This window comes from Schistocerca serialis, chromosome 1 (genome assembly GCF_023864345.2).
Source record: "Schistocerca serialis cubense isolate TAMUIC-IGC-003099 chromosome 1, iqSchSeri2.2, whole genome shotgun sequence".
Classification (NCBI taxonomy): domain Eukaryota; kingdom Metazoa; phylum Arthropoda; class Insecta; order Orthoptera; family Acrididae; genus Schistocerca; species Schistocerca serialis.
Genome location: NC_064638.1, coordinates 245,532,197 through 245,604,285, shown reverse-complemented (window position 1 = coordinate 245,604,285; position 72,089 = coordinate 245,532,197).

Below are 72,089 nucleotides of genomic sequence, written 5' to 3'. Positions count from 1 at the left end.
AGCCTATATGTCAACCGTTTCATTCTCGAATTGCTTGTGGGAACGATGAATGCGTAAAACTTTCCGCGGAAGCTGTTATTTTCTTACGTTGGTCATTTATCCCTGTGTATGTGCGAGTCATGAAAATAATTTGTCATTCGGAGCAGAAAGCTGGTGATTGAAAGAAACTTCGCGAAAAGCTCTCGCCACAATGAAAGTGCCTTCGGATGAATGATTGCTGCTTATCACATCCATTTTACTCTCTCCCCTATTTCGTGATAATACAAATGAGCAGCCTTTCTTTGAATTGTCTCGATGTCCTTTGTCACTTCTACCCTATAAGGTTCCTCTACCGTGCAGCAGCACTCCAGAAGAGCAAAGATACGCCTAGTGTGGACACTCTGTTTAGTAGAGTTGTTGTATTTCATATGTGTTTTGCCAATAAAATTTAGTCTTTGGTTTGCCTTCCCCATATTATTTTCTCTATGTTGATTCCAATTAAAGTCGTTCGAATTGTAATTCCTGGGCAATTAGTTGAATTGACAGCCTTTAAATATCTGTTATTTATTGTGTAGCCAAACTTTAATAGCATTTGTTCAGAAACTACTACTTTTTATTATATGAGACCAATTAGCACTTTCCATGCCGTGCAGAGATCCCGTCTAAATAAGTTTGTAATTCATGGCCTTTATAAGCTACACCTCTATAGCTGATTCGAGATAAGTTAAGTTTGAGTTTGCATGCACACTTAGCATTTCTGCACGATCAGTATCACCTACAAGGGATAAATGCTTAATTAAATTACAGGTTCAAGCCTTTCCTAATATCCGAGCAAAGGCTGAACCGGAAATTCTCATACTACGTATTCAAAAGAAAAGGTAATAAAATTTCAACTAAATGGGACAAAAACCACAGTAGAAATATTGTTAAATACACTCGAATAATTAACCAATAACTTGTGAATTTGATTTGGTACAGTAGTTCTGTGCAATTCATCTCTCTCTCTCTCTGGTGGGAATATTTGTTTGATATCACTGCCCCTTTGTGCAGCACGTAAAACCAGGCTAACATTTAAAAGTACAAAGGCATTAAACTCATTATCTTGTACATGGGTATCTATTTGGTGAGCTATAAATAACTTAACATGATACGCGATATGAGCTTCCATTAAATACATTTATTCGAAGAGAGAAAGAGAACCACAAAGAATTGTGAGTGGACATACTATCAGTACTCTTAACTGGTACTTGAACATGAAATAAATTAATCTGCTTTGATAAGATGAAGTTTTGTTGCACAATTTAACTGTGCGTACGTGAGGGAAAAAAGAGGAAAAAGGAACAGAAGGGATGCGACGTCATTCATCCAGTGTAGAACCACAAAAAAAAGACGATTTTCGGAGGAATAAGCAACCACCATCATGTGCATGCTTTTGTAAACCCTCGTCGTCTGTTTTGTGAAGGCCTCGTCGCTGCTGCTGTGGAGGCCGAGTTACTACTGTTGTTATGGTGGGCTGAATTTGTGAGTTCGTGAACGGCTTCTACCGCAGTTCACCGCTAAAACAATTTCTCCCTGCCACTATTACACTGCAATGCCCCAGGGCCACGTAAATGTAAATGTCGTGTGACTATGGCCTCCCGTCGGGTAGACCGTTCGTCGGGTGCAAGTCTTTCGATTTGACACCACTTCTGCGACTTCCGCGTCGATGGGAATGATATGATGATGATTAGGATAACACAACACCCAGCCCCTGGGCGGAGAAAATCTCCTACCCAGCCGGGAATCGAACCTGGGCCCTTAGGATTGACAGTCTGTCGCGCTGACCACTCAACTACCGGGAGCGGACAGGGCCAGGTAATAGGATAGGAGAACGAAAGTTCTACAAAACTGCAGCAAATTAGTAACAAAACCAAACAAGTAAGTTAAAAGATTTACTTGTCTTTCTGACTAGTTGAATAATACGGTCTGCAACACTGCTTGTAATATAACCCAAAAAGGCCCTCAATGGCTAAGTGAAAATAATCATAGGTAAACTTCACAGCACACGGCAAATGCAATTTACAACTTCTAAGAGTTCACGAAACGACGTTGCCTGTCGAAGTCAGCCCTGGACTGTGATCTGTAATCAAGTGGGAGAGAGCTGCTCTTTTATCTTCCAAGTAGGCTGTCCATTGCCATCCGGTCGTTGACGGATTGTAATCGGCCGGCACTTGGGCAAGGCGAAGTCGATATCTTCATCGTCAGTGCCGCCTGTGGCGCTGGTGGAACTCTCGCAAGTGGCAAGCCTCTATGGCACTGGCACCAGCTCGCCTCTTTGTGCGTGTGGTGCTTTTGTCCTTGCTGTGTCTTGTTCGGAAACAGAGCAGTTAGAGTGTACGTGATTTATTTCGGTGGGCCGGCCGTGGTGGTCTAGCGGTTCTAGGCGCGCAGTCCGGAACCGCGCGACTGCTACGGTCGCAGGTTCGAATCCTGCCTCGGGCATGGATGTTTGTGCTGTCCTTAGGTTAGTTTGGTTTAAGGAGCTCCGGAACGCCCTATACTTGCAATGTTAAAATAATGCTTATAAATTACATCTTTCCTCACAAAGTATTTGAGGTAGGAAGTTGAACTTTTTACAGATTATTTATTGGAATATGGGCTACAACTTAACACAGGGATTTTACAAAATTTTAGTTCAGTTATTAAAGATGATTTTTTTTTAATTGTAATGAAAATTCACAACATTTTTTTGCAATTTTTTATTTATATATTCAAAAGTATACAGTTTTTTGGAAAAAGGCTGTGTTAAATTATGCAGAAGGTACTGTGTAACATTTACTGAAAGTTTGAAACAAATATGTTTGGAAGATCCTTAGAAAACATGTAAATAGTATGAGAAAATAAAAGTTTTGGGAATCGAGCGACAAAGATTGGATTAACTTTTTAGTGCATTCCAGGTCCATAGGATGGATTATCTTCATCCTCTGCAAACTCCTCCTCCAGCTTCCTCTTGTTCCTCCTCCTGTTTACTCTTGCTTGTATTTCTAGACTCTTTACAGCCCTGTCTGCAGCCCGAAGGCGTTCCTTGTCTAAAGCAAGCATCGCTCGTACCATGTTAGAAACTATCTTCATTCCCTTATTTCTAAATACCTTGCACCTTACAATGTTGCCATAATTGAAAGTCGCAATAGCATCATACACACCAAAGTGAAGTGTTTCTATTCCAACAAATACAGTCTTGGGGATTCTCGACCATATAACACTATTTACACTTTCATTGGGGTTTTGAGTTTTTCCGTGAATACACTTTTTCAACAGTTCAGGTGGTGCTAAGTCTCTGAAAATAGGTTTTATCACCTCCATTATTGCATGAGGCAGACTAAAATGTACCTGATGAACACGGACATTAATAATAACACCATTTGACAGCAGTTTAACAGCGCCACAGTGGGTCACGCTCATGTAGAACACATTTCAAAAAAAAATTAAAAATAGTTGTAGTCTTCGGAATTGAATAAATTATATATCTATTAAAAGGTAATAGTCTGCAGATTCAGAAAACGCAAAAAAGTAAAAATTGAACTTTTCATGATTTTGAGCCTTTCCGGAGCCCCTAAGTAGTTCTAAGTTCTAGGGGACTGATGTCCACAGATGTTAAGTCCCATAGTGCTCAGAGCCATTTGAACCATTTATTTCGGTGGATTTCTATTAACCAATGAACGTGTGTTCATTAGTTTTTAGCCGCATTTATTTACTCCAGCTGTTTGGTTTTATGTTATTAGGGTGTTTAGTTGTACGTATACCAAAAATAGTTTCGTATCACCCCGGTTCCAGAACTCCTGAAGATAGACGTTCACTGTGGATATTGTATCACAGACACAGTCCCTTTGACAGTTCAGAGATGTCACTAAATCCGCCCAAAGATATAAACAACCATGCATGAGCAGCGCCTATTAGACTGTTAGACGGAAGGGGTCCGACAGCCGATCAGTTCCAGTCATTCCACCAGGAAGAAGTAACACGGCTCATGTTGTCTGCAGTTCAACCGCGCCTAGACGGTCAATACTGCGGTTAGATCGCGTCCGCATTGTTGCTTTGAGCCAGGAAGTGTTCTCAACAAGGGAAGTGTACAGGCGTTTCGGAGTCAACCAAAGCGATGTTGTTCGGACATGGAGGAGATACAGAGAGACAAGAACTGTCGATGACATGCCCCGCTCAGGCCGCCCAAGGGCTACTGCTGCAGTGGATGACCGCTACCTACGGATTATGGTACGCAGGAACCCTCACAGCAACGCCACCATGTAGAATAATGCTTTTCGTGCAGCCACAGGACCTCGTGTTACAACTCAAACTGCGCGCAATAGGCTGCATGAAGCGCGACTTCACTCCCGACGTCCATGGCGATGTCCATCTTTGCAGCCACGACACCATGCAGCGCGGTACAGAAGTGCCCAACAACATGCCAAATGGAACGCTCAGGATTGGCATCACGTTCTCTTCGCCGATGAGTGTCGCATATGTCTTCAACCAGTCTATCGCCGGAGACGTGTTTCGACGCAACCTGGTCAGGCTGAACGCCTTAGATACACTGTCCACAGAGTGCAACAACGTGGAGGTTCCCTGCTGTTTTGGGGTGTCATTACGTGGGGCCAACGTACACCGCTGGTGGTCATGGATGGCGCTGTAATGGCTGTACCATACGTGAATGCCATCCTTCGACCGATAGTGCAACCATATCGGCAGCATACTGGTAAGGCATTCGTCTTCACAGACGACAATTAACGGCCCCCATCGTGCACATCTTGTGAACGATTTCCTACGGGATAACGACATCACTCGAGTAAAGTGGCCAGCATGTTTCCAGATATGAACCCTATCGAACACGCCCGGGATGGATTGGAAAGGCCTGTTTATGGACGACGTGAACCACCAACCACTCTGAGGGATCTACGCCGAATTGCCGTTGAGGATTGGGACAATCTGGAGCAACACTGCCTTGATGAACCTGTGGATGGTATGCTACGATGAATGCAGGAACGCATCAAGGCAAGCAGACGTGCTACTGGATATTGGACGTACACCAATCTGGACCACCACCTCTGAAGGCTCGCTGTATGGCGGTACAACATGCAACGTGTGGTTTTCATGAGCAATAAAAATGGCGGAAATGATGTTTATGTTGATCTCTATTCCAATTTTCTGTACAGGTTCCGAAACTTTTTTGTTGCTGTATATTTTTATTGTGTAATTTTATGAAGTTATTTATCCCCGTTTTAGTCAAAGCTGTGATTATTGTTGTCGGTACTCTCACTATACTTTACCATCATTCTATAAATGTTTGCTTGTACTGATGCCTGAAGACGGCGCTTTTATGCGTCGAAACTGGTAACATGATTTGAACAAACTTCGTTTTAATTACAGTAGAGCCGTTGGTTTCAATTTTGGCTATTCAAGTTCTTCGCAACTTCTGTCGTCACATACCTCCCTGCAACTACCCGCTCTCTTTTACTGGCCTGTTTCGGCTGCTAATTACCCATCTTAAGATCAATTTCCGAACTAATTACACCTCTACAAATACATAACTGCTGATTTCACGCAACACTGCTGAATGCTGTGATCACGATAAACTCGTTGTGCAGGCTTTCGCGCTCCAATATTTTTTCTGTACACTGGTTTACTTTAGTTAATTGTATGTTGCGAACCAATGAGATTAATTATTATTATACTGCAACTGGCTTCTTATTAAATGAAGTTTTGTTACTGTAACTCAATAGAATGCACAGCATATCCATCTCTGCTACAACTATCGTAAAAATGTTCTGAAATTATTTCTGTTATCAAAAATAATGAAGTACGCAATGCTTAGAGAACCTCAAACCTTGCAGTGGATTTTTCGTCAACATTAATTATTAATCAGTGCCACGGCTAACACTAGAGCATGAGACTAACATTATTAACCAGAAAATTATTTTTCTATAACTTTTACCAGTCCAGTATTTTTTTATATCAATGTTTCCTTTTGAAACACGAAAGTATTTTAACTTTGACACTGTTAAAGTTTACAATATTAGCGGCCCGTCCGTCTGTGAAACACAATGTAAAATCTGCCGTTTTGAACTCCGATCTCGAACTGCTGTAAGAAATCTTTTTTGATGTGTTGGCAAATGTGCCAACACCTTGTAGATAGAGGAGGCCGAAATGCACGCTATCTAACGCAGACGGGCGTGAATTCTGGAACAGGATAAGTAGTGACTGCTAATAAGAAAAGTATGCAGCTCCTCGAATACTTTTATTCCTTCATGTGAATACAGCATTCTTGATGAGACATTTCATACGATAACTATCAAACTATGTAAGGCTAATGGCGCCTTGCTAGGTCGTAGCCATGGACTTAGCTGAAGGCTATTCTAACTATCTCTCGGCAAATGAGAGAAAGGCTTCGTCAGTGTAGTCGCTAGCAATGTCGTCGTCCAACTGGGGCGAGTGCTAGCCCGTATCTCGAGACCTGCCTTGTGGTGGCGCTCGGTCTGCGATCACACAGTGGCGACACGCGGGTCCGACATGTACTAAATGGACCGCGGCCGATTTAAGCTACCACCTAGCAAGTGTGGTGTCTGGTGGTGACACCACATTTTTAAATTCACTTTTTTACCTGACCACTTATTGCGGTATGATTGCCCTTATTATCAGATTTGAATCTGCCGCGGCGGCGGTTCGTTCCGCCGTGTCGCAGCTCTGCACCACGAACACTACTTACAAAGATGAAAATGTCTTAAATAAATGGGTAAAATATCAGGCAAGCTTTCTAATAATACCATGCGAGTTCTCATTAAATAACTATATTTAAAACTCGAGTAGCAACAAGTTCACACACATTTCTTTATAATCTGTGCCTAATGGCGTCCCGCTAACAACCTTGATAAATGAAAGCTACCTAGCCGTTAACCATTGCGTCACAGGTTCCTCCTCTCTACGTGACTCCAAGAAGACGACAACCACATTATTATTCTTACACTACTATTTATACAATGGCTGATTGTCATAAAATCTCTAGTTTTTCTTTATTAATTATTTCCTGTGGCTATTTCAGAACTCGCCGACACAGATATTATTTCACAAATGCACTATTTAATCCTTTACAAATACAAAATATAACATAATTGTCTCTATCTATTATTATTCAGAGTCCACAGACGTAATCAGTACATATATATAAATAAAATCGTAATTGCATAGCTATACAGCATGTTTTACCAGGAAACGTTATAAGGCATGCTGCGCGTGCTGCGACCCAGTGAGTGAAAGCACGGCTGCGGCAGGCCGGCCTGCGATGCTGCGCGGGGTTTTACGGCTGGCCGGCGGCGCGTGGGCGTTAAGTGAGGCAGCGCAGACCTGCTAGCTCCTGAGGGAGCGTTTACCGCCCGGGACGGACGGCCTGGCAGTGCTGTTGGAGGGCGCTGGGGGTGGGGGGGTCAATTCGCGCCGCCTCCCGGCGTTTTCGTCTGGCGGGCACGTGCGGCGCTCCAGCCCCTTAGGCCGCCGACAAGAAAACACGGCCAGCGTGCTAAGCAGCGACACATCGGTGGCGTCCGGAACCAGTCTGTTCCGACAGCAGGCGTCTGTGTTTGTCTGCGGGTGAGCCTAAAATAACAGACTCACAGTCCCGCCATCTAAATTGCTTCTTTAACGAAAAGACGAAGTGGAATATACAAAATTGCCATGAATATGTGCTAAATTTTCCAAAGAACCGTACGTTGGAAATTTACATTTACGGATCTCATCCACAATACGACAATCAGCCATGGGGGAGAGCAAGTGCGTGCCGCCATTAGCTTTTTCGGGCTACTGATGAAGAAAACACGATAAGTGCCATAAACCGATTTATCGGAAACGTTGCTCAATGGAAGAGGAGACAAAATAAGCGAACATGTGTCTCGGATCATCCGTGGGTACTCGACCGTTTCTGAGAAAACTACTGTCAAAGTTTTCGACGTGATTTAGATGTCTTTAACGGACATTAGGCTCAACCCAGACGGCTGCATGCTGCGTCTTGCGTTCGAAAGTCTGTCATTGTCTTTATTTACTTCTTTGTTTATTTATTTTTATTTTTCTGCCCGTGTCCGTACGTTATTACTCGAATCTTTCTTATCAAGTTAGGGGATGTAAGGCCGTTATATTAACTGTAAAATTATAACTTGGTTTCACAATACGGTCATTCATTTTTACATAATATATGTGTATATGGTATTTCCAGAAATTATAATCTTTTTACATTCATGTAATATGTAAAATGGTGCAAGATGTTCGAAATTCTGAGAAAAATAAAGCTATAGGGAGAGACGAGTCATATACAATATGTACAACAGCCACGACGGAAAAATAAGAGTGCACGAACAAGAACGAAGTGCTTGTGTTAAAAAGCGTGTAAGACAAGGATGTAGCCTTTCTCCCCTGCTGCTCAGTCTGTAGCAATGATGGAAATAAAAGGAAGGTTTAGGAGTGGAATTGAAATTCAAGGTGAAAGGATAGTGATACGATACGCTGATGACATTGCTATCCTGAGTGAAAGTGAAGAAGAATTACATGATCTGCTGAATGGAATGAATAGTCTAATGAGTAAAGAGTATGGATTGAGAGTAAATCGAAGATGACGAAGGTAGTGAGAAGTAGTAGAAATGAGAACAGAGAGAAACATCAGAATTGATGGTCACGAAGTAGATGAAGTTAAGGAATTCTGCTACCTAGGCAGTAAAATAGTCTCAGGACTGAAGACAACAACAACAACAGTAAAATAACGAGTGACGGACAGAGCAAGGAGGACATCGACAGCAGACTAGCTATGGCAAAAAGGGCATTCCTGGCCAAGAGAAGTCTACTAACATAAAAAAACATCGGCCTTCATTTGAGGATGAAATTTCTGAGATTGTACGTCTGTACATTTTATGGTAGTGAAACATGGACTGTGGGAAAATCGGAACAGAAGACAATCGAAGCATTTGACATGTGCTACAGACGAATGTTGAGAATTTGGTGGACTGATAAGATTAGGAATGAGGAGGTTCTGTGTAGAATCGCAGAGGAAACGAATTTGTGGAAAACACTGATAAGGAGAAGGGACAGTACGATAGGACATCTGTTAACACATGAGGGAATGACTTTCATCGTACTAGAGGAAGCTGTAGAAGGCAAAAACTCTAGAGGAAGACAGAGATTGGAAAAATAGTAGAGGACGTAGGTCGCAAGTGCTACTCTGAGTAGAAGAGGTTAGCACAAAAGAGAAATTCACCTGCCTAATATCGTGTAGGCCCGCGCGTGCACGCAGAAATGCGGCATTACAACGTGGCATGGGCTCGACCAATGTCTGAAGTAATGCTGGAAGAAATTGACACCATTAATCCGGCAGGGCTGCCCATACATCCGTAAGAGTACGAGCGGATGGAGATCTCTTCTGAACAGCACGTTGTCAGGCATCCCAGATATGCTCAATAAAGTTCATGTCCGGGTGCCCAGCGGAAGTGCTTGAACTCAGAAGAGTATTCATGGAACCAGTCGGTAGCAATTATGGACGTGTGGGATATCGCATTGTCCTGCTGGAATTGCCCAAGTCCGTCGGAATGCACAACGGACATGAATCTACATCTACTACATCTACATTGATACTCCGCAAGCCACCCAACGGTGTGTGGCGGAGGGCACTTTACGTGCCACTGTCATTACCTCCCTTTCCTGTTCCAGTCGCGTATGGTTCGCGGGAAGAACGACTGTCTGAAAGCCTCCGTGCGCGCTCTAATCTCTCTAATTTTACATTCGTGATCTCCTCGGGAAGTATAAGTAGGGGGAAGCAATATATTCGATACCTCATCCAGAAACGCACCCTCTCGAAACCTGGCGAGCAAGCTACACCACGATGCAGAGCGCCTCTCTTGCAGAGTCTGCCACTTGAGTTTATTAAACATCTCCGTAAACGCTATCACGGTTACCAAATAACCCAGTGACGAAACGCGCCGCTCTTCTTTGGATCTTCTCTATCTCCTCCGTCAACCCGACCTGGTACGGATCCCACACTGATGAGCAATACTCAAGTATAGGTCGAACGAGTGTTTTGTAAGCCACCTCCTTTGTTGATGGACTACATTTTCTAAGCACTCTCCCAATGAATCTCAACCTGGTACCCGCCTTACCAACAATTAGTTTTATATGATCATTCCACTTCAAATCGTTCCGTACGCATACTCCCAGATATTTTACAGAAGTAACTGCTACCAGTGTTTGTTCCGCTATCATATAATCATACAATAAAGGATCCTTCTTTCTATGTATTCGCAATACATTACATTTGTCTATGTTAAGGGTCAGTTGCCACTCCCTGCACCAAGTGCCTATCCGCTGCAGATCTTCCTGTATTTCGCTACAATTTTCTAATGCAGCAACTTCTCTGTATACTACAGCATCATCCGCGAAAAGCCGCATGGAACTTCCGACACTATCTACTAAGTCATTTATATATATTGTGAAAAGCAATGGTCCCATAACACTCCCCTGTGGCACGCCAGAGGTTACTTTAACGTCTGTAGACGTCTCTCCATTGATAACAACATGCTGTGTTCTGTTTGCTAAAAACTCTTCAATCCAGCCACACAGCTGGTCTGATATTCCGTAGGCTCTTACTTTGTTTATCAGGCGACAGTGCGGAACTGTATCGAACGCCTTCCGGAAGTCAAGAAAAATAGCATCTACCTGGGAGCCTGTATCTAATATTTTCTGTGTCTCATGAACAAATAAGGCGAGTTGGGTCTCACACGATCGCTGTTTCCGGAATCCATGTTGATTCCTACATAGTAGATTCTGGGTTTCCAGAAATGACATGATACGCGAGCAAAAAACATGTTCTAAAATTCTACAAGAGATCGACGTAAGAGATATAGGTCTATAGTTTTGCGCATCTGCTCGACGACCCTTCTTGAAGACTGGGACTATCTGTGCTCTTTTCCAATCATTTGGAACCCTCCGTTCCTCTAGAGACTTGCGGTACACGGCTGTTAGAAGGGGGGCAAGTTCTTTCGCGTACTCTGTGTAGAATCGAATTGGTATCCCGTCAGGTCCAGTGGACTTTCCTCTATTGAGTGATTCCAGTTGCTTTTCTATTCCTTGGACACTTATTTCGATGTCAGCCATTTTTTCGTTTGTGCGAGGATTTAGAGAAGGAACTGCAGTGCGGTCTTCCTCTGTGAAACAGCTTTGGAAAAAGGTGTTTAGTATTTCAGCTTTACGCGAGTCATCCTCTGTTTCAATGCCATCATCATCCCGTAGTGTCTGGATATGCTGTTTCGAGCCACTTACTGATTTAACGTAAGACCAGAACTTCCTAGGATTTTCTGTCAAGTCGGTACATAAAATTTTACTTTCGAATTCAATGAACGCTTCACGCATAGCCCTCCTTACGCTAACTTTGACATCGTTTAGCTTCTGTTTGTCTGAGAGGTTTTGGCTGCGTTTAAACTTGGAGTGGAGCTCTCTTTGCTTTCGCAGTAGTTTCCTAACTTTGTTGTTGTACCACGGTGGGTTTTTCCCGTCCCTCACAGTTTTACTCGGCACGTACCTGTCTAAAACGCATTTTACGATTGCCTTGAACTTTTTCCATAAACACTCAACATTGTCAGTGTCGGAACAGAAATTTTCGTTTTGATCTGTTAGGTAGTCTGAAATCTGCCTTCTATTACTCTTGCTAAACAGATAAACCTTCCTCCCTTTTTTTATATTCCTATTAACTTCCATATTCAGGGATGCTGCAACGGCCTTATGATCACTGATTCCCTGCTCTGTACATACAGATTCGAAAAGTTCGGGTCTGTTTGTTATCAGTAGGTCCAATATGTTATCTCCACGAGTCGGTTCTCTGTTTAATTGCTCGAGGTAATTTTCGGATAGTGCACTCAGTATAATGTCACTCGATGCTCTGTCCCTACCACCCGTCCTAAACATCTGAGTGTCCCAGTCTATATCTGGTAAATTGAAATCTCCACCTAAGACTATAACATGCTGAGAAAATTTATGTGAAATGTATTCCAAATTTTCTCTCAGTTGTTCTGCCACTAATGCTGCTGAGTCGGGAGGTCGGTAAAAGGAGCCAATTATTAACCTAGTTCGGTTGTTTAGTGTAACCTCCACCCATAATAATTCACAGGAACTATCCACTTCTACTTCACTACAGGATAAACTACTACTAACAGCGATGAACACTCCACCACCGGTTGCATGCAATCTATCCTTTCTAAACACCGTCTGTACCTTTGTAAAAATTTCGGCAGAATTTATCTCTGGCTTAAGCCAGCTTTCTGTACCTATAACGATTTCAGCTTCGGTGCTTTCTATCAGCGCTTGAAGTTCCGGTACTTTACCAACGCAGCTTCGACAGTTGACAATTACAATACCGATTGCTGCTTGGTCCCCGCATGTCCTGACTTTGCCCCGCACCCGTTGAGGCTGTTGCCCTTTCTGTACTTGCCCAAGGCCATCTAACCTAAAAAACCGCCCAGCCCACGCCACACAACCCCTGCTACCCGTGTAGCCGCTTGTTGCGTGTAGTGGACTCCTGACCTATCCAGCGGAACCCGAAACCCCACCACCCTATGGCGCAAGTCGAGGAATCTGCAGCCCACACGGTCGCAGAACCGTCTCAGCCTCTGATTCAGACCCTCCACTCGGCTCTGTACCAAAGGTCCGCAGTCAGTCCTGTCGACGATGCTGCAGATGGTGAGCTCTGCTTTCATCCCGCTAGCGAGACTGGCAGTCTTCACCAAATCAGATAGCCGCCGGAAGCCAGTGAGGATTTCCTCCGATCCATAGCGACACACATCATTGGTGCCGACATGAGCGACCACCTGCAGATGGGTGCACCCTGTACCCTTCATGGCATCCGGAAGGACCCTTTCCACATCTGGAATGACTCCCCCCGGTATGCACACGGAGTGCACATTGGTTTTCTTCCCCTCTCTTGCTGCCATTTCCCTAAGGGGCCCCATTACGCGCCTGACGTTGGAGCTCCCAACTACCAGTAAGCCCACCCTCTGCGACTGCCCGGATCTTGCAGACTGAGGGGCAACCTCTGGAACAGGACAAGCAGCCATGTCAGGCCGAAGATCAGTATCAGCCTGAGACAGAGCCTGAAACCGGTTCGTCAGACAAACTGGAGAGGCTTTCCGTTCAGCCCTCCGGAATGTCTTTCGCCCCCTGCCACACCTTGAAACGACCTCCCACTCTACCACAGGTGAGGGATCAGCCTCAATGCGGGCAGTATCCCGGGCAACCACAGTCGTAGTCCGATCAGGGGATGCGTGGGACGAGCTGGCCGTCCCCGACAAACCCCCATCCCGACCCCCACAGTGATGCCCATTGGCAACAGCCTCAAGCTGTGTGACCGAAGCCAACACTGCCTGAAGCTGGGAGCGAAGGGATGCCAACTCAGCCTGCATCCGAACACAGCAGTTGCAGTCCCTATCCATGCTAAAAACTGTTTTGCTAAGAACGTCTGAACTAATCTACAGAGAGTGCAAACAAATCGACAAAATTTAAACGGTTATTAAAATACAAGATTGCCTAGTAAATGCAGTAATGCTGCTACTTGTGCACTGCTGACACTGCTCGGCGGCGGAAGGAGACTAAGCGAAATTACACTATTCAGGTACTAAAACACGATGCTACACTCTCAAATACTATGATACGCCCGAAATTTATGAATTAAACAATGCAAGAACCAAAAACACGCAAAGAAATTAAGAATTAAACTATGTAACAAGTGAGTGAGCTAGGAGTAAACGACTTGCTGCTCAGCTGCTTATCCAACGGCGGCAGGGAGCACACTGACTGCGACCAACCGACACTGGCCGTTCAAAACAAAACAGTAGACAAACGACTACGCGAATTTACACTATTCAGGTACTAAAACGCGATGCTACAACTCTCAAATACTATAATACGCCCGAAATTTATGAATTACACAATGCAAGTACCAAAAACACGCAAAGAAATTAAGAATTAAACTATGTAACAAATGAGTGAGCTAGGAGTATACGACTTGCTGCTCAGCTGCTTATCCAACGGCGGCAGGGAGCACACTGACTGCGACCAACCGACACTGGCCGTTCAAAACAAAACAGTAGACAAACGACTACGCGAATTTACACTATTCAGGTACTAAGACACGATGCTACACTCTCAAATACTATAATACGCCCGAAATTTATGAATTAAACAATGCAAGAACCAAAAACACGCAAAGAAATTAAGAATTAAACTATGTAACAAATGAGTGAGCTAGGAGTAAACGACTTGCTGCTCAGCTGCTTATCCAACGGCGGCAGGGAGCATGTGATCCTTGGAATGGAAGCATGTGATCTCACAAGATTCTTAAGTACATGTCATCTGCCAGAGTCGTATATAGACGTATCTGGGGTCCCATATCACCCCAACTGCACACGTCCCACACCATTACAGAGCCCCCACCAGCTTGAACGGTCCCCTGTTGACATGCAGGGTCCATGGATCCATGGGGTTGTCTCCATACCTGTACACATCCATAAGCTCGATACAATTTGAAACGAGATTCGTCCGACCACGTAACATGTTTCCAGTCATAAACAGTCCAAAATCGGTGTTGACGGGCCCAGGCGAGGCGTAAGGATTTGCGTCGTGCAGTCATCAAGGGTACACGAATTGCCTTCGACTCGGAAAGCCCATATCGACGATGTTCCGTTGAATGGTCCGCGCTCAGACACTTGTTGATGGCCCAGCATTGAAATTTGCAGATATTTGCGGAAGGGTTGCACTTCTGTCACGCTCAACGATTCTCTTCAGTCGTCGTTGATCCCGTTCTTGCAGGATCCTTTTCCGACCGCAGCGATGTCGGATATTTGATATTTTACTGGGTCCCTGATATTCACGGTAGACTCGTGAAATGGTCGTACAGGAAAATCCCCTCTTCATCGATACCTGGGAAGATTTTGGAAATTTGTCGTAATTTCTTATGGGACCAAACTGCTGAGGTCATCGGGCCATAAGCTTACGCACTACTTAATCTAACTTAAACTGACTTATTCTATGGACAACACACACACACATGCCCGAGGGAGGACTCGAACCTTCGACGGAGGAAGCCGCGCGGAGCGTGACAAAGCGCCCTAAGACAGCGCGGCTTCCGCGCGGCTACCTCGGAGATAGTGCACCGACTATAACACCACATTCAGACTCACTTAAATCTTGATAACCCTGTAGCAAGATACTTGTTGGCTTATATACCTCTGCCGACCGCAGCGCAGTATTCTGCCTGTCTACATATCTCTCTATTTGAATACGTACGTCTATACTAGTTTCTCTGGCGCTTCAGTGTATTTCATTCTTATGTCAATTGTTAATATTCATATTTTATTCTTATGCTTATTCTTCAGGAGGATTCCCTTGGATGATACGGATCTTAGAAACATTCTAAACATAGAAATTCCGAACACCACGAGCATCGCACAGAGGCAGATTTTCCACAGCAACGTTTCTTCATATGAATCTCACTTGCTAGAGAAACTTCGTCAACTTTGATTATGATTCAATTTCAGAAATAACTTTTCCATTCGTTTATTGCTTTTATTCTTTTTTTTTTAAATTCATTCACCAGACGTATAATTAGTAGACGAATATGGGCAACGTTATTCCTGCACACATTGGAAAACATCCCTGTAGTAATCTTCTACGACATGGATTGATAAATGGAAAACAAAAACGAAATTAATAATCGGATTTCGAACACAGGGTTCAAAATTATGTATTCGAAATGCTAGCCACAGTGTCACCGCTTCGGCTGGAGTAGTTCCGCGCTGAAACGTGCATAAATTTCCACGAAAATCGTTTTCTCAGAAACGATCGAATATCTACGGATAAGTAGAGACACGCGCTCTATTATTTTGGCTCCTCTCCCAATGAGCGAAGTTTCTGAGTAAAATTACGATCCTGTCATTGCTGTTGCAAAAGGTCATGGGAATAGGCGAGCGCGAAGCGGGCCGGAACACAATTACGTTAGATGCAGCAACGCCACCAGTCGATATCCACATGGTGAGCGGAACGAGGGGACAACAACGCAATAACGTCGACAGAGCAGAACGGGTAGGAAACTGCGATATTGGCACGCCGTTTACTACACCTCCAAGCTACAGGTTTGTATTGACCCACGGTGCTGGAAGTGTTGTTAGAAAAAACTAACAGACACCAATCCAGTATAAATACTCATTATTTTTATTCGGAGAGAACACAGTATGACAGCGTGATCTACAAGTGGAGGTCTACACGGGTCGAAGAGGCGGCACGTCCTGCAAGCAGCTACCACACGACTTCGCGTCCACAAACTGCAGGTCATCTGCCGGCTCTGGGTCCACCACTATGGACTCGGTGTCCTGGAGGGCTGCTGCTCTACATCTGGTTGGGCATACTGACGCTGTACGTCGCCACAAGCAGGGGCAGAGACCACTGCTGACGGCTGTCTTCGTCTGCAAGGATCGTGGCAGATTTCTGCGTCGACAAGCGCGATCTGCCTTGAGACGCTGGGCAGTACGCATACAGTACACCGGCTTCCGCTGGTCAGTGTTTCTGTCCAGCTGTTGGTATAACAACATGCTGCTGGCGAAGATGGTAAAGCTTTGCAACAACTGCTCGCATAATAACGAAAAAATATTTCCAATTTATTTTATGACCATCAGATGCCCGTCACCAGAGGAGCAAAGACGTATATGGCATAATGTACCATTCACGAGTATTCTGCAGGGTGCTCTGAGATTCCCGTTAGAAAGTTCTACGTCTTATAAATAATAATATTTCGAATTGGAACCCGTTCCTCAACACGTGCCGTTTCTGTGCTACTTGATGGTAACGCGACCAGTTTTATAAGTAATTCATTACACGCGACCCAGTACATCACTTGTTTTACAATTTTACTCATTAACAGCCAGAAGAAATGCCTCGTGATGACTGGGTGTTGTGTGATGTCCTTAGGTTAGTTAGGTTTAAGTAGTTCTAAGTTCTAGGGGACTGATGACCATAGATGTTAAGTCCCATAGTGCTCAGAGCCATTTGAACCATTTTGAACCAGAGGAAAAAAGATGAAACTTAATCGGTTTTCGCAAACACTCTTGTTTACAGTTAAAATTAAATGATTTTTTTTTTTTTTTTTCAAACGAAAATTAGTATTCTGATCCACTACAAGTAAGGATCAACGTGGAGACCACCAGCTTCGGCACATACATAGTACTTAAAAAAGGATGTTGTGTTTAACGCGCTCTGTGACACCTGCTGTCTCTACAGTCCGTCCTGCTGCGACCGCCGGCCGCAGTGGCCGAGCGGTTGTAGGCGCTTCAGTCCGGAACCGCGCTGCTGCTACGGTCTCAGGTTCGAATCCTGCCTCGGGCATGGATGTGTGTGATGTCCTTAGGTTAGTTAGGTTTACGTAGTTCTAAGTGTAGGGGACTGATGACCTCAGATGTTAAGTCCCATAGTGCTCAGAGCCATTTGAACCATTCTACTGCAACCACAACTCATGCCACCAGATCTTCTCTTGTCTCTACAGGAATCTCATAAACCAAACTCTTCATTCGAGCCCAGAGGAAAAAGTCCAGTGGAGTCAAATCCGATGATCGTGGAGGCCATGCGGTTGGATCACCTTGGCCTCTCCATATGTGTCCGAATCGTTGGTTCAGATGTTCCCAACATAAAGTGAAAACTGAGCAGATGCACCGTCATGCTGTCTTGAAGGACGTTCAACGCCACAGCATCCGATAATACGCCCCAGTATTTGTTGAATATGAAGCAGATGGGACCCTCGAGAGAGGGCGGAAGCACGTACGGTCCAGTCTGTGTTGGAATCTCTGGACACGCATGGCATGTGGGTTTTCACCTGGCCAGACATATCTATTTCGAGCACTGAGAACATTGTCGGTAGTAAATTTACTTTCATCAGTGAAGAGAATGCGTCGTGGCAATATTAGGGGCTCGTCGACGCAGCGGTGAGGAAACTGTGTACAGAATTTAACGCGTGGAGCACAATCGGCTGGCATTAGTGATTATATCCTTTGGAGGTGGTGTCGATGTAGTTGTTGCTCATGCAGAACATACTGGACGGTGCTGGGAGGAACACCCTTTGCACGGGCAGTTGCTCGTGTACTCGTTGACAGGTTCTCTTCAGCGTGATGCCTCCTCCAGTTCGGGTGTCCCCTCAGAACATCAAAGTCACGTCTGCCGAAAGTGCTGATACCCCTGTTGATGATCGAATTGTGTAATTTTGGCGAAAATGGTGTGCGATGGAGTCTGACGTTGTGGTTAAATGTCTTGATAAAGACGACGAGCAGCTCTTCCCTGTCATGAGCTTCGTCATACGGCAGGACCACGTCGGTGTATTCTGCAAACGTGTACTCAACCATGTTGTCCTAACACACCTAGACGCGTGAATGAGGCACGAACCAGGTCAGAAAGATAGGATGGACATCAAACGACATAAAATCGCTCCACTATGACTGCCTTGTTGCATACATTTATAGCTAACATGTTTTCAGAAGGCTGCAGCACGGAAACTGTATTAAAAATATTGTCTACTCAATCCCCTCTACAAGGCCAAAAGACTGTTAGGCGGATTTTAGAGCACCCTGTATAAAATACTTCAGAATGGCCTAAGGCCAAAATTGTGCAATCGTACATCAAATAAAGTCGATGACATCTGAAAGCGTCACAAAATCGTTTAAAGAATACGAGTGTTTTTTTACCATAACAATCATTTTCGCCGGCCGAGGTGGCCGAGCGGTTCTAGGCGCTACAGTCTGGAACCGCGCGACCGCTACGGTCGCAGGTTCGAATTCTGCCTCGGGCATGGATGTGTGTGTGATGTCATTAGGTTAGTTAATTTTAAGTAGTTCTAAGTTCTAGGGGACTGATGAACTCAGAAGTTAAGTCCCATAGTGCTCAGAGCCATTTGAACCAATCATTTTCGATAATGCTGGACATACCTTGATATGGCGAGAGGTGCAAACACTTAATGCACATTGGATTATAGTCGAATGTTATCGTTTTCGTGGTCCAGTTGTTATTGCTTGGAGAGACATCGTACTGACCTGAAAATGTATGAAGACGGTACACTCACCTATCAACCCTGTATTTATTCCCATGCTCGTCTATTTAGGGATACATTCGTCCTTCACTTCTGTTTTATATATGATAACTCGCGACTACATCGAACTGCGAAGTTGGAGTAACTCTTGGAACGATAGGATATTCAGCGAATGGACTGACCTCCCCACTCCACCGACTGAAATTCCATCTAGCACATGTGTTTGGAAGACGCACTGCGTACGTACGCGTGCACCAACGACCATCCAGCAGCAGTCAACCAAGCTGGTGGAGGTATGGAACGCTCTACCAAAAGAACTCCTTATCAAACTTGTGGCCAGCATTGGAGCACACTACAAACCGTGCAATGCCGTCCATGGTGATCACATACTCCATTACAAACCATGTCCCACATTGTCTAGTGCCCAGGTGATCATCATAAGTACTTGTTGGCTTTGAATAAAAGTGTCATTTCTGTGTGTCTGACTTGAAGTTTTTTTCAGTTACCTTCTGCACTATACTATGACAGAGCTTTCTCTGTACGGTCCAAGTTTCATCGAGCTAATCACTCGGTAGTGACAGACCATACGAAAGTTACTTCCGTGTTTTGGACAAGAGTGTAATTAAATGAAATGCAGTCTGCCAAATGTTACTATTAATATTTTGTAATCGGATACTGAGCCGGCCGTTGTGACCGAGCGGTTCTGGGCGCTTCAGTCTGGAACCTCGCGACTGCTACGGTCGCAGGTTCGAATCCTGCCTCGTGCATGGATGTGTGTGATGTCCTTAGGTTAGTTAGGTTTAAGTTGTTCTTAGTTCTAGGGGACTGATGACCTCGGATGTTAAGTCTCATAGTGCTCAGAGCTATTTCAACCATTTTTGTAATCGTATACTGTACGAAAAATCTGATACTGCTGCTGATGCTGAGAGATAATGTGTAGATAAGTAGCACTAGCTCCCATGGGGCAAACCCTATATTACTTCCGTATTAATTGGACAGTCGTCTTGCTGTATAGGCTTCTGGGTTCTGCTAGTCAGAAATTCTTCGATCCAAGCAGTCCATAAGGCAGTATGACAATTATCAGCCACTAGTGTGGTTTCGGTGCATCAACTGTCGACAAACCTAGAAAAGGAACATATGTTTGTTCAAGTACATCTAGCTTTTGCAAGGTATTACCTATGAAGAAAGCCAGCTGCTTCTATTTCTGAACATCTGATACGCGGAATTGTACAAAGTTACTGAGTAAGGTATTCCTCCCGGTCCGAACGCATAATGATGAGCTACGTCGAAACATGTAAACCAGTCAAAGATTCCCAGTTTCAGTAGTGGTTTGCGCTCTCATTTGTAATCTTTTTATCCTACAGCACTGTAGCTCTTTGAAAACTAGTTTTAAGTTACTTCAAAAAGTTACATCAAGGATTCACCAGTAATGGCTCTGAGCACTGTGGGACTTAACATCTGAGGTCATCAGTCCCCTAGAACTTTGAACTACTTAAACCTAACTAACCTAAGGACATCACACACATCCATGCCCGAGGCAGGACTCGAACCTGCGACCGTAGCAGTCGCGCGGTTTTAGACTGTAGCGCCTAGAACCGCTCGGCCACACCGGCCGGCCTCACTAGTAATACACCTCCATTATTTTAAAAAATATACCCTATCATCAGACAGTTTCTTAACTGCCGAGAGATAAACAAGCACAAATGGTCCCTGGCGTGCCGTACTTACACCATGCACTAGAAACTATTCAAGCATATGGGTATCACCTAGGTCTCGCAAAGGCGTAAGCTCCTGGTTAGTCTCTCATCTACTGAATCACATCTGTTAAATGTGCACGGAATTTCTGTGATAACATAAAGTTAGAGGATGACAGAGAGGAGCAAATGTCTCAGTCTGAAATCACGAACACTAGCCCGGAAACGGCTGAGTCGAAGGAAACGAAATCAATCGTGTTGAAGGACGATTGTCACGATAGAAACCAATCACGAACTTTCTAGAACCAGGATTAAGTGAGAAATCTAGGTATATATTAAAGACCTTTACGTTTCATTCACTTAAGTATAGTGAAAGCAAGATTAATTGCAGCACACACAGAGCCTTTGAAGCAATCACTTCTTCCCTCGCTCCACACGCGAATACAATCAGAAGAAATACTAATACATGGTAGAATGACAAATACCCTCTGTTTCGCACTTGACAGTGATTTGCAGTGTATTCATGTGGATGTGGAAGTAGAGTTATTATTTGGAGCTAATATGTGAATTAGGAGCAAGAGCTGACAGAATATATACAAAATCTGTTCAAAAGTATCCGAATTCCTATTACTGGACGTTAATATGAGTTAATATGAATGCCAGGTAGGTTAGAAAATTTAAAAAGGGAAATGGATAGGTTAAAGTTAGATATAGTGGGAATTAGTGAAGTTCGGTGGCAGGAGGAACAAGACTTCTGGTCAGGTGACTACAGGGTTATAAACACAAAGTCAAATAGGGGTAATGCAGGAGTAGGTTTAATAATGAATAGGAAAATAGGAATGCGGGTAAGCTACTACAAACAGCATAGTGAACGCATTATTGTGGCCAAGATAGATACGAAGCCCACACCTACTACAGTAGTACAAGTTTATATGCCAACTAGCTCTGCAGATGACGAAGAAATTGAAGAAATGTATGATGAAATAAAAGACATTATTCAGATTGTGAAGGGAGACGAAAATTTAATAGTCATGGGTGACTCGAATTCGAGTGTAGGAAAAGGGAGAGAAGGAAACATAGTAGGTGAATATGGATTGGGGCTAAGAAATGAAAGAGGAAGCCGCCTGGTAGAATTTTGCACAGAGCACAACTTAATCATAGCTAACACTTGGTTTAAGAATCATGATAGAAGGTTGTATACATGGAAGAACCCTGGAGTCACTAAAAGGTATCAGATGGATTATATAATGGTAAGACAGAGATTTAGGAACCAGGTTTTAAATTGTAAGACATTTCCAGGGGCAGATGTGGACTCTGATCACAATGTATTGGTTATGACCTGTAGATTAAAACTGAAGAAACTGCAAAAAGGTGGGAATTTAAGGAGATGGGACCTGGGTAAACTGAAAGAACCAGAGGTTGTACAGAGTTTCAGGGAGAGCATAAGGGAACAATTGACAGGAACGGGGGAAAGAAATACAATAGAAGAAGAATGGGTAGCTTTGAGGGGTGAAATAGTGAAGGCAGCAGAGGATCAAGTAGGTAAAAAGACGAGGGCTAGTAGAAATCATTGGGTAACAGAAGAAATATTGAATTTAATTGATGAAAGGAGAAAATATAAAAATGCAGTAAATGAAGCAGGCAAAAAGGAATACAAACGTCTCAAAAATGAGATCGACAGGAAGTGCAAAATGGCTAAGCAGGGATGGCTAGAGGACAAATGTAAGGATGTAGAGGCTTATCTCACTAGGGGTAAGATAGATACTGCCTACAGGAAAATTAAAGAGACCTTTGGAGATAAGAGAACCACTTGTATGAACATCAAGAGTTCAGATGGAAACCCAGTTCTAAGCAAAGAAGGGAAAGCAGAAAGGTGGAAGGAGTATATAGAGCGTCTATACAAGGGCGATGTACATGAGGACAATATTATGGAAATGAAAGAGGATGTAGATGAAGATGAAATGGGAGATACGATACTGCGTGAAGAGTTTGACAGAGCACTGAAAGACCTGAGTCGAAACAAGGCCCCGGGAGTAGACAACATTCCATTAGAACTACTGACAGCCTTGGGAGAGCCAGTCCTGACAAAACTCTACCATCTGGTGAGCAAGATGTATGAAATAGGCGAAATACCCTCAGACTTCAAGAAGAATATAATAATACCAATCCCAAAGAAAGCAGGTGTTGACAGATGTGAAAATTACCGAACAATCAGTTTAATAAGCCACAGCTGCAAAATACTATCACGAATTCTTTACAGACGAATGGAAAAACTAGTAGAAGCCGACCTCGGGGAAGATCAGTTTGGATTCCGTAGAAATACTGGAACACGTGAGGCAATACTGACCTTACGACTTATCTTAGAAGAAAGATTAAGGAAAGGCAAACCTACGTTTCTAGCATTTGTAGACTTAGAGAAAGCTTTTGACAATGTTGATTGGAATACTCTCTTTCAAATTCTAAAGGTGGCAGGGGTAAAATACGGGGAGCGAAAGGCTATTTACAATTTGTACAGAAACCAGATGGCAGTTATAAGAGTCGAGGGACATGAAAGGGAAGCACTGGTTGGGAAGGGAGTAAGACAGGGTTGTAGCCTCTCCCCGGTGTTATTCAATCTGTATATTGAGCAAGCCGTAAAGGAAACAAAAGAAAAATTCGGAGTAGGTATTAAAATCCATGGAGAAGAGATAAAAACTTTGAGGTTCGCCGATGACATTGTAATTCTGTCAGAGACAGCAAAGGACTTGGAAGAGCAGTTGAACGGAATGGACAGTGTCTTGAAGGGAGGATATAAGATGAAAATCAACAAAAGCAAAACGAGGATAATGGAATGTAGTCGAATTAAGTCGGGTGTTGTTGAGGGTATTAGATTAGGAAATGAGACACTTAAAATAGTAAAGGAGTTTTGCTATTTGGGAGCAAAATAACTGATGATGGTCGAAGTAGAGAGGATATAAAATGTAGACTGGCAATGGCGAGGAATGCGTTTCTGAAGAAGAGAAATTTGTTAACTTCGAGTATAGATTTAAGTGTCAGGAAGTCATTTCTGAAAGTATTTGTATGGAGTGTAGCCATGTATGGAAGTGAAACATGGACGGTAAATAGTTTGGACAAGAAGAGAATAGAAGCTTTCGAAATGTGGTGCTATAGAAGAATGCTGAAGATTAGATGGGTAGATCACATAACTAATGAGGAAGTATTGAATAGGATTGGGGAGAAGAGAAGCTTGTGGCACAACTTGACCAGTAGAAGGGATCGGTTGGTAGGACATGTTCTGAGGCATCAAGGGATCACCAATTTAGTACTGGAGGGCAGTGTGGAGGGTAAAAATCGTAGGGGGAGACCAAGAGATGAATACACTAAGCAGATTCAGAAGGATGTAGGTTGCAGTAGGTACTGGGAGATGAAGAAGGTTGCACAGGATAGAGTAGCATGGAGAGCTGCATCAAACCAGTCTCAGGACTAAAGACCACAACAACAACAACAATGAATGGCAGGGGAACTTTCCACGATGTCTCTGAATGTCCGTGGTCAAGTGGCAGACCGAGCTTCCTCAAGATCCGAAACCAGAGGAAGTAGTGTCGTTGGACGTTGGTGCTTGGAGCGAAGTCGACGTTCTTACCCATCCCACAGATGTTCCATTGGGTTCACTTCAGGACTCTGGGCAGACCATTTCATTTCAGGATTGTTATTGTCCATAAACCATTGCCTCACAGATGTTGCTTTATGACAGGCTGTGCATTGTCATGCCGATATAATAATCGTCTCCGAACCGTTTCTGTACTGCAAGCAGTACACTATGTAGTAAAATGTATTTATATATCATTCTACATTAGAGTTTTGGTAAGCGCAGTAAGGGAACCACACCCCTACCACGGGAAACACCCCCATACTGTAACACCACTTCCTCCGTACTTCGATATCGGTAGTATCCATGACAGCTGTTATCATTTTCTAGGTATAAACCAAACCCAAACTCTTCCATCGCATTGGCGCAAAGTATGGACTCATTCATCTCTCCGAATCATGTTTCCAGTCATTAACCACTTCATGCGTAGCTGACTCACGAGGACCCTATCAACGATATTCCATTCCCTACGCACACTGTGCTAGCCGGACGGCAGGTAACGCTTTGGAACTCAAGAGTAATTCCTTCCTCTGTATTCATGAAAGTTTTTTACTACCATCTTTTGCAATAATCGACGGTCCCTGTCCGTCATTACACGAGGTCGGCCTGGTCTTAGTTTAGTGTGGTTGTTTCTTTGCGTTTCCACTTCACAGTCACATCACAAGCAGTCGACGTAGGCAGGTTTAGAAGGATTGAAACGTCTCTGGTGAATTTGTCACTCAGATGACATCCAATTACAAGTCCATGTTCTAAGTCACTGATCTTTCTGATAGACTCATCCTGGCGTTATTGCTTCTCTGTTGACAACGCAATATTCCCTGCCTAGTTCAAATGTGTGTGAATGCCTATGGGACCAAAATGCTGAGGTCATCGGTCCCTAGATTTACACACTACTCAAACCAACTTACGCTAAAGACAATACACATACCCATGCCCGAGGGAGGACTCGAACATCCGGCAGAAGTGGCCGCCCGGTTCGTGACATGGCGCCTTTAACCGCGCGGCCACTCCGCGCGGCCCCCTGCCTAGTTATAAGGAATAATTCCCTGATGATGTTATAAAACTTTAAGTGATGATGGAGAAGGATAAATGTATCAGTTTGAAGTAAGGGATCCTGGATCGAAAACGATCGAGTCGAAAGCTACACTGAAGAACCAAAGAAACTGGTACACCTGCCCAATATCGTGTAGGGCCCCACGATCACGCATAAGTGGTGCAATACGACGTGGTATGGACTGGAATAATGTCTGAAGTAGTGCTGGCGGCAACTGATACCATGAATCCTGCAGGGCTTTCCATAAATCGGCAAGAGTACGAGGGGGTGGAGATCTCTCCTGAGCAGCACGTTGCAAGGCATCCCAGATATGCACAGCAATGTTCATGTCTGGGGCGTTTGGTGGCCAACGGAAGTGATTAAAATCAGAAGAGTGTTCCTGCAGACAGTCTGTAGCAATTCTGGAAGTGTGGGGTGTCGCAGTGTCCTGCTGGAATTGCCCAAGTCCGTCGGAATGCACAACGGACATTAATGGATGCACGTGATCAGACAGGATGCTTAAATAGATGTCATCGCTTAGAAACGTATCTAGACGTATCAGGGGTCCCATATCACTCCAACTGCTCACGCCCCACACCATTACAGAGCCTCAAAAAAATGGTTCAAATGGCTCTGAGCACTATGGGACTGAACAGCTATGGTCATCAGTCCCCTAGAACTTAGAACTACTTAAACCAAACTAACCTAAGGACATCACACAACACCCAGTCATCACGAGGCAGAGATGAAATCCCTGACCCCGCCGGGAATCGAACCCGGGAAACCGGGCGCGGGAAGCGAGAACGCTACCGCACGACCACGAGCTGCGGACTACAGAGCCTCCACCAGTTCGAACAGTTCCTTCTGACATGCAGGGTCCATGGATTCATGAGGTTGTCTCCATACCCGTACATGTCCATCCGGTCGATACAATTTGAAACGAGACTCGTCCGATCAGGCAACATGTTTCCAGTCATCAACAGTCCAATGTCGGTGTTGACGGGCCTAGGCGAGGCGTGTAGTCATAAAGGGAAGACAGTTGGGCCCTCGGCCCTCGGGCCGTATCTATTATATTTCGCTGAATGGTTCGCACGCAGACACTTGTTGATGGCCCTGCATTGAAATCTGCAGCAATTTGAGGAATGGTTGCGCATCTGTCCCGTTGAACGATTCAGTTCAGTCGCCGTTGATCCCGTTCTTGCAGGATCTTTAGCCGGCCGCAGCGATGTCGGAGATTTGATATTTTACCGGATACGTGATACTTACGGTACACTTGTGAAATGGTCGTACGGGAAAATCCCCATTTCATCGCTAACTCGGAGATGCTGTGTTCCATAGCTCGTGCACCAATTGCAACACCACGTTCGAAGTCCCTTAAATCTTGATAACCTGACATTGTAGCAGCAGTAAACGATCAAACAACTGCGCCAACTACTCGTTGTCTTATATAGCTTTGCCGACCGCAGCGCCGTGTTCTGCCTGTTCACATATCTCTGTATTTGAATACACATGCCTCTACCAGTTTCTTTGGCCCTTCAGGTACAAGGAATAGTCGTTCTGATACCTCTGGCAATGGTATACATGTACCGGTACTGTTGTTGCTAAGACTATAAGGTAAGCAACTTTCAAAGGTGGTAGTATGGACCAAAGCAAGAAAAATCTCCCGTTCACATGTGCTATAAAACGAATACGTTAAGGGCTACGAGCTCATACGGGATTGTGGGGCCTTGTGCTCCAAACAGAAAAATTCTAATTCTAAATACTGTAATTACTGCGAAACTAGTAATCGGGTTTTGAACAGCGAAACACGTTTGAATTCGTCTCTTTTGAATTTATGATACATGCAGCGATAATTGCTATGGTTCCATTTGAAAAAGCGAAGATATCGATATCTATGTAACTAAAATAGCTATGAAAAGAGACTACACATCATTTAGAGAGGACTTCCCTTACATTCATCGGGGTGAAAACAGAATTACTATATATTAAACGGTTCGTAAAATATTTAAGCTTAGCAGATTTACCCGGTGGACTCGAACTCCGTCGATAAATCTTTTGAGACACGTTTGTCTTGACGAGACATTCACAACTGTTATTCAATGACAAAATCCGCTAAACTTCTTAAAATTATTTATTTTTAAAAAGGCAAACATAACCATGTTTCACGACACATCCTGAGCATGAGACATACGTCCTCAAACCAGGCTGCGCTTTCATTTTTAGAAATAAATAATTTTTACAGCTGTAAAAGACTTTGTTGTAAAAACATTTTTGGGGTTGTTCAGGGGTATTTTATGAGTATTTTGGAATAAGGGACCCGAGTAATAATACAATTACTGACTTGTTCAGATTGTTACCCAAGTTACCCACGTTTCAGCGAAGATATATTCACAGCAGTGTAAAATCCTGTTTTAAGCAATCACCTAAACTTAGGACACAAAATGATTTCTCGAAGTTGCCTATGTGCAGATACAAAAGTACTTTGCTTATTTTCATGGTGTCGCTGTTCCATTGCATCCACTAAACCCACGCACGAGGTACCAGTCGGCCAATTCTTCATCAGTAAGTCTATGCACACGGTTAACGTACCAGTAGAATTGCGTTCTACCACACCTACTATTCGGTAGTTTTGACACACTACGTAAATGACGTAGTAAATGGTAGGGTTACTGTAATACTGGAAGCATTGCTAGGGAAGGAATATAACTCTACGTGTGAGAGAGAAAATTGGAGCCGACGACTTCTATTTGACACATAGATACATACACACACACACACACACACACACACACACACACACACACACACACACACACACAATTGGAAGTATTGAAACGATGTTCCATACTTTTTTTGCTTTTTTGTGACGAAATACACCTAACATTCAGGTAAAGCGGTTATGACCTTAACTGACTAAAACTACTAGGAAAACTACCATAGTCTGCCCTTACTCATGGTAGTCTATGCTAGCTTATGGTAGTTTTACAACTGTACATCCCGGAACAATGCCGGAAAAACAAAGCTGAGATAGCAAAATACAACAACCTAGGTCCCATTTGTGTTTTGCAATAAATTAGTTCACCAGGTGCATCTCATTTTCCACATTTTTGGCAGGTGCTACCACAAAGGTGAATACAAGCAGATGGTCCTCTTCCGTAGCGAGTTCATTACGGTGATCTGATCTCAACCGCTTTTTTCATGTGGGGTCATGTCTACAAGATACCTGCAGAGAGAGGGCCTCTTCCTAGGAATTCTCCCAATCCGCGACATTGCTTGGATCACACTGGGCTATGAGCGAACTGTGAGCGACCATCTTGTCGTATCAGTAGTTATTTATTGAAAACAACAACACGCTTTACACACAACGGCAGTGCATCGAGCACCGAAATTGCACAAGCATGAGAGAACATTAACTGGAGGATACAAATCCAGGTAATCTGATGACATTCCATGTTCGTACTACAGTGATGCGCCACTGTTCACGTCTGAGTTGAACCTTCACCTAGCACAGCTGTGGCATGCCGGGAACATTCGACGGGCCGTGTTGCTGTCATCCAGGGAAGCCAGCGTCTCCATATTGCTTTCGCGTGGGAGTCACACAATACGAACGTGGGCGATCGTTGCGGAGGCGTACGTGGGCGTGCCGCCACAGATATCGTACCGGCAGAAAAGCGAGGAAAAGTCTGTTTGAACTAGAGGTATGAATATTATATACTTTAATTATTACTGCAATGTGTTTATATCGATTTTTACTTTTCCGTACCTCAATCGGTAAAAACGGAACCTTTATAGACTCATTCTGTTGTCCGTTTATCTGCCTGGTCTGTCCGACTGTTCAAAACCCTTTTTCTCAAGAACGGCTGGCGTATCATTTTGAAATTTATATCGCACATTAAAATCTATGTAATCAAAAGATGCGACCGTCTGTGCTAGACAGGGTGGTCCATTGATCGCGACCGGGCCAAATATCTCATCACAAGCCTCATGTGGCCACCGTAAGCAGCCCAAACACCTTATGCATCCTTCATTTTCCCTTGACTTGAAATATAAGCCCCACAGAAAACGCAGTCAGTATCCCTCAAGTCACTGTCCGGGTCATTAAACAATGCACGCTTCGCTGATTTTGATTTCGTTTTCTGCTTTCCTTTAACTTTTTCTTTGCTTCCTTCGTTCCTCTTCTTACTCTGTTTTCCTTTTTCAGTTCCAGCTTTATTTTCTTAAGTCTTTTCTTTTCTTCTTTTTCTGCTTTTGTGGCTACTAGTTCCATCTTGAAAGGGCTTGAGGTCAAAACTGCAGCTGTTCCTTTTTTTTCGTTTATTTTCTCATTTCATAATATTTGCTTTAGGGATTGGAACAATATCCTGTGGGCTTACAGCAAAAGTATAGGACGTATTGGCCTTGGAGATGCTGATTAAATCATATCAAGTACTGCAACGAGGCACTGGCCTGGGTTGGCTGTTTGAAACCCTCAATAGTTTTGTAAACAACATACAATACTATTATTTTTCAATGAAAATATATTTTACTTTGTCAGGCAAAGTGGCAATGGTCATGCATAGTGGCCACAGACGTGGCTACTTTGCCCTCTTCGCCATCATTACATAAATGTCACAGTACCGGTTAAACAAATAGAGCAACGTGTTACACGGACACACCATTTTGTAGCCTAAATACACCTCTTTTGCCGGCCGGAGTGGCCGTGCGGTTCTAGGCGCTACAGTCTGGAGACGGGCGACTGCTACGGCAGCAGGTTCGAATCCTGCCTCGGGCATGGATGTGTGTGATGTTCTTAGGTTAGTTAGGTTTAATTAGTTCTAAGTTCTAGGTGACTGATGACCTCAGAAATTAAGTCGCATAGTGCTCAGAGCCATTTGAACCAACACCTCTTCTAAGATGTTACTATCAGTTGCCTGCATTATGAATGAAAGTTTGGTTATAATAGTTAATTAAATACACTTACCTTACACCAGGACATAAGAAAAAAAACACGAAAATATTCAATAACTTTTAAACAAGTCATCAGAACAGCTTCCACCTTCAACACATCTGAGATGGCGTACCAATGGAATAGTTGACGCTTCCGCCGCTGTGTAGCAGCACCGTACAGTGCAGTAACAGCCAGTGGCCACTATGCCTGCAGTGGCCAGTATGCCGACCCTTCCCCTACACATAACTTTGTACAGAACCTTCAGCACACATATCGTACTCGCACCTCTGACCGCAGACCAACGGTAAATATCGAATTTAACATCTTTGATTATAACTTTTGACGGTGTCGTTTCCAGATGAATGTTTGAATTGCATCTGCATTTGCCATAAGACAATAATTACAGGCCACGTTAATATAAGAATAGAGGTAAGGCAGTAGTTCACCTTGAACGTCTGTCCAGTAAATTTTAGCTCTTATTTTCTGGACCTGTAATTCCTGTAACTCCGTTTCTCAACATACATGTTAAGCCAATATAGGTCAATATATTAGGCCACATATCGTTGCATTAGATGCACTAAAACCAAAGCGTTGCATTCAAACCAAGTATGATATATCTTGCAGTAAAGATCTTTGTAATACATACTATCTGATCGGAAGTATCCAAACGCCCTTATGCAAGGTGGCGGGCAGTATTGTGTTGTCAGTAGAGAAGCAGTAACGCCTGAATGAGTAGGTTAGAACTCAGTGATTTCTAACGTGGAGTACTCATTTGGTGTTACCTGAGTAACATATCATCAGGGACACTTCAGCCCTTCCGAAGCAGTCCACGTCGACTATTGTTGTTGTGTGTGCAGTGTAAACGTCCACATTGACTGTTGCTGATCCTGTTTGTGAGGTTTAAACGTGAAGGTGGTAGCCGCGTTGTCTGAGGCGACTTGTCACAGGTCCGTGTGGCTTCCCCCATTGGAGGTTCATGTCCTCCCTCAGGCATGTGTGTGTGTGTGTGTGTGTGTGTGTGTGTGTGTGTGTGTGTGTGTGTGTGTGTGTGTGTGTGTGTTGTCCTTAGCGTAAGTTCGATTAAGTAGTGAGTAAGCTTAGGGACCGATGACCTCAGCAGTTTGGCCCCGTAAGACCTCACCACAAATTTCCAAAACTGAGAAACAAAAACCAGGAAGGCCTCATGAACTGAGACAGAAAGACCATTGAGCATTGCGGAGCGTCGTTGTAAAATGTCGTATGAAATCAGCGGAAGGAATCACTCGCGAACTGCAAGTATAACACTGCACATAGCACAATGAGTGGGCGTGTGGAGGTAATATGAGTAGATGCAATGGCCGAGCAGTTGATCAGAAAACACACATTTCTGCAGTCAGTACTAAGCGACGCTTGAGGTGGTGCAAAGAGCAACGATACTGGACAATGGATGAATGGAAATGAGTGCTTTGGAGTGATGACTTACGCTCCATCCTTTGGCAATTCGATTTGAAGGGTCTGTGCTTGGCGAAGACCTGGAGAATGTCACCTGCCATAATGTGTAGTACCAAAACGTAAGTACAGAGGAGGTGGTGATATGGTATCAGGTTGTTTTTCGTGGTTAGATTAAGGTCTCTTGTAGCTCTTAAGAAAATTCTAAATATAGAAGGATATGAACCAATTATCAAGAATTGTGTAGTGCAAACTGCAGAGGAACAGTGCAGGGGCGCTGGCTGTATGAGCATGACGATGCTCCCTGTTATAAAGTATCAGCGAGACAATAATGTTCCTGAAATGCACTGCCCTACCCAGAATGCCGCTCTGAACTAATTGGTATACCCGTGGTATGAGTTAGGTCTACTGGGTTCCAGTCCCCATTATCCATAATTGCTAACTTGTCTACTTTCAGCTCCACAGACATTCAGACACCTCACTGAAAATATACCCAGCAAAATTCAGGGCGTCATAAAAACAAAGGGTGGACACACCACATACCAAGAGTAATGTGTATTAACAGTTGTTCACGTATTTTTGATCAGATGCACATGCTGGTTTCTAGCAGATTTTTGGTGACATTCAGTATTTATATTTAGTTTATAAAGTTATTAATATATAGCCAATATTAATTAGAATGGAAGATACCAAATGGATAGTAACTATAATGCTGTTGCTACTCTTTTCTCGACACAGCTTACCACAATACTATCGTTCATGGCGAGCGATTAAAGTTTTTCCTGTCGTCTTGTCACAGAGCCAGTACGCTACGCAAATAAAGGTATAACTTACACAGGTCCCATATGAAGATCAGCATGAAAAAGCTCGAAAATTGTTTGTTTTTTTTCAAAAATACTGTTTCCTGTATTTGTATTCAACACAAAGTACAGGGCTTTAGCTTAATAATGGTGGTAATAAACTACGCATGGCGACTACGGGCGTGTGATACTAACAAAGCTACCTGCAGGCTAAATACCGGAACGTTACAAGCCTCCACTCTCTCTACCCATGCGAGTAGACACTGTTGAAGGTAGGAGTAGACTGTCATGTTGCTACCTAATGTTATTTACATGTGTTACGTCGTGTACTCCATTATACACTCCTGGAAATGGAAAAAAGAACACATTGACACCGGTGTGTCAGACCCACCATACTTGCTCCCGACACTGCGAGAGGGCTGTACAAGCAATGATCACACACATGGCACAGCGGACACACCAGGAACCGCGGTGTTGGCCGTCGAATGGCGCTAGCTGCGCAGCATTTGTGCACCGCCGCCGTCAGTGTCAGCCAGTTTGCCGTGGCATACGGAGCTCCATCGCAGTCTTTAACACTGGTAGCATGCCGCGACAGCGTGGACGTGAACCGTATGTGCAGTTGACGGACTTTGAGCGAGGGCGTATAGTGGGCATGCGGGAGGCCGGGTGGACGTACCGCCGAATTGCTCAACACGTGGGGCGTGAGGTCTCCACAGTACATCGATGTTGTCGCCAGTGGTCGACGGAAGATGCACTTGCCCGTCGACCTGGGACCGGACCGCAGCGACGCACGGATGCACGCCAAGACCGTAGGATCCTACGCAGTGCCGTAGGGGACCGCACCGCCACTTCCCAGCAAATTAGGGACACTGTTGCTCCTGGGGTATCGGCGAGGACCATTCGCAACCGTCTCCATGAAGCTGGGCTACGGTCCCGCACACCGTTAGGCCGTCTTCCGCTCACGCCCCAACATCGTGCAGCCCGCCTCCAGTGGTGTCGCGACAGGCGTGAATGGAGGGACGAATGGAGACGTGTCGTCTTCAGCGATGAGAGTCGCTTCTGCCTTGGTGCCAATGATGGTCGTATGCGTGTTTGGCGCCGTGCAGGTGAGCGCCACAATCAGGACTGCATACGACCGAGGCACACAGGGCCAACACCCGGCATCATGGTGTGGGGAGCGAACTCCTACACTGGCCGTACACCACTGGTGATCGTCGAGGGGACACTGAATAGTGCACGGTACATCCAAACCGTCATCGAACCCATCGTTCTACCATTCCTAGACCGGCAAGGGAACTTGCTGTTTCAACAGGACAATGCATGTCCGCATGTATCCCGTGCCACCCAACGTGCTCTAGAAGGTGTAAGTCAACTACCCTGGCCAGCAAGATCTCCGGATCTGTCCCCCATTGAGCATGTTTGGGACTGGATGAAGCGTCGTCTCACGCGGTCTGCACGTCCAGCACGAACGCTGGTCCAACTGAGGCGCCAGGTGGAAATGGCATGGCAAGCCGTTCCACAGGACTACATCCAGCATCTCTATGATCGTCTCCATGGGAGAATAGCAGCCTGCATTGCTGCGAAAGGTGGATATACACTGTACTAGTGCCGACATTGTGCATGCTCTGTTGCCTGTGTCTATGTGCCTGTGGTTCTGTCAGTGTGATCATGTGATGTATCTGACCCCAGGAATGTGTCAATAAAGTTTCCCCTTCCTGGGACAATGAATTCACGGTGTTCTTATTTCAATTTCCAGGAGTGTATAATGTTAAATTTCAATACTGCTGTGTTTTTCTTTGTTGTTGTTTTTTTCCTTGTTCTCAGGTTTCGGGTGGCGCTGAGATAAGCTTCAGGGAACGCAGTCACTACACGCGCAAATCACTTAAGCATCTGTTCGTACCCAGTGCGTGATAATATAGAGCTTCTTACAACGGTCTTCAAGAAACAGGACTTCCGGAAGAAGCTTGGGGTCACATGCTGCACGAATTCATAAGCTATTTTTGAATTTTGTACCGTCACTCGAAGTCAGATAAGCGCTGACTTGTGTCACATACTATGAAGACTTAGCTGAGAATAGCTTAAGAGTACCGCATCTTGTACAAAATTGACTGATTTCAGTAGTAGCCGCGTCTGCGTCACTAGCAGAAGGAAAAATTTATAAAAAGCTGCAATCGAATGATTGGAAAAGGCTTATCTTTTCCGAATGGTGTTTTGTTAAGATTATGGAAGTTTGCACATCCTCTGTCCCTCTCTGCTTTCTTAGTAATCGACTACTTACTACTGTAAGTACAAAGCACTTTGGAAGAAAAAAAGTCAAGTGAAACTTAACGCAGTGAAGGGCTTTGTCAGGCGGCAGGGTTACAAGCAATTTACTTTTAGCTAGGCGACTGTCATTACTTACAAAGTTGGGTATTAGAAGGCGAACTTGGTGTGTTCCCTGCAGGTACTTGGTGCCGTCTGTGTTGGGGAGACAGCGGACAGTGCCCCCCCCCCCCCCCGCCCCCACCACCCCTAGATGCCTTGTGGGAGCGTCTGGCGTTCAGCTCCTGCTGCCTCCGGCGCTGGGCCGACCGACCCGTCTCCGCTAGCTGAATGCAACTCCCGGACCGTCATATCTGAATGCAGAATTACTGTCTGCTCTTCCCTAACTGAAACACTTTTAAATAATCGGTGTGACCGGAGACGTCACAATCACTTTGCCTACGGGATTCACACTTGACAAACTGAACTCATTCGAAGATATTTTCCTGATTCTATTCCGTCAGCAGTCTACATTCAGATTCGAAGTAGTAAATAAACTGGCTCCATATTTTGACTATGATTAGCTCACCGTACCTCCTAAGCGGTGCAAAAGATTAGTGGCAATGTCTTCCCTGTTCAGTCGTTCCGATGAGAAACTTTGAGAAATCCAGTTTAATAGTAGTCGTAGTTATACTGCATTCAGCAATGAAAAATTTTCAGGACATACATAGTTTATTATAATCCGACGGCCGACACGCATGATATCATCCACGTGTAGAGTGTTCGGTGCATTAACTGCAGTTGTTCAGTCAACGGCGCAGCTCCCCGCAGCTTTAGTACTGTCAGAAATCCAGGGGGAACATGCGGTGATCTTCCTCCACCCCCGCCCCACCACCTCTTGGAAAAACCTGTAGTGCAAGCGGATTAATGTTTCAGCTTCAAAAATCAGCACTTTCATCACGACGCATTGCTTAACACAGGTCAACGTCGACAACTTTCTCAAACATCAGTGTAGCAAGTTGTTGACTGAAGACTTAAAACTTTTTAAGGACAGGATAAAGATACCATCGCTAATGTCAGTTATAATGTGACCATATACATTACAGGCGAAAAAGTAAGTATTACTGCCTTCTGAAAAGCTTCTCACATTATTTGCATCACCACTTGCTTTTTAGTCATCAGTTTTCTGAATGGTTTGATGCAGTCCGCCACGAATTACTCTCATGTGCCAATCTCTTCTCAGCGTACCACTTGCAACCTATGTCCTCAATTATGTGCCGGATTTAATCCAATCTCTGTCTTTCAATGCAGTTTCTACTCTCTACAGCTCCCTCTACTACCATGAAAGTTATCCCCCGGTGTTTTAACAGATGTCCTATCACCGTGTCCTTCTTGTTTGTGTTTTCCGTACATTCCTCTTCTGTCCGATTTTGTACAGAACGTCCTTATTCCTTACTTTATAAGTCCAACTAATTTTCAACATTCTTCCGCAGCATCACATCTTAATAGCCTCGATTCTCTTCCGTTCCAGATTTCCCACAGTCCATGTAGCACTATGATACAATGCTGTGCGGTCCAAACATATATTCTCAATTATTTCCTCCTCAAATTAAGGCCTGTATTTGATACTAGTAGATTTCTCTTGGCCAGCAATGCCCTTTTCTGTGTGCTAGACTGTTTTCTATATCCTCATTGCTCCGTCCATCATGGGTTATTTTATTGCCTAGCAGAATTCCTTAACTTCATCTACTTCGTGACCACCGGTTTTGATGTTAAGTTTTTCGCTGCCCTAGTTATTTTCTTCTTTCTTCGATTCACCCTCAGTCCACATTCTTTACTCCTTAGACTGTTCATTCCGTTCAACGCGTCCTAAAATTCTTCTTCACTTTCACTGAGGATAGTAATGTCATCAGCAAATCTTGATATCCTTTCGGTTTGAATTTTGGTCCCACTCTTGCAGCTTTCTTTTGTTTCCATCATTGCTTCTTCAGGGGGGAAAGACTATATCCTTGTCTTACACCCTTTTTAATCCGAGCACTCAGTTCTTGGTCTTCCACTCTTATTGTTCCCACTTGGTCCTTGTACGTATCGTATATCGCCCGTCTTTCCCTATAGCCCACCTTTATTTTCCTCAAAATTTCGACATCTTGCACCATTTTAAATGGTTGAACGTTTTTTCCAGGTCGACCAAACCTTCGACTGTGTCTTTATCTTTCTTTAATCTTGGTTCCGTCATCAACAGCAATATCAGAACTGTCTCTCTGATGCCTCTTTGATGCCTTTACCTTTCCTAAAGCCAAACTGACCGGAATCTAGAAGATCCTCAGTTTTCTTTCCCATTCTTCTGTACATTATTATTACCAACATCTTGAGTGCGTGAACTGTTAAGCTGATTGTGCACTGATTCTCGCTCTTGTCGGCTCTTTCAGTCTTCGGAACTGTGGCGATGATGTTTTTACGGAATTCATCAGATAAGTCCTCTCCATCATAGACGCTTTGCATGTACTCCTTCCTCCCATTCGCTCTCTCCTCTGCAATTAGCAGTGGAATTCCCATTGTACTTTTAATGTTACCGTTCTTCCGACAATCATTTCTTTTTCGATTTCTTCGAATTCTTCACGTAGCCATTTCGCCTTAGCTCTCCGCACTCCGTATTTATATTATCCATAAGTGACTTGTATCTCCGTATTGCTGAATTTTCCTGAACATTTTTGTACTTCCTTCTTTCGTCGATCAGCTGAAGTATTTCTTTCGTTACCCATGGTTTCTAGGCAGAGACCATCCTAGTACCTACATTTTTCTTTCCAACTTCCGCGATTGCTCTGTTTAGAGATGTCGATTATTCTTTAACCGAACTGCCCACTGAGCTATTCACTATCATAGTATCTCTACAGCCTCTGTGAACTTAAAGTATACCTCTTCATTCGTTAGTGTTTCCGCATCCAATTTCTTTGCGCATTGATTCTTCCTGACTAATCTGTTAAACTTCAGCCTACTCTTCACCGTTATTGAACAGTGATCTGAGTCTACACCTGCTCCTGGGTACGTCTTACAATCTAATAACTGATTTCAGAATCTCCTCGTGACCATGGTGTGATCTAACCCGAATCTTCCCATATCTCCCTGTTGTTTCGAAGTCTACCTCCTCCTCTAGAGGTTCATGAATGTAGTATTCGCTATTACTAACTGAAATTTATTGCAGAACTCAACTACTCTTTCTCCTCTCCCATTCCCAGTACCAAGCCCATATTCTCCCGTAACTCCTTCCCCTAAAACTGCATTCCAATCCCGTATGACTACTACATTTCCATCTCCCTTTACGTACTGAATTATCCGTTCACCGTTCAGTATCCTCATAAGCTTTCTCTGGTTCTTCATCTGCTGCTTGCGACGTCGGCCTCTAGACCTGAACTATTGTTGTTGGTGTGGTTTGCTGTCGATTCAGTTGAGACCAAACCTTTCACTGAACTGTTCGCAGTAGCCCAGTCTCTGCCCTGCCTTCCTATTCCTAACGAATTCTACCCCCGTTACACAATTTTCTGCTGCTGCTGATATCATCCTATACTCGCCTGATCAGATATCCTTGTCTTCTATCCATTTCACTTAACTGACCCCCGATATATCTAGAGTGAGATTCTGCATTTCCATTTCCAGATTTTGTAAGTGCTCTTCCACGTTTAAAACTTTTGACACTCCACTTCCTGAATCGCAGAACGTTATTCTTTCGTTGGTTATTCAGTCTTTTTCTCGTGGTCTCTTCCCCCTTAGCAGTCTCCTCCCACAGAACCGAATGGGGGATCAATACAGATCTTTTGACAATTGAGAGATCATGATGACACTTTTACAATTACAGTCCACGTTTCTTGTGGATACACATTACGTGTCCTCAATTCAGTGGTTTTCATTGCCATCTGCATACTCTTGCCGTTGATCATTACCGATTCTTTCACTTTTTAGGGGCAGTTTCATACACCAAGGGCAAGGTTTTTTTTCGGCATTTCGTCTGGGCAGATGTCACATGACAGCCCTTCACGTTAATCACCGAACACTCAGGATTTTTTATTACAGCAGGCATCCAGCCCTCTGACCGAACACACTGAGTGATTGTGCTTCTCCACTAGACAATGGGTGCACTTCAGTCGGATAACAAATGAAAAAAGAAGTATTTTTTTCATGTGATAAAATTAAAAATTAACAGATTAGGACCCATCCCTTTACTTGTAGTGTGAAACCTTCCTTCTTGCCAAATTTCATGGTTCTAGACCAATAGAAAGTTCAGTATAGGCTTTGAAGCCTGACTTTGCATCCAAAAATATTGCATTGACTTACAAACTAGATTTTATTATACCACCAAGCACTATAGCCCTCCAAATGTGATATAAATTTCAACTTGTTACGATTACCCGTTTCTGAGAGAAAGGGATGTTTGCAGACGAACGGACAGACAGACAATCTGATAACAAATAACACATTTTTTCATTCTGATATAATTACAAATTAACAATTTTCGGAGTTTTCCTTTGGCTGCACTGTGAAACCTTGCTTGTTGCCAAATTTCATGATTCCAGATCAACGGGAAGTACCAGATAAGTTTTGACGAGTGAGTTCACGAGTATCAAAATATACGACGTAAATAGCCGTATCTTTTGAGTGGATTGACTCAGAAGCTTCAGTTTTGCACACCGCCCAGGGATCGTAGGCCTTAGTGTGAGGTATAAATTTGAACTTGATGTGTCTCCCTGTTCCTAAGAAGAAAGTTTTTTAACAGTTGAATGGAGAGTCAAACAGAGGGGCGGACGGACAACAAAGTGATCTTGTTAGGGTACCGTTTTTATTGACTAAGGTACGGAATCCTAAAATGAAAAAAGGTCTTCAGCCGTTAGTGAAAGCGACTTTGGATTTCCCTTTCACAGTTCAGCACTTTTACCACAGCGCGTTGCCTAACTCATGTCAATGTCAGCCGTTTTCTGAAACATTAGTGTACCAGTTTGTTGAGAGAAGTCTAAAATTTCTAAGAAAAGGATTAAAATACCATTGATAATGTCAGCTTTGATACTGCTTTAATACTTTACGGATAAGAAATAAGAATCATTATCGTTTGAACAGCCCCTCGTATTTATTTGCATAATCATACAGTTAACAAAAACAACAGGTCTAAGAAGGCCATGTAATTTCCCTGTTGCCTAGGTCCATGATTTCCGCCTACCAATATACAGTCTTTGATTACAACAGTCACTTCGTAACAGCTGTGTTGTACATACTTCACACTCTATTAACTAAATTTACTTCTTACTGCTGATCCATTAATTCGTTTGCCCTGACTCTTCCCTTAGAGTATAAGAATTGTGTTAGTTTCCCTTACAGCAGTAAGCATTCACTCTCGAGAAACAATGATATTTGGTAGCAGAGGGCACTGATGTCATCGAGTAGATACAACTGTTAACTGCAAGATGTTATCCTCGTTTTCACGGATGCAAATGTCTGATTCTGTGAGACCACTCAAGGAACGCATACCAGCATAGCGTATAAAAGTATGTTCTAGTACGGACTGAAATTTAAAAAAATGGTTCAAATGGCTCTGAGCACTATGGGACTGAACATCTGTGGTCATCAGTCCCCTAGAACTTAGAACTACTTAAACCTTCCTAACCTAAGGACATCACACACATCCATGCCCGAGGCACGATTCGAACCTGCGACCGTAGCCGTCGCGCGGTTCCGGACTGAGCGCCTAGAACCACTAGACCACCGGGGCCGGCGACTGAAATTAAAAAGTCTTAACGAAACATAGCTCTTCTTTTCATATTACAAGAGCAAAAATGAAGGTACTCTAAAGCCTGGATGATGTTGATATCAATGAAATTTTGTGTTTGTTATAGTAATTAGCGTGGGATACATGTCAACTCGATTTTCGGTAGAATTTGTTTAACAGGATATTTAAGGTAGCTATGCTGCGTGTGTTTCTTCAAACGGATAAACTGGAACACCGATCCGTCAGAAAATTCTTTGATTCTGGCGGTATTTTGCCAGTGCAAGTTCATGGAAAGTCGGCAAAGATGTGTAAACATTTAGTCCTTCCACTTCTACAGTTGAAAAATAGACTTCAATTCATAGGTGCCATACCCTGGAAGATGATGTGTACGCCATACGAAACAGCGATCACAGATGAAAACGTGCGCGGTATGGTTTGGAACACCTGACGCCTTAAGGTACTTTGCACGTACCATGTTTTCGGCAATGTGTCGATATCAACACTGCTGAGATGTGGCTACAATACATGGCAATGTTGCAGTAGTTACTGGCAATATAGCTGATGGAGCAAGGTGTTGCAGTCAGGTGAAACAATATTGTTTCGCTTCAATTCGAAAGTTTGTGCATGTACTGAGAGATGTTCGATTTTTTTCTCGTCTGCAGGAATGCCGAAGTGGACAAATGAGAAAACCATGAATTTCTAAACTATATACATCAATGGACAGAGCTGTGGAACATAGAACGTATTATATACAAAGATTGGACTCTAAAAATGGACGCGTACAAATGCATGTTTTCGCAGCGATATACTTTAGTAAAATATCCATTAATGAAATATTCTCGTATTTCAAGCAGCGTCAAGTGGTTACCTGCCCACGGGATTTCGGCAGAGGTCTCCTCTGCCATTTTCAAGTAGCTGACTGACGTCTGAATACCGCTGCTGTGCTGATATAGCCGCGCCGCCGTCAGTGACGTCACTGGTGCCTAATCTCGCACCATATATGGCAATGTTTTAGTTGCGTGCTCGCGCAACTTCCCGCGGAAAAGGACGCGGCGGACGCGCAACCAAAACATTGCCTTACATGGAGCGGGACTAGACACCAGTGACGTCACTGTCGGCAGCGCGGCCATATCACCACGGCAGCAGTATCCAGACGACTGTCAGCTACTTGAAAATGGCAGAGGAGACCTCTGCCGAAACCTCGTGGGCAGTTAACCACTTGACGCAGCTTGAAACCCGAGAATATTTCATTAGAAATGGATATACTAACGACTACCCTCGCAGTACATCTGCGGCAGGGTGCCGTGATTGCATTCTGCCTAGGTTGTTAAGACTTCCAAACTTCTTTCCAGCTTCATCATATGTGTTTACGTGCTTTCAGACAGCAACTTGCCAACTGTCCTTTTTTATTACGGTTTTTGTCTACATAGCGTACTTTCAATGTCCCATTACTCGTTTATGTATCGCATCCATGAGTTTCACAGTTTTCTCGCTGTACTGGTAAACGCAACAAAGTACTGACATAAATATGTGGTTATTACTTCAAACAAATTTTAAGAATTTAACGCCTTCTTCCACCGCTTTTAAAACTTCTGGTACCAAGAAGTGTATCGATGAGTACAAATTAAAGAGGTACTTAAAACTTCTTTATAAATAACCAGCAACTAATCGCACCTCTCGCTGTAACTGGTACACAGTCTTTCATATTGGTATTGCTATTAACGGTTATCGGATGAAATGCTTTTAGGCCTTAGTCAGTATCGTGTTTCAGTGTTAAGGAAAGACCTCGTATATCCAGCATCAGTTCGTAAGTTAAAATTTCGGATGTAATTGAAAAAGTGACGCGCCCAGAATATTCGATTACCATTTTCATTGTTAACTTTTCTTCTTGTGGAATCCAACTGCAGGAGAGCCGCGCTCACTTCCACTAGCTCGCTTTTGTCCATTTCACGGCCGTTTTGTTGCCGGTGTAAACACTTCCGGCAAGGGAAGTGTTTGCTGCAAACAATGTGCAGTTCCTCGCGCCTCAGCTAATAGCGTCTCTCACGGGGTTGTTCAACGAATGTCTCAGAGCTGGTAAATTCCCTAAAATCTGGAAAAGGGCTAATGTAATAATTATTCAAAAGGGGAAGGATAAGGACCCCACAGAACCCAAATCTTACAGGCCCATTTGCCTGCTAGACATCTTAGGAAAGCTGCTGGAGAAGCTATTGGCTGACAGACTGACAGCGCACAGGATACTGCGCGGGATGAGCGACAGGCAGTTCGTCTTTAGGCCGGGGCGATCGGCGTCTGACGCAATCGCCCTGGCAGCTGAGGTCTGCAGCTCGACCCCACACAAGTATGTGGTAGGCTCATGGTGGATATCAGTGGCGCCTATGACAACCTTTGGTGGCCCTCGCTCTTCTCCCGCTTGCGTGAGAAGGAGTGCCGAGGGCCCCTCTATGGCTGTCTGAGGAGCTATTGCATGGACAGGGAGGTCTGGCTATCGTCGCCTAGCGGACGAACAAGTAAAACCATCACGAAGGGGTGCCCCCAGGGATCGGTTCTGGGGCCACTCTTTTGGGATATAAACATAGAAGCCCTCCTAGAGAAACTACAACTAAGTGAGGACGTGTTAGACGTGATAGCCTACGCTGACGACCTGCTCCTGCTGGTAGGCGGCCGTAGCCGAGAGGAACTCGAGCCTAAGGTACAGCAAGCAATGATAGTGCTTCAGGAATGGTGCCAAGAGGCAAAAATGAAAATAGCACCACACAAATCCACATATCTCTTAAAGAAAGGCAGTCTAGTCAGAAATCCAACTGTTAGAATTGAAGGAACTCCAGTTCTTCGGCGTCGCGAGGCTAGATACCTTGGAGTCACAATAGACGAAAAATGGAACTATAACTCACACATAGAAAACATAACGCAGCGAGCACTAGAAGTTCTGAGCAATCTCATCAGTATAGGCCATAGAAGATTCCACCTACCTCCCAACTTGATCAAACTATACCACAATAGTATCCTGACGTCCTTAATAGGGTATGCGAGCGGGGTCTGGGCACACAGGCTCACGAGGGTGGTGCCCGCAATGACCGTGAGAAGAGTGCAGTGGAACATGCTGTTGCGTTCTGTCGGGGCATACCGAACAACACCTGGGGGGGTTTTACTGATAATAATAGGATTATGTCCACTGGACATAAAAATTCAAGAACAGAGAGCGTGGTATTGGGTCTCCAATGGAAAAATAGATAAGACCAGGGATACAAGTTGGGGATAAATATGCAATAAAGAGAAGGGGTGAAGAGTTGTGGCAACAGCAATGGGAAATCGAGGAAACGGAAGAAGGGTTTTCCATCTATTACCAAACATCAGGGAAAGGCTTCAAATGAGCCACTTTGAGCAGAGCAGAGGTCTGCTGCACTTTCTTGCAGGTCATGGGCCATATCAAATATATTTATGTCGATTTGGAAAACGAGCAACACCAGCGTGCGACTGTGGTGCTCCGGACGGAACACCCGAACATGTCGTCTATGACTGCACGTTATATGACGATGTGGCGCTCGAACTCAGAAACCAATTACCAAACAGAGACACATATACACTACTACGACGTGCCGAGACCTTCAATGTCCTCAACAGTTTGGCAAACGAAATATCCAAAAAGATCTTGAGGGATTTTATTAGAAACCAACATGGTTAGAGACCAAAAATAACCCGATGAAGACACAGGTACACCTGCAATTGCCGCCGAGCGCGGTACTGGCTGGCTGTTTCACGACCGGAATCCGCCGCGCTGCAGGACCAGGAGGGCAGGTGTACTATTCCCGGACTTGACTTATGCACTAGATTCCTTAGAAAGTAGTTACGCTAGAATAATGTAAAATTAGAACACTAACATTACTAACATAGGTAGGGACTGCAGCGATTGCAAAGTAGTTGGCCAGCCCAGTGCCAGGGGCACGCTCACTGGGGTTAGCTCAGTGAGCAGGCCTTAGTAGTAGGTTTGTACATCATCTGGCACACCTGTAACGCTGCAGGGTAGTTAGTCTTAGAATAACTAGCGTAGTCAAATAGTTAGATTAACCCTGTCTATAGCAAGTGCCATTAATCAATTAGTATAAGCTGCTTGTTAAGTATAATAATTGGACCCACTAATTATATAAGGTGGTGAGTTAGTGTGTATAATACAATGTTTGTTGTTTATGAATCACCTGTATCATAATATTTGTTTTTTCAATCGTGTTATTATGTTGTGTTGTATCAATAAAGTTAAAAAAAAGAACAATGTCGGGCAAGAGTGGTCGACACCGTACGTAACTTTCAAAATGGTGTCTGAACCGGAGACGTGTTCTTTTCGTGAAAAACAAGAGCATTGCAGAGGCATAGGCGCTTGCATAATGTCGACAAAAACCTGTCGACGAACAAAAGCCCGTTGAGTCGATGGACGAGGCGTCTGTTATCACTACAAGAAGGTCGCGCAAGCGTGACATATCTCCCGCGTGACTGCCGGCAGCACACAGATGTGACTTTCGCAATGCTGGAACGTGTGGACACTTTCATTCGATTTCTGTTGAGCCATTGGGCAAATCTTTATTAAGGTAAATCACCAATCGTCCGTATATTTTGGGCAGTTGTTTTATTTAGACAGTCAGTTTCGGCATCTCAGTAACGCCATCTTCATGCGCCTCTGCACTCTATGTATACATGATCAGATATATCAATACTAGCATAACTGGAGCCATCGATATCTGGATTCCGTGAATTAATTTTTGGAGTGTTTACTTCGCCGACTTGACAACAACTGACACTTAAGTTGCTGTCAAATCTCCGAATTAAACACTCCAAAAACGAATTCAAGGAATCCAGATATTGATCACTCCAGTTATGCAAGTATCGATGTATCTAATCATCTATACATGGAGTGCATAGGGGCCTAAAGACAGAATAACTGGCATGACAAAATTTGTTGTGTAAATAAAATAACTTCCCAAATCATAGGACTGTTTATCGATATTCCTTGGTACAAACTCTTATTGGAGATGATATACGGATCAGAATCAAACGCCTTGCTGCTCAACTGGACGTCTCTGTTGGTAGTGCTGACACACTCGTTCATCAGTTGGTGTACTCAAAGACGTGTGCCTGCTGGTTTCCTGGCCGCCTGACAAAAATTCCACAGAGGGCAACCTGCGCGGAATTGCTTGCGCGATGCAGCTTACGCTTAGGACAACACACAGACTCATGCCCGAGGGAGGACCCGAACCTCCGACGGGGGAAGCCACTCGGACCGTGGCAACATGCCATAGACCGCGCGAACACACTTGCCGAATAACTGGCACCACGCAGAGAAGCCGTACCGTACACTACATGCAGACAAGCTCCGCACATGCCCCACATAGTGAGATGATCGATGTCCGATCTCCCACTACTATATAACGTTCTTGATTGTTCCAGAAATGCAGCGGCTGCAACAAACTCGGATACATCGCCATCGCCTGCCACGGTAATGATGCATGATACCCATACTAACAAACCCAACCTTGCATGAACTATCGCAGCTAGTAAGCCACTAGTGCTCTTACTACCCATCCCAATGTCAGAGAGGTTTTTTTCCACGGCACGAGCCTTGGCACTTTTTTTCCCTCTGCTCTTCAAATTGCTACCCTCATTCGCGTTTCGTCCACTATCACTAGATGGACCGTGTTGATGCGTAGTCTTACCCAGACGCACGGATAACATCACAGCCCAGCATCCTGTGATCCACCTATTAGATAACTAACATGTTGACGGAGGTGACAGTAGAACTTTTGGTTTCGTCACCACGGTGATGCGGGCGTGGAGGGGCCCATCTCTAGGAAAAAAAGGCTACCCCGCGCGGCTACAAAGCTGATCGTGACAATTTTTAGTCGAATATCGTTACAGGCGATGAAACATGGGTTCGTCACTTCGAAACGGAAACTAAACGGCAATCCACGGAGTGGCGCCACATCTCCGCTCCTCCTGAGAAAAAAATCCAAAGCTGCACCCTCAGCTTGTAAAGTCTTGTGGGACTCTGAAGGGGTTGTTCTGTTTTCTGTCCGTCCTCATGGTGCGGCGATCAACTCTCAAGTGTACTGTGCTACGCTCATGATATTGGTGAAACGACTTCAGCGAGTTCGTCGCAACAAAAAGCTAACGAACTTCCCCTTCTCCATGACAACGAAGTCCTTACACAACTCGTCGCACCCGAGAGCAACTCACAAAACTTCACTGGACTGTTACTCCTCATCCACGCTACAGCCCGGATCTCGCGGCTTCATCTGTTTGACCTTCATTTGTTTGGCCCAATGAAGGATGCACAGCGCGATGCAGTACCTAGAGATGGAGAGGTTATAGATGCAGCAAGACGTTGGCTCTGACGTCGACCAGTAGAGAGGAACATTGCGGGCTTACAGGCCCTCTCAGTAAGATGGTGGAAGGCCATCACAGGGAAAGGAGGTTGTGTAAAAATTGGGGGGGAATAATATGGCGTATTGAAATCTTGAATAAAACTAACCAGAGTCCGGAAAAAAGGGGTCGCATTACTTATTGAACGTGCATCGTTCATCATTCTTCGTTAGCATCATATTTCAGAAGCTTTCATTCTGTTCTTGTCTGTCCTCTTTACCGCCCATGTTTCAATTCTGTAATTTCCAGAAAATGCTTTAAAGAGAAATTTCTTAACCCTTCAGTTTATATTTTCAGTAGTCAGTCGGTATTTTAAAACCCCTTTACTTCACCCACCATCAGTCACAACATTGCGCGTTAGGTTAGTCAATATAAGTAAAACCGAAACAATACGAAATTTCTTTCAAAGTAGCGATTAGCACGGCTAGCGAAACAAAGTTTATTTTGAGCAAGCAACGCTTTACAGTATGGTTATTCCAGCTTCTTAAATGTGATGCATTTAGTGGGAGGGGCCCACATTCCTCTGAGAATAAAGAGACTGGAAAATGGTTCTTTATACGAACTATTACTTCAATTGGGTAGTGAGTTACCCTATTTGATACCTTTCTGAGTTTTTCCTCAAACTATTTGCACTGTGCATATCTAAAAATGTTTTCACAACTTTCTCGAGCTGTTAAGCAAAGCGACACATGAAACACTTATCTGCAGTCCTAATTAATACGGTTACAATAACTGAGTGTGACAAAACAGTGAAATGGTGCAGAGTTTTCCCAAATCATGGGGCCCCACAGAGGGAAGTAGCTTCTAACGATCTTGTATGTTATATTTGCTGACTGTTTCACGCAGTGCAAGAATTTTTGGTCCGAATCAATTTTCTGGCTTTATCGGAGAAAACCGAAAATACTGCGTGAAAGCGTCCTCGGGCTCCAGTTCGGGGGACGGGATTAATCAAATCCGTCTGCTGCCAACGCGCAGTCCGTGTTCGCGAGTTTACAATAGCAATAGGCGAAAAAGTAAGAAATTTCCGAGCAAATACGTTCGTAAATACCTTTCAAACTCGATAAATGATGCATAGGGTAGTTAAAGTTCCACAATGGCTGGCCTCCACATATACATCTAGCAGTACTACTGTGCGCTTCGGTTCATTTGTTTACTTCGTTTTGAACAGATAACTAATGACTAACGTGGTTATCAATTTCTGTTAAATTTTTTACCTTCACTTACCTTTAGGTCTATGGTTTCTGTAACAACAAAACTTTTACGAAAAAAAATAACTGTTTGCCAAAACAGATGGAATCAGATATTTTCCCTTACAGTCTGTCGTAATTTTCCCTTAAAACTGTAGCATCAATGATGTACACTGTTGTTGCGGCCGCCTTATGAAGTGAAATTAGCATTAAACTAGTGTCCGTAACAGCTAAAATCAGTTACCAATCACTGCCCTCCATATCTTCCCAACAGCCCCGAAGCAGGCACTTTCAAGGCTATTACCCAAGAGTGAATGGGCCAAAGTACCCTCAGACTATAGGCCCACTTGTATTCTGTCAGCATTGTCTAAGGCTTAAGAATACGTGGTTAACAATCAGATTATTGATTACTTAACCTCAAATAATTTTTAGATGATTACTAGTGAATGATTTTTCCTTCGTGGGAACCACAGTCACGTATAATTTTTGGAAGAAAATTCCGCGCCTTGACTGTAAAGTTTTCATTTTTTCACACAGTCATGATTTCGATTTTGGACCAATTTTGAAGTGCATGTTGGAATGTTACAATCTATCTGATCCACCAAAGTGACATGAGACCAGAAAGGTGGTTCTCAACGACGATGACACAGTTAAGACTCATTTAATATTTCTACATTCACTTGAGATCGATTATGAAGCCGAAATCATGATTTTGTGCAGTAAATGAACAACTTACAGTCAAATGACGGAATTTTCTTTAAAAAAATTGTTTAAAAAGCCCGCAGGACGACGACACATTTAAAAAAAGTTACGGACGAGATGAAACTAACGACAGAAAAACAAGAGCTGATCATTAAGTGCTTCTTGGACTTCTGTAAGGCTTTAGACGTCGTGAACTTTGCTGATGTGAACTACTTGCTGAACTCAAAAGCCAAAATTTTTCTATAAGTGATGTGCAGCGGTTCAGCTCATATCTTACTTCCCACCATCTGTATGTAATGACAGAAACAGTAGCTCACAATGAAAGGATGTAGTATCGGGGGTATCACACATATTCACAGGACACGACATTAGTATGTTCTGCAGAAATGATTTGAATTTCAGTCACTTCGCTTCAACATGTGTCATGCTGCCTAGTAGGCACAGGGTCCGCCATGGCGCCTGATAACTTGTTCCATGTGTGATGGCACTGATGCATACAAGGCGTGAATGACGTCCTGTGGTATACCCATCAATGCTGCATTCATCTGGCTCCAAAGTTCATCCTTGGTGATTGGCACTGGCTCGAAGCGCTGCACCCTTCGTTTTCCGCATCCCAGACATTTTCGACAGGTGACAAGTCTGGTAATCTGGCGGACCAGGACAGAAGGCTAACGTTCTGTGACACCAGAAGACATGTGTTCGTGGAGCAACATGTGGTCGTGCATTGTCTTGCTGAAAAATGGCGTCTGGGGTGGTGTGCAGAAAGGCTATCAGCAGTTCTAATGGAATGTTGTCTACTACTGGGGCCTTGTTTCGACTTAGTCGTTCAGTGCTCTGTCAAATTTTTCACGCAGTACCATATCTCCCATTTCATCTTCATCTATGTCCTCTTCCATTTCCATAATATTGCCCTCAAGTACACCGTCCTTGTATAAACTCTCTACATATACCTTCCTCCTTTCTGATTTCCCTTCTGAGTGGTAGGCACAGTATATGTAATTGAACCTCAACGAATGTAAAAATCATTCTAAAGATCCTATCTAAATTAATGCGTGAAATAGTGATAACTTAAAGCCGATTAGGATTGGTGCCCTTTTCTGTAATCGCAATAGTGTAAGATGGTGTCCAACTGGTCGCAATGCTTCTCCAAGCTCAAACAAATTGAATACGCATGAATTTTTACGTAGTGCTGAACACAGCTATACAACACACTCTGCACGTTAAATCTGTGGAACATGAACACATATTTTGTAGAACATCCAGCACAACAAATATTCACTCAGCCACCGACGTTAAAACTACCATCACAGTTGAAAAATTTGAATGCGAAAACGGCGTGGTTGTTATTAGAAACAGGGGTAAACTATCTAAGAAATGAATGACTTCGACGTTATGTGCCACATTTATACAATTATCGTACTTTACAATATGAATATGAAATGGAAGCAGGAAAAGCTCACATATCGGTAAATGTTAAATAAAGACTAAGGAAAATAGAAACGAGAAACGGTAAATGTAATGAAACTTTATATGGATTTCCAATTAAGCCAACAGAGGACATAAGCCACTTATTCAAGATACAAGTCGAGGTTGGAAGTTCCATAAATCACACACAATTATGTGCGCACAACATCGAGAAAAAGCATAGAAAAACCTAACCTGAAAGGGAGTGTGATGAAACTGAATGCATACTGCTTCGGTTTTAATGACCTGGACACTATCCTGAACCATTTTCAATTAACTGAACTCGGGAATTTTGTTGTCTATGCACGTGAATAGCAGCTCAACTACATAATTCATAGCAAGTTTAATTCGCTAAGCAAGCTGTTTGATAAAAACATTACAGGTATGAACTGATTACAGAATCTTGCCTATGAGCAACCATTCGAATAAACGAAACGTTCTGACGTTCTGACCAATAAGCACAAACACCCCACGCTACATCTGACGTTTGAGCGTTCATGGGAAGCCTCCCGGAACAAGTGCGTTTCCAAGTTGTCCGCGAGCATGAACTGTCAACTGCCAGCGCGTTGATTGACCGAAAGCACCCGGAAGCGGTCAAAGGTGCTACCTTCACAACATCTCAGAGGGAGAGAGAGAGGCAATTCAAAGAATCTACCCTATATATATATATATATGGGTACCGATTACAGCGCATCATTGGAAAATATCTGTTCGTGGCTTATTGAAAGCAAATTATCGAAAAATGTAAGTTCCCTTTTAATATGCAACTTGCAAACGCAACCATTTTTACTTGTTCACAAAAAAGTTGCTACTCTTCATTTCACAGAAACGCGTCGACCCCTAATTATAACCTGTACAGAAGACTCTCTCTTCTGCAAATAACTTGGGATTCTATCGGTACCAACAATTAAAGAGAACTTGAACACACATCTGCAGTATGTAAGGTGGTATCGGCGTCTCTCCATACACTACATAAATATAAAAGATTAGTTCCCCCATGAACCATGGACCTTGCCGTTGGTGGGGAGGCTTGCGTGCCTCAGCGATACAGATAGCCGTACCGTAGGTGCAACCACAACGGAGGGGTATCTGTTGAGAGGCCAGACAAACGTGTGGTTCCTGAAGAGGGGCAGTAGCCTTATCAGTAGTTGCAAGGGCAACAGTCTGGATGATTGACTGATCTGACCTTGTAACAATAACCAAAACGGCCTTGCTGCGCTGGTACTGCGAACGGCTGAAAGCAAGGGGAAACTACAGCCGTAATTTTTCCCGAGGGCATGCAGCTTTACTGTATGATTAAATGATGATGGCGTCCTCTTGGGTAAAATATTCCGGAGGTAAAATAGTCCCCCATTCGGATCTCCGGGCGGGGACTACTCGAGACGATGTCGTTATCAGGAGAAAGAAAACTGGCGTTCTACGGATCGGAGCGTGGAATGTCAGATCCCTTAATCGGGCAGGTACGTTAGAAAATTTAAAAAGGGAAATGGATAGGTTGAAGTTAGATGTAGTGGGAATTGGTGAAGTTCGGTGGCAGGAGGAACAAGACTTCTGGTCAGGTGACTACAGGGTTATAAACACAAAGTCAAATAGGGGTAATGCAGGAGTAGGTTTAATAATGAATAGGAAAATAGGAATGCGGGTAAGCTACTACAAACAGCATAGTGAACGCATTATTGTGGCCAAGATAGATAAAAAAGCCCACGCCTACTACAGTAGTACAAGTATATATGCCAACTAGCTCTGCAGATGACGAAGAAATTGAAGAAATGTATAATGAAATAAAAGAAATTATTCAGATTATGAAGGGAGACGAAAATTTAATAGTCATGGGTGACTGGAATTCGAGTGTAGGAAAAGGGAGAGAAGGAAACGAAGTAGGTGAATATGGATTGGGGCTAAGAAATGAAAGAGGAAGTCGCCTGGTAGAATTTTGCACAGAGCACAACCTAATCATAGCTAACACTTGGTTTAAGAATCATGAAAGAAGGTTATATACATGGAAGGACCCTGGAGATACTAAAAGGTATCAGATAGATTATATAGTGGTAAGACAGAGATTTAGGAACCAGGTTTTAAATTGTAAGACATTTCCAGGGGCAGATGTGGACTCTGACCACAATCTATTGGTTATGACCTGTAGATTAAAACTGAAGAAACTGCAAAAAGGTGGGAATTTAAGGAGATGGGACCTGGATAAACTGAAAGAACCAGAGGTTGTAGAGAGTTTCAGGGAGAGCATAAGGGAACAATTGACAGGAATGGGGGAAAGAAATACAGTAGAAGAAGAATGGGTAGCTCTGAGGGATGAAGTAGTGAAGGCAGCAGAGGATCAAGTAGGTAAAAAGACGAGGGCTAGTAGAAATCCTTGGGTAACAGAAGAAATATTGAATTTAATTGATGAAAGGAGAAAATATAAAAATGCAGTAAATGAAGCTGGCAAAAAGGAATACAAACGTCTCAAAAATGAGATCGACAGGAAGTGCAAAATGGCTAAGCAGGGATGGCTAGAGGACAAATGTAAGGATGTAGAGGCCTATCTCACTAGGGGTAAGATAGATAATGCCTACAGGAAAATTAGAGAGACCTTTGGAGATAAGAGAACGACTTGTATGAATATCAAGAGCTCAGATGGAAACCCAGTTCTAAGCAAAGAAGGGAAAGCAGAAAGGTGGAAGGAGTACATAGAGGGTCTATACAAGGGCGATGTACTTGAGGACATTATTATGGAAATGGAAGAGGATGTAGATGAAGATGAAATGGGAGATACGATACTGCGTGAAGAGTTTGACAGAGCACTGAAAGACCTGAGTCGAAACAAGGCCCCCGGAGTAGACAACATTCCATTGGAACTACTGACGGCATTGGGAGAGCCAGTCCTGACAAAACTCTACCATCTGGTGAGCAAGATGTATGAAACAGGTGAAATACCCTCAGACTTCAAGAAGAATATAATAATTCCAATCCCAAAGAAAGCAGGTGTTGACAGATGTGAAAATTACCGAACTATCAGTTTAATAAGTCACAGCTGCAAAATACTAACACGAATTCTTTACAGACGAATGGAAAAACTGGTAGAAGCCAACCTCGGGGAAGATCAGTTTGGATTCCGTAGAAATACTGGAACACGTGAGGCAATACTGACCTTACGACTTATCTTAGAAGAAAGATTAAGGAAAGGCAAACCTACGTTTCTAGCATTTGTAGACTTAGAGAAAGCTTTTGACAATGTTGACTGGAATACTTTCAAATTCTAAAGGTGGCAGGGGTAAAATACAGGGAGCGAAAGGCTATTTACAATTTGTACAGAAACCAGATGGCAGTTATAAGAGTCGAGGGACATGAAAGGGAAGCAGTGGTTGGGAAGGGAGTAAGACAGGGTTGTAGCCTCTCCCCGATGTTGTTCAATCTGTATATTGAGCAAACAGTAAAGGAAACAAAAGAAAAATTCGGAGTAGGTACTAAAATTCATGGAGAAGAAACAAAAACTCTGAGGTTCGCCGATGACATTGTAATTCTGTCAGAGACAGCAAAGGACCTGGAAGAGCAGTTGAATGGAATGGACAGTGTCTTGAAAGGAGGATATAAGATGAACATCAACAAAAGCAAAACAAGGATAATGGAATGTAGTCTAATTAAGTCGGGTGATGCTGAGGGAATTAGATTAGGAAATCAGCCACTTAAAGTAGTAAAGGAGTTTTGCTATTTGGGGAGCAAAATAACTGATGATGGTCGAAGCAGAGAGGATATAAAATGTAGACTGGCAATGGCAAGGAAAGCGTTTCTGAAGAAGAGAAATTTGTTAACGTCGAGTATAGATTTAAGTGTCAGGAAGTCATTTCTGAAAGTATTTGTATGGAGTGTAGCCATGTATGGAAGTGAAACATGGACTATAAATAGTTTGAACAAGAAGAGAATAGAAGCTTTCGAAATGTGGTGCTACAGAAGAATGCTGAAGTTTAGATGGGTAGATCACATAACTAATGAGGAAGTATTGAATAGGATTGGGGAGAAGAGAAGTTTGTGGCACAACTTGACCAGAAGAAGGGATCGGTTGGTAGGACATGTTCTGAGGCATCAAGGGATCACCAATTTAGTATTGGAGGGCAGCGTGGAGGGAAAAAATCGTAGAGGGAGACCAAGAGATGAATACATTAAGCAGATTCAGAAGGATGTAGGTTGCAGTAGGTACTGGGAGATCAAAAAGCTTGCACAGGATAGAGTAGCATGGAGAGCCGCATCAAACCAGTCTCAGGACTGAAGACCACAACAACAACAGTTCCACTGTAGGTTAAAAAGAATCCCACGTATACACAATTCTTGATTATGATGATGCTATTCTTAAGAAACTTTTACATGACTAGTAAATCCAGGTTTAACAGAAGAATGCTTGAGTGTAATACGTTTGGGACTTTAGTTTTTTCACACCGGCCTAAGAATAATTGTGGCTACTTGCAGATAAGTGTAGACACCATCACACGTTATTTACTCTACTGTCTACTCAATCATCCCACTTCCTCTTATTTACATTCAACTCTGACGCTATTGTTGGAACAGCTTGCTATAAATACTCGCTCTCACAATGAGGTGACAAAAGTCATGGGATACCGATATACACACCTGTACAGAGGGCAGTGCACTGGCAGAACTTAAAGTCAGGTGGGTCATGTGAAAAGGTGTTCGACGTGATAATGGCTGCACGACGGAAACTAACAGACTTTGAACATCGAATGGTACTTGGAGCTAGACGCATGGGACATTCCATTACAGAAATCGTTATGGAATTCAGTATTCCGAAATCCATAGCGTCAAGAGCCTGCCGAGAACATCAAATTTCAGGCATTACCTCTCACCACGGACAACGCCGTGGCCGCCAGTCTTCTTTAAGGACAGAAAGGAGCGGCGTTTCGTAGAGTTGTCAGTACTAACAAACAAGTAACATTGCGTGAAATAACCACAGAAATCATTGTGGGACGTAAGGCGAACGTACTCATTAGGACAGTGCGATGAAATTTGGCGTTAATGAACTATGGCAGCAGACGATCGACGCGTGTGTCTTTGCTAACAGCAAACGCCTTCAGTGCCTCTCCTGGGCTCGTTACCGTATCGATTTGACACTAGACGACTGGAAAACCGCGGCCTGGTAAGGTGAGTACCGATTTCAGTCGGTAATAGCTGATGGTAGCGTTCGAATGTGGCGCAGACCCCACGGAGCCATGGATACAAGTTGTCAACAAGACACGGTGTGAGCTGTCAGTAGCTCAAAAATGGTGTGGGCTGTGTTTACATGGAACGGATTCTGTCCTGTGGTCCAACTGAACCTGTCACTAACAGGAAATTGTTGGAGATCATTTGCAGACATTCATGGACTTCATGTTCCCAAAAATGGATGGAATTTTTATGGATCACAATGCGCCAAGTCATGGGGCCAAAATTGTTCGTGATTGGTTTGAAGAACATTCTGTACAATTCGAGCGAGTGATTTGACCAGCCAAATCCCCCGAAATGAATCCCATCGAACATTTATGTAACATAGTCTCGAGAAATCAGTTTGTGTAAAAATCCTGCACCGGCAATACTTTCGCAACCAGGGACGGCTATAGATGCTCAGTACTTCTGCAGGGGATTTCCAGCGACTTTTTGAGTCCATGGCACGTCGTAAACGGAAGTCCACCACGATATTAGGAGGTGCCCCATGACTTTTGTCACCTTACTGTATAAAGCAAAGTAGTCTCTCTTCTACATAAATTTGAACATTATTTTCTGTATGAGCAACCAGGCTGTCTCACAGTCTTTCTTTATGTATTGATCTTTTTCATTGAGTTGACGAACACTTTTTGAGTCACGACGTCAGAAAAGTTCTGTGAGAATTATCTGATGTTCATTGAACGAAACTGGTTGGGAACTAAGAAACGTACCAGAAAATCGCTGTGGTGGTTTTTATTAGCATTTACATAAACCACCTGTGGAGCACTAAATGATACAGATTATAAGGCGTATTTTAATTACGTTGTTATATCTTCTGTTTACGAGTAGATTACTCCTAACTTTAAAGAGCTACGTTCATTGTTATGGTTGTCCGCTACGCCTGTTGTTGTTACTATCCGTTTTTATTATTTGAGTTGGTGATTATAATTACCCACATATCCTAGATTTGTATAACTGAACCACGAGTGAACACAAAAACTGTTGCTGGTGTTAAGTAAGAGGGGACCCGAATACACAAATCTGGCCAGACTAAATAAAAAAAAAAAAAATGTTTAGCTGTAAACAGACGTCAGCATCTAGTACTTCGTCGTTGTATCATTGTTTTAGGCGACACTAGTCTTACAAGGCTGACTTGTTCCAGGTGGTATGCAGCTGTTAGCCACACTGCTAGGAATCCACAAAGCCGTAGAAAGGAAGAGTTCCAGCAGCTTGCAGTCGACCAAACAGGGCTTTACAGCGGATCGACATGTGGAGACGTCAAACGTGACGGTGCAGCCAGTGAGGAAGGCGATGAGGCTCTGAAAACTATGTATTTTCTCTGACCAATCAGCTGCGTTTCATTATTTCTGTATCATTATGCTAACAGAATAACTTCTTTAAGAAATATAACTAATGACAAATGCTTGAATTTACACTGATCAGCTAGAACATAAATACCACCAACCTATTAGCCGGTATGTTCACCTTTGGCGCGGATAACACCAGCGACGCGTCGGGGCTTGGAAGCAGTGAGATCTTGGTAGGTCGCTGGCACCACATCTGCACACTCAGCTCATCTGATTCCCGTAAATTCCGCGGAGAGGAGCGACGAGCTCTAACGCCACGTTCGATCACATTCCAGATGTGTTCGGTCGGGTACAGATCTGGAGAGTTGAGGGGAGGGGGTGGTGGGGTGGGCAGCACATCAACTGGAACTCGCCACTGTGTTCCTCGAACTACTCCATCAGACTCCTCCTGGTCTTGTGACATGGCGCATAAGCTTGTTGCAAAAACATGATCGTCATGAAGGGGTGTACTTGGTCTGCACCAGTGTATGACACTCCTTGGCCGTCAAGGTGCTTGCATGTGCTCCTCTGGACCCATGGATGCCCATGTGAATGTTCCCCAGAGCATAATGGAGCCGCCGCCAGGTTGTCTCCGACCGGCAGTACAGGTGTCAAGGAATCGTTCCACCTGGAAGACGATGGATTCGCGCCCTTTCATCGGCATGATGAAGAAACCGAGGTCCATCATACCAAGAAAAACTCTGCCACTGCACCAGCGTCCAGTTCCATTGGTCGCGTGTCATTTCAGTTGTAGTTGCCGATGTCGTGGTGTTAATATTGGTACTTGCATGGGTCGTCGGCTGTGGAAGCCCGTCTTTAGGTGCGTTCAGACACACCTGTACTCTGCCCAGTATTAAAGTCTGATGCCACAGTACGCCGCCTGTCCTGTTGAAACACGTATGTATTCATTACCAGCGATGGCGAGGCATGACAGAATCTCTGACCAGAGAGTTATTTATCGTTGCTAGTTTGCGCTTGACCGCGCGAGACGACAGTGCTAGTGTGTGGCGAGTCGGCAGAGTGAGTAGTCAGTCGGATACGGTAGCAGACGTCGGCATGCGTCGGTGGCGTGTTCTTCTTGCGACTCTGGTCAGGATTGTGGTGGACGATGAGTATTGTTGTAGAAGCAGCATTGCGCGCATCTAGTAATGTATGTTAATTGTAATTAATTTGTTCAAAAAATGCCCCAATAATAATTTTTTTAATAAAGTAACTCTTTTAAAGAAAAACATTCATTTCAATTTAAAGAATATTTCCTATGCATTTCCTCCAAGAATCAAAATTAAATATACGCCAGCATTGCACGAAGCTGTGTCGATAGATTAGAGCAGATATAGATGCAGTTTTTGTTGAGGTAAGAATTTTGCTTGTTTTATTCAGAATACAGGGCCGAGGGTCAGCGCTGCTGTCCTTATAAAATTTATCAGGTTTAATTATTTCACAGAGCCGAAGGTCAGCGTTGCTGTCCTTATAAAATTTACCAGATATTATTATTTCTGCAGAGAGGTTCCATTTGGGTCATGGTTCACTATTTAATTAATATTGTTGTGAGTTTATGGTCAATTTTCATTCATTAATTTATTGCGGGGAGGTTACACTTGGTCCCATTTCACATTTTTTATTAAACCATTTTGCGGGGAGGTTACACTGTTTTACCAGTCCGTCCAGCCTACGACGTCCGACATCTCTAACGAAGGTGGCCTCCCAACTTCAAGACTTCCGGTCGTGGTTTCACCTTGGTTTCGCCACACGTTGAAGACACTCACCACAGAACTCCTAGAAAACCCGACAAGTAATGCATATTCCGAAATGCTCGTGCTGAGCTTCCGGGACATCCCAATCCGCTCTCTGTCAAACTCAGATATATCGCGCGCCTCCCACATTCTACACTTGGCTCACTGATATAGTAAGTCCGGGGGAGTTGCCGCATGCGGTACAGACTGCGCAGCCCCTCCCCCTTCCTCCCCATATTTTCGGAAAAGAACTGACAGAGTGTCCGCGTATGCGCTTTGCAGTTGCGCAGTAGACAGTGGGCGGCGAGGCATCTGTTTTTGTTTTGTTATGTAATGGGAGTTTTAACCGAGGTAGTGTTAACAAACAAGGTAAGTCTCTAATCTTGTATGGAAATGTTTTTAGTGTTATGATTAGTTATTAGATGGTGCTAAATAGTGACATATTTTTAAATATCTTAGTAGCTGTACGAACAGTAACTTCTGTTGGGTGCCTTTTGATTCTAGTCCGTCCATCTTGGCTGCTAAGGCCACAGAGTCGTAGGGTGCGGCGTCTATCCCTCTTAGATCGGGATACATGACGCAGTGAAATCCAGTATATATGCCGCACTTTTTTTAATGGAGATACTTGCGGCATGAGTCAAATAAAAGTTACAGAAATGTATAAGTGGTTCTGTTTTCATTGTATATTTGTTTTATAGGCTTGGCATGAATATTTTGAGAGTTCATAGACTTTATAACATATTTTTTTTAAATAACACATTTATCATTTTGCAATAGTCTGTTTTACCTCATTTAATTTTGTAACAAGGGTGTTTTTTCAGGCCTGATAAAAATGCCTACTTTTGCAAATGAAAACCATGGGCTAAACCTCGTGGCCTTTTGAATCCAGAAAGACTGAAGGAGGCTATTAGAAGGATTCAAGCTGGCGATATAGCTTTTCGGGAGGCAGAACGATAGTACAAGGTACCAGCAAGAACTATAAAAAGAAGAATGGACAAAGGGACAACTGATGCACCTGGCCATAAGTTAAAAAATACTTCTATTAAGGTATTACTGTAAAACTAGTTATTGTTTTATTATGTTTATAAATTACTATCAGGCTATTTATCGTGAAGCTTACATCAAAAACACTTGTTTTTATACCAACAACAGTGCACTAAACCGTTTTTGTCGTATTCTAGGTAGTCTTGGATCTGAAAGTGAAGAGAGGCTTGTCAGACACATCCATAAACTTCGTGATGCTGGATTTTGTCCGGACCAGATGGCAGTCAGAAAAATGACTTATAAATTTGCGGTCGCCTTAAAAATTGAACATAGGTTTAATAATGATAAAAAGATGGCAGGATACAATTGGCTTTCAAGCTTTTTGCATCGTCACCAAGATCTATATGTTAGAAAGGCTGAGGGCTTGTCAATGGCAAGGGCAATAGGGCTCATTAGAGAAGCAGCAAACAATTTTTATGAACTGCTTGAGGAGGAGGTAGAAAATTGTAAGCTGAGGGATAAACCTCAGAACATTTTTAATGTGGATGAAAGTGGGATCCAGCTAATAAAAAAAAGGAAAAGTTGTAGCAAAGAAAGGAGCAAATGTAGTTAATAAAGTTACAACTGGAGTAAAAGGAGAGACTGTAACCTTGGTCACATGCTGCTCTTTGGGTACACGAAAATTGTACAATCTTTGATACTTATTGTGTTGACTGTGGCAGAGAAAATGGGAATGAAAACTAATGATAGAGATAGCAAAACTAACAAAAATAAAGGATTTGTTTGCCAATTCTTCAGTGTTTATTTTTATTCCTCAATTATTTTAATCATAAACTAACATTTTAACCATACTTTTGTTAAAAAAATTATAAATTTCAACAAGTATCATCATGTGGCATGTCACTCATAAGGGCGCGGCGTCACAGCCTTAGCCTAAGGGATAGATGCCGCAGTATAAGATTTTCTTAATGGTGAAACATCATGACGAATGAGTGTATGTTAAACTCTCAAAAAATTATATTTTAAGGAAAACTTGTTTGTTTAAGTGCACCATGGGATTTTTTATGAATAATTTTGAAAATGTGCGCCCTCTCTCCCGGATTTACCCTACTACATGCACACGTGTGTCAGATTATCAGTCACTCCCGGTCAGGTGACGCTGCTGTCACCTGGACAGCTTCGTATCGATAGTAGGTCATAATGATCTTGCTGATAGTGTATGCCTATATTAGACTAGTGCTAAGCTCGTAGCTTTTTCGTTTTTCGTGTTGGTATTCCGATTGCTATAGGTTTATTTATCGATTGTTATATTTCACTTGTAGTTCAGTGTTGCTTTTTTACTTTGTAAATTGTCATTCTGTCATCTGGGGATACTGAGTGGAGATGTGAACGCTAGAAAATGGAGTTCCAAGTGGAGGAATAGGAACCTTTCCGACATATTCCTCTGTTTGAGTTCAGTAGAGGGGTGACAGCAGCCGAGGCAGCCAGAAACATTTGTTGGATGCAAGATTAACTTTTCATGTACTACCACAGAACTTGTTCCTGGTAATTCATGGTTAACACTTGCTATAGTATGAGGTAGTGCTCCGTGCGGCTGCCTCGAGTCGAATGAGACTGCTGCTGCCTCAGAACAGGATGTACTTCCTGCCCCCCCACCCGTGCACGGAGCGCCAGCGCGCCTTATCAGTGTTGCGCAATCTTGATTTTCCAGCAACACGGGCCTAGTAATACTAGGGCCCGTGTTGCCCGGCTGCCTCGCTCAGCGGCTAAGTGCACTTCAAGGTCATGCCCCTTACACAGCAGCATAAGGCAAATTCACACAGCCACGAAATAAAACCCACCCACCTCCCCAGGGGTCGTAACCCCTGCAACCCACACAAGAGAAAGATGCTTCAGTAGCTGATAAGAAATTTTTTTAGGATTCATGGCTGTGTGAATTTGCCTTATGCTGCTGTGTAAAGCGCGTGACCTTGAAGCGGACTTAAGCCGCTGAGCGAGGCAGCCGGGCAACACGGGCCCTAGTATTACTAGGCCCGTGTTGCTGGAAAATCAAGATTGCGCAACACTGATAAGGCGCGCTGACGCTCTGTGCACGGGTGGGGGGCAGGAAGTACATCCTGTTCTGAGGCAGCAGCAGTCTCATTCGACTCGAGGCAGCCGCACGGAGCACACAGCCATGCCGTACCGACGCAGAAGATACATGAGGAGAAGCAGGCTTCCAGTGTACAAGACAGTGGACACTTTCAGTTTTGTTCCTAATAATGTTTCTCAAGAAGAATTACTGACTGGTCCTATTACATTTGTTGGATGCAAGATTAACTTTTCATGTACTACCACAGAACTGGTTCCTGGTAATTCATGGTTAACACTTGCTATAGTACGAGGTAGTGATAAAGCATTACAAGGATTGGAATCGTACTATGACAGAGACATTATTTCCTATCGTACTTTTTCAATTGGTGTACAAGGTGATAGGAACTATGGAACAGGTGTGGTACATACTGATAAACCATTTTCATTATATACAAGGAACAGGAGACGTGTTAATGCTAATGAAAGAATTAATGTTTGGGCCAAGATTGATGGTGTCTTAGCTAATTATATTAAAGTACAAGGTGACATTACTGTATATTACCATTCTTAATAAAGATCCTTATCCTTGCGCCATAGGACAGCGGCCATCCTGATTTAGGTTTTCCTTGATTTCCCTAAATCGCTCCAGGCAAATGCCGGGATGGTTCCTTCGAAAGGGCACGGCCGACTTCCTACCCCATCTTCTCCTAATCTGATGAGACCGATGACCTCGCTGTTTGGTCTCTTCCCCCAAACAACCCAACCCAACCCCACAGGACATAGCAGGGCAAGAATATGGCTCTCTCATTTTAAGGACTATCGTTCTGATTAGCCACTCTCCACGTTCAGGAAGACTTACGGGGTTTGATGAAGATTAAACGCATTAATCTACGATGATCCTTGTCAGTGTACGCGAGAACTGGAAAACGTGATGAACTGCGATCATTCCATCATGGCACGATATGTGCAGGCAATGAGGATGGTTCAAAAATCGGGTGTATGGTACTGCATGGTCTAAGCCAAAATCACAAAAAAAGCAGGTGGCCGTGCTCGTTATCAACTGGCACGTGAACCCAACACCGACCATTTCTACACTGTATCGTTACTGGCGACAAGAAATCGTGTCTAAACATAAGGAAATGATAATCTTATGCAACTGGTGGAACAGCGAAGGTGTGGTGTACTATGGACTGATTCCCCGAAGTGTAACCATCAGTGTTGACATTTACTGTCAACAACTGAGGCGTCTTGCCGACGCAGTCCAAGAACAACGACCAGGAAGACTGCCTGAAGCGATGCTACTCTAAGATAAAGCCAGCCCCGCATTCTGCTAGACTGACAAGAAACACTATGGGTTGTAAACTCATTCTGCGCCCAGCTTATTCACCAGATCTTGTGCCATCAGATTTTCACCTTTTCTGCGCTCTATCCATCAACCTGCAAGGAATTTACTTTCCGGACGAAATGCTCTCCAAATATCGTTCGACGAGCTCTTCGCCTCAAAACTACGTGATTTCTACAGTCACGAAATCAAAAAGACATCCCAGTGTTGGGAGACTTTTGTGAATAGTGAGGAAGAATATATTATTGATGACTGGAATCTCTGTTATGTGCGTCAGTTGGATTTAATAAAGTTATGAAAAATGCTACGAAGTTTTGCACCAACGCAATAGATAAAAATTACATTAACACGCTGTCCACATTATATACACTTTGCCCATGTGTTAAACAAAATGTTTTTAAACTGTGTGACGCTTCGGTGCTAGGTAAATATCAAGTCAGCCAATCATTTTTTTCGGTATCTGATATGACATCAGCAACACACATACACTATGGGATCAAAAGCATCCGGACACCTGGCTGAAAATGACTTACAAGTTCGTGGCGCCCTCCATCGGTAATGCTGGAATTCAATATGGTGTTGGCCCACCCTTGGCCTTGATGACAGCTCCCACTCTCGCAGGCATGTATTCTGTAGGATTCAGGTCAGGACTCTGTGCAGGACAGTCCATTACAGGATGTTATTGTCGTGTAACCACTCCGCCACAGGCCGTGCGTTATGAACAGGTGCTCGATCGTGTTGAAAGATGCAATCGCCATCCCTGAGTTGCCGTTCAACAGTGGGAAGCAAGAAGGTGCTTAAAACATCAATGTAGGCTGTGTTCTGATAGTGCCACGCACAAAACAAGGAATGCAAGCCCCCTCCATGGAAAGCACGATCACACCATAAAACCACCGCCTCCGTATTTTACTGTTGGCTCTACGTACACTGGCAGATGACGTTCACCGGGCATTCGCCATACACACACCCAATCATCGGATCGCCACATTGTGTACCGTGATTCGTCACTCCACACAACGTTTTCCACTGTTCAATCGTCCAACGTTTACGCTCCTTACACCAAGCGAGGCGTCGTTTGGCATTTACTGGCGTGATGTGTGGCTTATGAGCAGCGGCTCGACCAAGTTTTCTCACCTCCCGCCAAACTGTCATGGTACTTGCAGTGGATCCTGATGCAGTTTGGAATTCTTGTGCGATGGTCTGGATAGATGTCTGCCTATTACACATTGCGACTCTCTTCAACTGTCGGCGGTCTCTGTCAGTCAAGAGACGATATCGGCCTGTACGCTTTTGTGCCGTACGTGTTCCTTCACGTTTCTGCTTCGCTATCACATTGGAAACAGTGGACCTAGGGATGTTTAGGAGAACGACCCGCGTACAGACGTATGACACAAGTGACACCCAATCACCTGTCTGGGTTCTGCGGAACGCCCCATTCTGCTCTCTCACGATGTTTAATGACTACTGAGGTCGCTGATATGGAGTACCTGGCAGTAGGTGGCAGCAAAATGCACCTAATCTGAAAAACACATGTTTTTGGGAGTGTCCGGATACTTTTGATCACATAGTGTACATATATACACTGGAATTGCGTTCCTGAAGTTATAACACTCCTGTCCGCTACTGCTATACCATAACCTTAATGTAGGAGGCAGGTCGTGAAATATAACTCTCTAGTTAAAACAATTATGGTATAAAGCAACAGAGCAGTGTTACCCTCTGAGAGAAATTTTGTTATGTTGACCGAGTTGTACCTAACGGGGGTGGCTTATCGGAAATGAAAGTCAGAATTACGTAAATATTTGAACAGTAACAAACAAAATGTTTGCCTATCTGCACAGTTTAACGGATAAAGAAAACGGTCGCCAGCCTAATTAGGCAAGAGAATGATTAACATTCTTGTTCAAGAAAATAGTTATAAGCAACTTTAACGAATAAACACAACCTACACTTTGTCACACGCGAGTGCAATGAACTGTGACACATACATATGTTTACGGGTAAGATTGAAGCTAACAGCTAGAGCAGCACAAACTATTCGCAAAAATATAACAGATATCGAAACACACTATTACTTTCAAGGGCTTGTTCAAACTGAATGGTCTTTATAGCGTAACTAGTAACATTCACTGCAGGATCATTAATTGGACATAGGTTCAGTATTATTGTTCAAACATTTTCCTAGCTGGCATGAAATTATAAATGTAGTTCACTGCAAAATTATGAACTGGTCACAGGTTAAGTATCTCTCAACTAAATACTATTCTGTTTAGAATGAAAGTTACATGGAATTCACTAACAGGTTATTTCTTACTGTCCTTTGAATAAAGAAATTATTGTTTTCATAAATAATGGTAAAAGATAACCTGTGGATTTTATTACACCATTAGTATGCACTTTAACCTGTGGATTTTATTACACTATTAGTATGCACTTTCAATACCCAAAAGAAACAAGTGCTTAGCAAGCATGAGTATATAACTTTTCATAAATGCAGTTCACGACTTTTACTACAGTGAGACACGATGTTGACAAATTTACAAGAAACTGACTCACCTTTTAAAATTTACTACAGGCAGCACTGTGATCATTAACTAAGCAAAACTTGGTAAGCCTCAATTTTAAGAACTTCAATTTATAAAAGGAATAGCAAATTTTACTTTCAAGTAAATGATTAAATAGGTGACTTTGAAACTTCACAAAACTACATTTACTGCCTCCCACAATTTCACTAAATCCACAGTAAATCTCAATATGCCCTTCTCGTCAAAGATCAAATAACATTATGTAATTAACTGTCTAACTTCGAGGCTTTCATTTTTTCCACAAAATAGGACACTCGGTAATCATAATTCAAATGGAGAGGAACCTGAGAGGTGTTGTGATAGGAAAAAATCAAGGTAGGTACATAAATTCAGTTATAAGTTACCTTATATTTGTGCACACTAACACATCCAATAAGCTGATCCTTCACTGTACATTATTATAGCACTCCTTTACAGTGATTGCGCAATGTGGTGGCAACTGCAAGTTGGTAGGCGGATTTGCAGACAGAATTGCTGGACTCTGGCCCTTCTTGGTGGCGATGATAAATACCAAATCCAGAATCGTTCCAGCTATTTATCCATCCATCCGAGGCATTTGGAAAGTAGCAGAAAAAGCCTCTCTCGGAACCAGCACAATATGCAACATTTACATGGCAGTGCACAGTTTGGTAGCTCGTCTCCGACTGACTCTTGTTCCATCTTTTCTACCTAGGCCAACCACAATTTGCGCGCGCTACACAGTTCCGTTCCCGAGGGGAACCACACTACCTCTTATACACAGAATAACTAAGAACCCTAAGTGAGGATCAGCAGTTTACATAACAGTAACCAAAGACATTAAATAAAACAGAACATTTGCACATATTGACATATCTACCAAAAATTATTCACACAAAATTACAATTATGTAGAGTAAGTTTTATTCCCTCCAAACGGGACAAAGAATTTAAATGACAGATACACTACTTTGCCTAGAATCAAACCACGACATCAAAGTTTTAATTCAATCAAACACATTTACAGAAGCTCAACGATGTAACATTAAATAAACCAATAGGCAAAATAAATCAGTAGAGTATTAGAGCTATAGTGTTACAAAGTTATTAAGAAATGCAACAACGTAAAATAATTGCGTACTGGTAAAGATGACACCAGTGTTTAGATGACAGTTACTATGATCTTAACCACATTTAGTTACTGCGACTGGTAATATGAAATACAGGGTGTACATAAAGTCTGGGAACACTTTCAATTATTTGTTGCACAAGACCCAAACATTGTACAGATATCATACATATGTCATTTTGAAGAGAGAGCCTGGAAGTCTGCTTCCATGGACACCGCGACAACGTAGTTTGGTAATTTGCCAGTAGTCAGCGCTAGTCGCAAACATGGCGAGTTCAGGTGCCGAACGAGCTGCCTGTATGTTGGAGTTCGACAAAAACATGTGTGCTACAGCTGTTCAACGGATGTTTAGAGAAAGTACGGTAAGAAGCCACCAACAAGGAAGGCAGGAAGGCCATTTACCACTGGCGCAACAAAATTGTTACGACGGGTTGCTTGTGCCCGGCAAAGAGAAGCGGACGTCCCAGTGTGAATGAAGTGCTGTGCTGGCAGATGAAGTTCACCAGGCATTCGCCATACACACACCCAGTCATCGGAGCGTCACATTGTGTACCGTGATTCGTCACTCCACACAACATTTTTCCACGTGTGGGGCGCGTACGAGAGACATTCATAAGGAGTCCAAAGAAATTGGGTCACTCGTGGTTCGCATATCGAATGTTCGTAAAAAAACTTTCAGAGTTTCTCTTCAAAATGCAATATGTATGAAATCTGTACAATGTTTAGTTCTTGTGTAATAAATAATTGAAAGTGGTCCCAGACTTTATGTATACCCTGTAGAAATTTGCTGCATAACTAGAACGCCGTCATCAATAACACATAATCACTTGAGTATAATTCCAACTACTAATAATGTCAAACAGCGTCTGGGAGCACTTGATGGAGCAACGTAAACTTCTTTTTTCGCTAATGAATTTCTTCAAGCTGTCAGTGCTGTCAGCAGTGATTGGGGTGGGGGGGGGGGGGACATTATAACAGAAGTAAATCTGAAACTACACACACCAGTGTCTTTCCTTATCAGTTCCTTAAGTCAAAAGCTGTCAGACAACTAGGAAAAATAGTATCCAGCTACATTTGCACACTAATTGTATCTTTTAGCAACTACCTTGCCTGAATTCCGTTCGCGTCAGGCATGCTTTTCAAGTGCGTTTTTGACCGTTGTACTAAATGTGGCATCGACTTTCAAGTACAGAACAGCTTAAACGAAACCTCCGTTTATGCATCATACACTTCACTTCTAATGCTTAATACTGTGAGGACTCTAAAACATCCACATTACGTTTTAATTTCTTATCCAGCAATGACTGACCTCAGCTCGTAGCAATTACAGATACCTCTGTTACCAACAGAATATGTAAGTAAGTAGAACTGACAGTTACAGAAGAAAGTTAGCTTAATGTTGAAGGTAGTGAATTTTAAATGACAAATATAACAGTCATGAGCTTTGATTTGTTCTATAACACAAAACTCCCAAAACGCCCGTTCTGGTTATCTTGTTGTGATTACCTTATTGTGAACATGCAACTACTGAAATTACTTGTTGCTGGAGCCTACAAAAGTTCTATTGGCAAGATTCGTTGTACGTTTCCCCACATAAGTCTTTTCTTTGCTTGAAACATGTATGGAAACCTTTGACATTAAAATAAATATATTATTTACACATAGTGTGGAACCAACTTTTTCGAATCATATAGCTAGTAGAGTGTTCACTTTTCTGTCCTGAAATCGGTTTATTAATATGAGTTAATCTCAGTTTATATAGTAGGACTTTTTCATAAAGTATCCAGTCTTTTTTTATTGTTGAAACCGACTATTGTATCGGGGCGTGCGTGCTCTCTATGTGTGTTGGCAGACGTAGTGCACATGACTGATATTCTTCACGACTGCAGAAACAACCTCTCGCTGGCTACCCGTTGAAAAATGAACACGTGTAAGTGGTAGCCGTCGGATGTTGTGTTGTGGACCAAATGACGGAAAAAATGGAGCAACGTTATTGCATCAAATTTTGTTTTAACCTTGGCGATCCTCGAGCTAAAACAATCCACAAGGTTCGACACGTGTCTTGGGAACAAAGCAGTGGGTACCACACAGACAAAAGAGTGGTACAACAGCTGCAAAGATGGCCACTCATCAAGGAAGAATGAAACTCGTACATAATAGGCCCTCAAAATTCGCAAATGAGGTTCGTATTGATCACGTAAGGGCACTGGTGATGCAAGATAGACGAATTATGATGAGAGAACTTGTAGATAAGGTTAAAATTAGTATTGGGTCCATCCACTTCATTGTAGCGAAATATTTGGACCTCAGGAGGATATCAGCAAAATTTGTCCCAAAGTTGCTAACAACTGAGCAGAAAGAACTTCGCTCGGAGATTGTCCAGGACACAGGGGAAAACTAAGTACCAGTCATCGCAATGGAAGCATCGATCGTCACTGAGAGCCAGAAAAGAGAGGCAGGTCCGCAGCGACGTGAAAGCCGCGCTGATCGTCTTTTTTGGCTCCAGTGGCATGGTCTATCACGAGTACGCTCCAGAAGGTACTAATCTCAATAGGGGGTAGTACCAAAAGCTGCTGCGTCACCCTCACGAAGCGATGAGACGCAAACGGGCGAACTTGTGGGGAGCGGACAATTGGCAGCTTCACTGCGATAACGCACCCACGCATCGTTCTCAATTAATTCAGAGTTTTTGGCCAAAAAACGCTTTGTCAGCGCCCCTTCTCCCATGACCTAGCACCGAGCGGCTTCTGGCTTTTCTCTAAACTCTGAAAGAGACGAAATTTCAGAAGAAGGAAGACATTATGCAGAATTTCACGGAGTAGCTGCTCACTATACAAAAAGAGGCTTACCAACGATGCTTCCACCAGTGGAAGCTAAGTTGGGAGAGGTGTGCAGAAGCTGAAGGAGAGCACTTTGAAAGGGACTAGTGTCAGACAATTGTATCTGAATAAAGACTGATTTTATAAAAAGAAGTGGGATGCTTTTTGAACAGCCCTCTATGTAAAGAAAATAAAAGGAGGTAAAGGGAGCGGCACTGATCTGAAAGCAATGGACATTTAACCATCGAGAACTGATCTTACCAGTCTACATCTAAGAAGTATAGGGGAGCAAAACATAATATAGATTCGCAAGCAAACATAATACCCATAGTTCTTGTAATATCAGGGCCTGCAATAAACAATTAGAGTTTCACACATACACTAATCACTAACTTATAACTAGGAAATCAAGTCTTAAAAGAAAGAGCACAAAAAATAATTTATCCTTACTGTCATCAGGAGTGATTTCCTAGAAATGAAGAAAAAATATTCTGAGAAAATTTGTAACAAAACTGGATGTTGAACAATAACAATTAACGACATTTTGCATTAGTCCACTTTTCCATGACTATTTTACTGGCGGACCTGAACAGAAAAAGTGTTAGTTTTGTAAACAGACGTACTACAGGTACAACGATTTTAATCTTTCGTTCTTGTTATATTTTGTGGAATTGTGGCCCGTTTTCATGCACTCTAATATTAAAACTTGGGTATTATGCACCAAATACAGGGTGTTTCAAAAATGACCGGTATATTTGAAACGGCAATAAAAACTAAACGAGCAGCGATAGAAATACACCGTTTGTTGCAATATGCTTGGGACAACAGTACATTTTCAGGCAGACAAACTTTCGAAATTACAGTAGTTACAATTTTCAACAACAGATGGCGCTGCGGTCTGGGAAACTCTATAGTACGACATTTTCCACATATCCACCGTGCGTAGCAATAATATGTCGTAGTCTCTGAATGAAATTACCCGAAACCTTTGACAACGTGTCTGGCGGAATGGCTTCACATGCAGATGAGATGTACTGCTTCAGCTGTTCAATTGTTTCTGGATTCTGGCAGTACACCTGGTCTTTCAAGTGTCCCCACAGAAAGAAGTCACAGGGGTTCATGTCTGGCGAATAGGGAGGCCAATCCACGCCGCCTCCTGTATGTTTCGGATAGCCCAAAGCAATCACACGATCATCGAAATATTCATTCAGGAAATTAAAGACGTCGGCCGTGCGATGTGGCCGGGCACCATCTTGCATAAACCACGAGGTGTTCGCAGTGTCGTCTAAGGCAGTTTGTACCGCCACAAATTCACGAAGAATGTCCAGATAGCGTGATGCAGTAATCGTTTCGGATCTGAAAAATGGGCCATGATTCCTTTGGAAGAAATGGCGGCCCAGACCAGTACTTTTTGAGGACGCAGGGACGATGGGACTGCAACATGGGACTTTTCGGTTCCCCATATGTGCCAGTTCTGTTTATTGACGAAGCCGTCCAGGTAAAAATAAGCTTCGTCAGTAAACCAAATGCTGCCCACATGCATATCGCCGTCATCAGTCCTGTGCACTATATCGTTAGCGAATGTCTCTCGTGCAGCAATGGTAGCGGCGCTGAGGGGTTGCCGTGTTTGAATTTTGTATGGATAGAAGTGTAAACTCTGGCGCATGAGACGATACGTGGACGTTGGCGTCATTTGGACCGCAGCTGCAACACGGCGAACGGAAACCCGAGGCCGCTGTTGGATCACCTGCTGCACTAGCTGCGCGTTGCCCTCTGTGGTTGCCGTACGTGGTCGCCCTACCTTTCCAGCACGTTCATCCGTCACGTTCCCAGTCCATTGAAATTTTTCAAACAGATCCTTTATCGTATCGCTTTTCGGTCCTTTGGCTACATTAAACCTCCGTTGAAAACTTCGTCTTGTTGCAACAACACTGTGTTCTAGGCGGTGGAATTCCAACACCAGAAAAATCCTCTGTTCTAAGGAATAAACCATGTTGTCTACAGCACACTTGCACGTTGTGAACAGCACACGCTTACAGCAGAACGACGACGTACAGAATGGCGCACCCAAAGACTGCGTTGTCTTCTATATCTTTCACATCACTTGCAGCGCCATCTGTTGTTGAAAATTGTAACTACTGTATTTTCGAAAGTTTGTCCGCCTGAAAATGTACTGTTGTCCCAAGCATATTGCAACAAACGGTGTATTTCTATCGCTGCTCGTTTAGTTTTTATTGCCGTTTCAAATATACCGGTCATTTTTGAAACACCCTGTAAATCCACTGCATATCGTATTATCGAGAAAGAGAGAGCAAACGGCCACATCGTCCATAGCGTTTAAGAACACAAACATAACGCTTAATTTGTGGTCTTAAACTGTATGGGCGATGTGAGTATTAGCACCCGTTCAATAACTTGATATGCTATGGCTTCAGTCGTCCATTCTCCTCATGTTCCTACATAGGATTACCTCGGTATTGGGCTACATCACTGAAATTCATAGAAAGAATGGAAAATAAATAAAACAATATTATAGAAAATAGCCTTGTTGTGTCTATTTTCAAAACAAAGACTTGT